Here is a 53782-nt window from a genome sequence, read left to right as displayed (position 1 = left end):
ATATATTAATGTTTTCAACCAAATGTAAGTCAAAAATACACTTTGAACTGATGTCTGTGCCCAGTGGGATGGTATTTTTATATATTTTTTCAAGGACCCAAAGACCTCAATTTCAATACTTAATCTTAATGGAAATATGTGTTCCCTCAATGGCCATTTGATCTAGCTTCAAGGAGAAAGTATTTCAAAAAATATATTTTGTTTGGTGAGAAGCACACAGAAGATCTCTTATGTTCCCTAGTTCCCTTCAACATTGAAAAGATCTATTGCACTTCAGGTCTCCTTTTACCATAACAGGAAATTGCTTTTTGCAACACTCCTCTCCACCTCAATGAAGCCCAGATTGAAGCTCTTAGCAGGACTAGAGAGACAAAGTGGAACTGGCCAGCTATCAAACACCTGGGTCCACAATGTTGAACACACAACAAGAACAGGGTCAGGTGCATTTCGTTCTTGAATTGAGTGAGAGGTGTCCACTTTTCCAATGATTTCTGAAGCTTCTAGGCTACAGTATATAGCCCTTATAAAGGGTTTATGATGAAGATTCAGTTTGTGTAGTCTTACTCTCCTTGTGCCTTTGTTTAGTCTTCTAAGAAACAAGGACAGAAGCAAGCTGTTTTTTTGTTTGTAATAGCTCTAGTTTAGTACAGGTCAAGAGCTAGGGTGTGGTAATTTTCTGTTAATTTCCACTGGCCACTATAATGCCACAAGTACTTTCAATACACCAAAGAAAACTGTGGTACTGGTCTCCTTTTCCTCCTTCCTAATCTTGCTGGCTTTTCTGTGGCTTTGATGTTTCCCCTCATAGGGAGCTTTGATGCAACGGTACTGACCTTACCTTCTGGATGGTAGCGGGGTGAACAGGCCGTGGCTCGGGTGGTTGAGGTCCTTGATGATCTTTTTGGCCTTCCTGTGACATCTGGTGCTGTAGGTGTCCTGGAGGGCAGGCAGTGCGCCCCTGGGGATGCGTTTGGCAGACCACACCACCCTCTGGAGTGCCCTGCAGATGCGGCGGTAGAGTTGCCGTACCAGGCGGTGATACTGCCCGACAGGTTGCTCTCAATTGTGAATCTGTAAAAGTTTGTGAGGGTCTTAGGGGCCAAGCCAAATTTCTTCAGCCTCCTGAGGTTGAAGAGGCGCAGCTGCGCCTTCATCAACACACTGTCTGTGTCGGTGGATCATTTCAGATAGTCAGTGATGTGTACGCCGAGGAAGCTTTTCACCTTCTCCACTGCAGTCCCGTCGATGTAGATAGGGGCATGCTCCCTCTGCTGTTTCCTGAAGTCCATGATCAGCTCCTTTATTTTGTTGGCATTGAGGGAGAGGTTATTTTCCTGGCAGCACTCCACCAGGGCCCTCACCTCCTCTCTGTAGGCTGTCTCATCATTGTTGGTAGTCAGGCCTACTACTGTTGTGTCGTCTGCAAACTTGATGATTGAGTTGGAGGCGTGCGTGGCCATGCAGTCATTGCTGAACAGGGAGTACAGGAGGGGGCTAAGCATGCACCCTTTGTGTTGAGGATCAGTGAAATGGAGGTGTTGTTTCCTACCTTCACCACCTGGATGCTGCCCGTCAGGAAGTCCAGGACCCAGTTGCACAGGGCGGGGTTCAGACCCAGGGCCTCGAGCTTAATGACGAGATTGGAGGGTACTATGGTGTTGAATGCTGAGCTATAGTCAATAAACAGCATTCTTACATAGGTATACCTCTTGTCCAGATGGGATAGGGCAGTGTGCAGTGCGATGGCAATTGCATCGTCTGTGGATATATTGGAGCGGTATGCAAATTGAAGTGGGTCTAGGGCAGAGGTGAAATGTTCCTTAACTAGCCTCTCAAAGCACTTCATGATGACAGAAGTGAGTGCTATGGGGTATGGTAGAAAATTACAAGATTATGTTATAATACTGTTTTATTTTATTTATTTTATTTCACCTTTATTTAACCAGGTAGGCCAGTTGAGAACAAGTTCTCATTTACAACTGCGACCTGGCCAAGATAAAGCAAAGCAGTGCGACACAAACAACAACACAGAGTTACACATGGAATAAACAAACGTACAGTCAATAACACAATGGGAAAAAATTGATATACAGTGTGTGCAAATGAGGTAAGATTAGGGAGGTAAGGCAATAAATAGGCCATAGTGGCGAAGTAATTACAAGTTAGCAATTAAACACTGGAGTGATAGATGTGCAGAAGATGAATGTGCAAGTAGAGATATTGGGGTGCAAAGGAGCAAAAATAATTACAAAAATAACAATATGGGGATGAGGGAGTTGGATGGGCTATTTATAGATGGACTATGTACAGGTGCAGTGATCTGTGAGCTGCTCTGACAGCTGATGCTTAAAGTTAGTGAGGGAGATATGATTCTCCAGCTTCAGTGATTTTTGCAATTCGTTCCAGTCATTGGCAGCAGAGAACTGGAAGGAGAGACGGCCAAAGGAGGAGTAGGCTTTGGGGGTGACCAGTGAAATATAACTGCTGGAGCGCGTGCTATGGGTGGGTGCTGCTATGGTGACCAGTGAGCTGAGATAAGGCGGCGCTTTACCTAGCAAAGACTTATAGATGACCTGGAGCCAGTGGGTTTGGCGACGAATATCAAGTGAGGGCCAGCCAACGAGAGCATACAGGTCGCAGTGGTGGGTAGTATATGGGGCTTTGGTGACAAAACGGATGGCACTGTGATAGACTGCATCCAATTTACTGAGTAGTGTGTTGGAGACTATTTTATAAATGACATCGCCGAAGTCAAGGATCGGTAGGATAGTCAGTTTTACGAGGGTATGTTTGGCAGGATGAGTGAAGGATGCTTTGTTGTGAAATAGGAAGCCGATTCTCTATTTAATTTTGGATTGGAGATGCTTAATGTGAGTCTGGAAGGAGAGTTTACAGTCTAACCAGACACCTAGGTATTTGTAATTGTCCACATATTCTAAGTCAGAACCGTCCAGAGTAGTGATGCTGGACGGGCAGGCAGGTGCGGGCAGCGATCGGTTGAAGATCATGCATTTAGTTTTACTTGCATTTAAGAGCAGTTGGAGGCCACGGAAGGAGAGTTGTATGGCATTGAAGCTCGTCTGGAGGTTAGTTAACACAGGGGCCAAAGAAGGGCCAAAAGTATACAGAATGGTGTCGATAGAGCATAGAGCATAGAGCATTCATTCAAACAGCACTTTACTGCATTTGCCAGCAGCTCTTAGCAATGCTCGAGGCACAGCGCTGTTTATGACTTCAAGCCAATCAACTCCCGAGTTTAGGCTGGCAATACTAAAATGCCTAAAAGAACATCCAATGGTCAAAGTTATATGAAATACAAATGATATAGAGAGAAATAGTCGACGTGTCATAATTCCTACAATAACTTGCGGCTGAACTTGAAAGGGGTTCCTTCGTTATTTTACCGTTCATGTCTTCCATAGGGAATGTCTTGATCTACTTCAAATAAGGTCTGTGTTTCGTGCAGGCTTAAATCTCCTCTGCGTTTTGATACTCGTGTAAATCTCGCTAGGATAAGGTAAGGTTTGTCAACATATTTTCATAAATCCACTCTACAAAAAAAAAAAATTGCTTATATTTAGCCTATATTGATCAGAGTTACCTTGTCCTATGTACAGTGGGGAGAACAAGTATTTGATACACTGCCGATTTTGCAGGTTTTCCTACTTACAAAGCGTGTAGACGTCTGTCATTTTTATCATAGGTACACTTCAACTGTGAGAGACGGAATCTAAAACAAAAATCCAGAAAATCACATTGTATGATTTTTAAGTAATTAATTAGCATTTTATTGCATGACATAAGTATTTGATACATCAGAAAAGCATAACTTAATATTTAGTACAGAAACCTTTGTTTGCAATTACAGAGATCATACGTTTCCTGTAGTTCTTGACCAGATTTGCACACACTGCAGCAGGGATTTTGTCCCACTCCTCCATACAGACCTTCTCCAGATCCTTCAGGTTTCGGGGCTGTCGCTGGGCAATACGGACTTTCAGCTCCCTCCAAAGATTTTCTATTGGGTTCAGGTCTGGAGACTGGCTAGGCCACTCCGGGACCTTGAGATGCTTCTTACGGAGCCACTCCTTAGTTGCCCTGGCTGTGTGTTGCGGGTCGTTGTCATGCTGGAAGACCCAGCCACGACCCATCTTCAATGCTCTTACTGAGGGAAGGAGGTTGTTGGCCAAGATCTCGCGATACATGGCCCCATCCATCCTCCCCTCCATACGGTGCAGTCGTCCTGTCCCCTTTGCAGAAAAGCATCCCCAAAGAATGATGTTTCCACCTCCATGCTTCACGATTGGGATGGTGTTCTTGGGGCTGTACTCATCCTTCTTCTTCCTCCAAACACGGCGAGTGGAGTTTAGACCAAAAAGCTCTATTTTTGTCTCATCAGACCACATGACCTTCTCCCATTCCTCCTCTGGATCATCCAGATGGTCATTGGCAAACTTCAGACGGGCCTGGACATGCGCTGGCTTGAGCAGGGGGACCTTGCGTGCGCTGCAGTATTTTAATCCATGACGGCGTAATGTGTTACTAATGGTTTTCTTTGAGACTGTGGTCCCAGCTCTCTTCAGGTCATTGACCAGGTCCTGCCGTGTAGTTCTGGGCTGATCCCTCACCTTCCTCATGATCATTGATGCCCCACGAGGTGAGATCTTGCATGGAGCCCCAGACCGAGGGTGATTGACCGTCATCTTGAACTTCTTCCATTTTCTAATAATTGCGCCAACAGTTGTTGCCTTCTCACCAAGCTGCTTGCCTATTGTCCTGTAGCCCATCCCAGCCTTGTGCAGGTCTACAATTTTATCCCTGATGTCCTTACACAGCTTTCTGGTCTTGGCCATTGTGGAGAGGTTGGAGTCTGTTTGATTGAGTGTGTGGACAGGTGTCTTTTATACAGGTAATGAGTTCAAACAGGTGCAGTTAATACAGGTAAAGAGTGGAGAACAGGAGGGCTTCTTAAAGTAAAACTAACAGGTCTGTGAGAGCCGGAATTCTTACTGGTTGGTAGGTGATCAAATACTTATGTCATGCAATAAAATGCTAATTAATTACTTAAAAATCATACAATGTGATTTTCTGGATTTTTGTTTTAGATTCCGCCTCTCACAGTTGAAGTGTACCTATGATGAAAATTACAGACCTCTACATGCTTTGTAAGTAGGAAAACCTGCAAAATCGGCAGTGTATCAAATACTTGTTCTCCCCACTGTATATCTACACAGTTATCAAATTGTCAAGGTGGTGTAAGCCTACACGAAACACAGACCTTATTTGAAGTGAATCTAAAAATATCCTATGGAATAAATGAACGAAGGAACCGCTTTTCAGATTTTGCTGTAAGGTGTCATGGGAATTATGACTCACACTTTGGTAGTCAATTCTTACCATGCCCATTATTAAAATAGGATTTCCTGCATATAGAAATTACAGTTTTTGTTTTCAACATTCATCACAGGTAACTTAAACTCTAGTTTTATTATTCAAACAGTTGAGAATATGTGTCTCCTAAGCAGACTCTTCAGTATCCTTGTCACTTCAGAGTGCTGTGCGTGTGTGTGTGTAAGATTATATTAATTTTACAGATGGCAGAGAAAAGCACCAGCGTGGGACTATTACATTGAATTGGCACCAGGGAAAGCAAGGTGTCTTATTTGTGATAAAGATGTAAGCATGGGGTCAGCAACCTGTGGATTCACCTTAAGAACACCTATCCAAAAGCCCATAAGGAAGCAATGATGAAAACAGCTAAACGCAAATTCTTTGCAAGGAAAAAGTGATACAGACACGTCACAGACATCGCAGGCTATAATCGTACAACTTTTTAATAAACAAGCAAAATGGCAGGACAAAGACCTAAGAAGATGGATAAAGCAATTATTAAGATGATAGCCCCTGACAAGCAGTCATTCACAGTGGTGTCGAACGTTGGTTTTCAGCGGCTGATTACTTTTGCTGAACCCCGGTACAGGATCAAAGATGAAAAATGATACCGCACAGAAATGCTAGATAAAACACATGAAAGAGCTGTGATGAAAGTGAAGAATCTGATGGCACCATTGAATGCTCCACACATGGCATTCACAACTGACTGCTGGTCAGGCACTACAGAGTCCCTGATGAGCCTTACTGGACATTTAATTGACAATGTCTGGACAAGAAAGCAGGTTGTGCTGAATGTCAAGACTATGACTGGATCACACACAGGAAAGTACATCAGAGAGATGTTTTTAACCATGTTGGAATACTGGGAAATCCACACAGAATGTGTAGTGCCTGTCCTCTGGGACAGTGGGGCAAACATGGTGAAGTTATGAGACTGGCAGAGCTTCCAGACTTCAGCTGCAGTGCACACACCCTACAGCTTGTAATCAATGATGGCCTATCCAGTCAGAGAGCTGTGCTAGACATTATGCCATGTTTAAGAGCTGTGCAACTCACTTTGACCACTCTGTACTGGCCAAACAGAGGCTGAGAGCCATTCAGGAAGAGCTTGGCCTTCCCAAACACAGCATCATCCAAGCAGTTCAAACTCGCTGGAACTCAACACTACACATGTTGCAGAGGATGTTTGAATAGAGACGTGCACTGAATGTGTATGCAGGTGAATATGGACACATCAGCAGTTTGTCTGCTGCACAGTGGGACATTGTCTCTAACCTAATTGAGACTCTGGCACCTATGGAGTAGGTGACGGTGGAGATGAGCCACTCCGACTCTACAGCCGCATGCATCATCCCCAGTGTGTCGGTGCTGAAGCTGATGCTGCAGCAGGAGGATTCTTCTACTCAAGGCATCAAAACTTTACGGAAGACCATGTTGGACAGTCTGACAAGGTGGTTCCCCAAGGCCGAGGAGACAAAGTGCCTGGTGCTGGCAACTGTCCTGGATCCACATTACAAAAGCTATGCCTTCACCTCAGGGACAGCACTAGAGAAAGCAAAAGAGTGGCTGAAGGAGGAATCTGACCTACTAAGGAAGCCAAATCCCAGAGCCACAGCAGAAAGGACTAGTGTAGAGGAGGACTCAGATCCAGGTGCAAAGAGTCCAGATAGATCAGCCACCCAGTCTGGTGGAAAGACTCTACTCTAGAATCCTTGGAAGCCAAGAGGGCAGGGCTGAAGTCCAGTGCAGTTTTGAAATTGAGTTGGAGCGTTACCTCACAGAGCCTGTCATTGACAGAAAGAGCAGTTTGCCTTTGGAGCGGTGGAAGCAGAATGAGGACAGACTTCAATCACTTGCTCCACTGGCAAAGAAGTTTCTCTGTCCCCCATCTTCTTCAGTCCCTAGCGAGAGAGTGTTCAGTGAGGTGGGGATCATTTATGATAAGCGGAGGAGCAGACTGACAGGGGAACATACAGACAAGCTCTGCTTTCTGCACTACAACCTAAAACCTCTTAACTGGGAATATATTAGGAACTACCAGCTTTCATATGTTCTCATGTTCTGAGCAAGGAACTTAAACGTTAGCTTTTATACATGGCACATACTGCACTTTTACTTTTCTCTCCAACACTGTGTTTTTGCATTATTTAAACCAAATTGAACATGTTTCATTATTTATTTGAGACTAAATTGATTTTATTTATGTATTATATTAACTTAAAATAAAAGTGTTCATTGTTCATTCAGTATTGTTGTAATTGTCATTATTACAAATATATATATATAAAAATCATTCGATTAATCGGTATCGGCATTTTTGGTTATCCAATAATCGGTATCGCCGTTGAAAAATCATAATCGGTCGACCTCTAGCATGCACTGTGCGAAAAACTTATTCTTGTACTTCTTCTTCTTCTATGGTAATATGGCGGTTCGCAAACAAACATTAGAGGTGCATGCCGCCACCTACTGTACTGTGTAGTCAATCACCCCCCCCCCCCAATCCTCATCCAACCTCAATAACTATACACATCAATCTTTCCCGCTCTTCCACATACCGGTACTTACAACAACACATCATCACATGCTCCAGTGTTTCATCAACCATACACTCGATACACAAACCATTCACATGCTTGCCAACCAGATGCAATGATGAGTTCAATGTACAATGTCCAAGGCGCAACCGAGCAAACACCACCTCTTCCTTCCTAATCTGACCTTTGAATCTTGGTCCACCGTCCTTTCTTTGGAGGGCATATAAATACCGGCCCTTGGGCTCACTGTCCCATGAAAAACAACTTTATGACACTCATAGAAGTTAATTTGCTGAGGAGTCGCATACAAATCTTTGGAACAGTGTACTATCAAGAAGTCTACAAATTGTATTAAATAATTGAATGCAGAAATAAAATGACATATCTATAAAACTAAATTACGTTTTTTGTTTAGTGTGTCAAACAGACAGAGCTCAACAACATGTTCTCCATCCATACCACTGGATGTCGTAGAAGGCTTGACAGTGTGAGGGTAGCGCTTCGTCCCTACACTGTCGTTGCATTTTGGTACACCAGAATTACATTAATTTCCAATGAAACGCTGTGTTCGCCTTGCAGCATTGTGTTGCAGAGGCAGTTGCAGTGCGTTCGGTGTGGTGCGTATGTTGGATTTATCGAAGTTTGTGTCAAACTGTATGCGTAAATGGCTTGACAGAAATTGTAGAAGTTGAATGTTGATTTTTTTGTTGCATACATATCCAGATGATGCTGCGTACTATTCTGCGCAATGACGCTGTCGGTGTGATCGAAGCGTAAGGAGATTAAAGGTATACTCAGCAATATGACGTAGACAAAGAAAGTAAACAGCATAGTGGGTCAATTTCCGCAACAACTAAGAGTATAGAAGCTCAAGGCTCAACTTTTCAACTGTTTTGGTCCCGTGGCTCCCCGTGAAGCAAAACCGTGCACATGCACAGGTACTGTGTGTGACTGTGTGAGAGTGAAGTCTTGCATCTCACCATAGCTGTGGGAAGTACAGGTGCTGGAGGTGCTGCAGCACCCACTGGTGGTGAGATGAACAAGATGGCACCAACAGACATGGTCGCCCTGTTCCTAGCACCTAGCCAACTTTGTAGTATTTTTTTGTGTATTTATTTCTTACATTATTTGCTCAGAACGTTTCTTTCACTATGGGCTGCTCTAAGACTCCACTGACGGAGAAGAGGAATATAAAGTGGGCTTTTAGTCCGTCTCAGGAGGCGTGCATACCATCCACTGCTTCCGAGCATATTACAAGCTAATGTTCAGTCCCTGGACAATAAAGTAGACAAGTTCAGGGTGAAGATCTCCTTCTAGAGAGACATCAGGGACTGTACATTTCATGGAATCATGGCTTTCTTCGGATATACTATCCCTGTCCATACAGCCAGCGGGGTTCTCAGTACATCGTGCGGACAGGAATAAAATAAGTCTCCAGGAAAAAAGCAGAGGTATATGTTTCATGATTTAACTACTCATGGTGTGATTGTGGTAACGTACAGGAACTCAAGTCCTTTTGTTTTCCCGATCTGGAATACCTTACTATCAAATGTCGACCACATTACCTCCCAAGAAAATGTTCTTTGTTCGTCGTCACAGCCGCGTATATTTCCCCTCAAGCCGACACCGCGACAGCTCTGGACTTCATGCAAACTGGAAACTGCCTATCCTGAGACTGCATTTATTGTAACTGGGGACTTTAATAAAGCAAATCTGGGGAAAACGCTAAAGAAGTTTTATCAGCTGCGCTACTCGCTCATCAAGAATTCTTGACCATTGCTACTCCCCCTTCCGGGATGGTGGGGCGGCAGGTAGTCTAGTGGTTAGGGTGGTGGACTAGTAACCGAAAGGTTGCAAGATTGAATCCCCGAGCTGACAAGGTACAAATCTGTCGTTCTGCCCCTGAAAAAGGCAGTTAACCCACTGTTCCTAGGCCGTCATTGAAAATAAGAATTTGTTCTTAACTGGCTTGCCTAGTTAAATAAAGGTAAATAATGGCTACAAGGCCCTTCCTTGCCCTCCCTTTAGCAAATCAGATCACGCCTCCATTCTGCTCCTCCCTTCCTATAGGCAGAAACTTAAACAGGAAGTACCCCTGTTAAGGATTGTTCAATGTTGGTCTGACCAATCGAAATCTATGCTTCAAGATCGCTTTGATATTGCGGACTGGGATAGGTTCCGGGTTGCCACTGAGAATAAGAGGAAGTGAATAGAGGATGTTGTTCCCACTGTGACGATTAGAACTTATCCAAACGAAAAACGAAAAACCACCAATTACGGGTTATAAAGGGAAAACCAGCGAAGTCACGGACACCGATTCCTTGCTCTGGACAAGCTAAACACCTTCTTTATCCGCTTCAAGGAAAACACAGTTCCAGTGCTGGGGGAGCAGCCCGTATCCCTAGCCGCTCCCTCAGAGCATGTGCAGACCAGCTGGCTAGAGTGTTTACGGACATATTCAATCCCTCCCATCCCAGTCTGTTGTCCCCACTTGCTTCAAGATGTCCACCATTGTTCCTGTACCCGAGAAAGCGAAGGTAACTGAACTAAATGACTATCACCCCGTAGCACTCACTTCTGTCATCATGAAGTGCTTTGAGAGGCTAGTTAAGGATCATATCACCTTCACCTTACCCGACACCCTAGACCCACTACAATCGCCATTGCCTCTGGACAAGAGGAATACCTATGTAAGAATCCTGTTCATGAACTACAGCTCAGCCTTCAATACCATAGTACCCTACAAGCTCATCACTAAGCTTAGGCCCTGAGTCTGAATCCCGCCCTGTGCAACTGGGTCCTGAACTCCCTGACAGGCTGAACCCAGGTGGTGAACACAACAAAACGAAGGAGCTGATCGTGGACTTCAGGAGACAGCAGAGGGACTGTTTTTTGGCATGCACATCACTGAAAAACTGAAATTGTCTATCCACACAGACTGTGTGGTGAAGAAAGCGCAACAGCGCTTGGCCCCTAAAATCCTCACAAACTTCTACAGATGCACCACTGAGAGTCATCCTGTCGGGCTGTGTCACCACCTGGTACGGCAACTACACCATCCACAACCGCAGGGCTCTAGAGGGTGGTGCGGCCGGCCCAACGCATCACCAGGGCACATTTCTTGCACTCCAGGACATCTACAGCACCCATTGTCACAGGAAGGTGGAGAAGATCATCAAGGACCTCAGTCACCCAAGCCACAGTCTGTTCACCCCGCTATCAACTAGAAGGCGGAGATAGCACAGGTGCATCAAAGCTGGGATCACCAAGACTGAAAAACAGCTTCCATCTGCAGGCCGTCAGATTGTTAAATAGTCACTACTAGCTGACCTCCGCCCAGTACCCTGCACTGAACTGGAACAATATCAAATAAGGAACATAGCATTCTCTCAACCTTGGCTTGCAGACCTGCTCCTGTCCATGTCAAACACATAGGTGTACTAGCCCACTAGTTTAGCAAGCAACACCATGCTGGGCAAGGCACAGGTCATATAAACTAGATTGAGTTATTTGGCAATGTTAGTTGTGAATGATACAAACCATAGAATGTCTTAGAAATCAACAGATAGGCCTATATGGGCTGTATGATGCGACTATAGGCTATTGACGATTTGAGAAAGTTGCAAAAAAAAGTCACATTACATTTTCACCCATCAGACTGTTCTCAATTTAATATTGTCTTTACTAACATGTAAAATTAGTTTTGATTTAGAATTGCCCACTATCAAATAGGCAGGAACAGTGGCAAGAGAAAAAACACATGTCATCTGTATGCACTCGAATAGCTAATGAAGGCCGCTTTCCCACGTTTATAGTTCCTCCCATTCTTCTCTGCAGATCCTCTCAAGCTCTGTCAGGTTGGATGGGGAGTGTTGCTGCACAGCTATTTTCAGGTCTCTCCAGAGATGTTCGATCAGCTTTAAGTCCGGGCTCTGGCTGGGCCACTCAAGGACATTCAGAGACTTGTCCCGAAGCCACTCATGTGTTGTCTTGGCTGTGTGCTTAGGGTCATTGTCCTGTTGGAGGGTGAACCTTCGCCCCAGTCTGAGGTCCTGAGCGTTCTGGAGCAGGTTCTCATCAAGGATCTCTCTGTACTTTGCTCCATTCATCTTTTCCTCGATCCTGACTAGTCTCCCAGTCCCTGCCGCTGAAAAACATCTCCACAGCATGATGCTGCCACCACCATGCTTCACCGTAGGGATGGTGCCAGGTTTCCTCCAGACGTGACGCTTGAAATTCAGGCCAAAGAGTTCAATTTTGGTTTCATCAGACCAGAGAATCTTGTTTAGGTGTCTTTTGAGTGTCTTTAGGTGTCTTTTGGCAAACCAAGTGGGCTGTCGTGCCTTTTACTGAAGAGTGGCTTCCATCTGGTCACTCTACCATAAAGGCCTGATTGGTGGAGTGCTGCAGAGATGGTTGTCCTTCTGGAAGGTTCTCCCATCTCCACAGAGGAACTCTAGAGCTCTGTCAGAGTGACTATCGGGTTCTTGGTCACCTCCCTGACCAAGGCCCTTCTCCCCCAATTGCTCAGTTTGGCTGGGCGGCCAGCTCTAGGAGGAGTCTTGGTGGTTCCAAACTTCTCCCATTGAAGAATTATGGAGGCCACTGTGTTCTTGGCGACCTTCAATGATGCAGACATTTTTTGGTACCCTTCCCCAGATCTGTGCCTCGAAACAATCCTGTCTCGGTGCTCTACGGACAATTCCTTTGACCTCATGGCTTGGTTTTTGCTCTGACATGCACTGTCAACTATGGGACCTTACTGTATATAGACAGGTGTGTGCCTTTCCAAATTATGTCCAATCAATTGAATTTACCACAGGTGGACTCCAATCAGGTTGTAGAAACATCTCAAGAATGATCAATGGAAACAGAGTGCACCTGAGCTCAATTTCGTGTCTCATAGAAAGGGTCTGAATACTTATGTAAATAAGGTATTTCTGTTTGATATTTTTATACATTTGCAAAAAATTCTAAAAACCTGTTTTCACTTTGTCATTGTGGGGTATTGTGTGTAGATTGCTGAGGATTTTTTTATTTTTTTAATCCATTTTATAATAAGGCTGTAATGTAACAAAATGTGGAAAAAGTCAAGGGGTCTGAATACACATAAGCCCTTATATGTATGAGTGTTTAAATTGATCATCACCTTAGAAAGTGCTGTCCATTTCGTTGTGTTAGGCTTTGAAACAACATCCACATTGACCATGTTTTCCACTCAGTTTCAAATTGATCAATCACAGTGAGGTGAGTTTTAAAAGCATGATACTGTTTTGATAAGTGTTTGATGTGATTTTCAATTACATTTGCATTGATGTCAGCGTGGTTAGAGGGACAATAGAGCCCTGAGTACCAGGCCATTAGCTACCTTTTGATCATTAGTGAGTTGGGTTCTACTAACACATGTCCAGAGTGCATAAGAGGAGATTACCATGACTCAATGGTCACGTAGAATTTTACTGCAGTCATGACTGGTCACGCAACAGCCCTAGTCGTGGTGAATTAAGACAATCAGAAATCGGACATCCCCAAATGGGCACTTTCCTACATTTGTCCGCAGCAGGCCAGTAGTACTTCTCTGCGTGCTCAGGCGCCCTCGCTCCATCAACATTAAGAAGACAGCGAAATCAGACACATGCTCGTTGCTCACATGGAGCACTCCAAACAAAACACAATGAAAAAATGTACAACACTCAGAAATGATGGTATGACAACCAAAACTTGTTTCTCACACGTGGATCAGGTTGTGAACTCTGCAAACAACGTTTCCACTGCGAGAATAAGAACAGTAAATGACTGTAGGCCTAATTAATCCATGCATTAACAGAAATGTATGTAACCAAATGATGGGGTTAACTGTAAATGTACTACTGGTGAATTCATAAAAATAAACAATAAAAGTGCAAACAATTAACAGGAGACAGCTCACCATATTCTGGAGAGCTGAGCACATTCTGGAGAGAGATGTGCCAAATGTCTTTGTCACACACTCCTCCCCTTCTTGTCTCAACATTTCAAATCTTCCTCAAGACACATTATCTTCACACATATTTGAGATGCATTGCTTTCACTGACAGCCACATCTCAATAATCAGCACGGCCTATTGCTACCTGCACTGCACAAATTGTGGGCTACCCAAATAGGCATATATGCCTACACGCTTATGATTTGAAACAATCCACAGCTTTAAAAAACGAATGGTCCAAAATTAAGCATTTTCCTACAACTGAGCAAATCAATGTGGTGCCCCTTTGTGCTTTGTATAATATCATGTAGGTTCCACAGTTGAGCGCAAAGATGATGGAAAGAGAAAGACCATGGGTATTCATAAACTTTATTACATGATCTTCTTAAAAATCAGATGCTTTTTATTCTCCGTTAGGTCAAGTAGATCACAAGTCAATGAATCAAAAGAAATTGCTTCAAAAAAAACAACCAGAATGCAGCATCTCAATTTAGTTGAATGCCTATGGTATGGGTTCAAGGCATTCTAGCAAAGGCTTGTTAAAATGAGCCCATTAATGTAGAAAGCCTTATTTAACCAACAATGCCATGTCTGCCAGTGGGAAGCCAGTAACTGCACAGTCCTCAGGAGTCAGGCTGACAACAGGATGGGTTGCTCAAGAGCTTTAGAGCAATCAGCAACTTTTAAAAAACATACCCTTTACCAGTTCACTACACACACGGGCACGCACACACACACACACACACACACACACACAGGGTCTTAAAGCCAAATCAATGTGGAGAAAGGGAAGGCTCGGAGGTCCTGGTGTCTGCCATACCATACTGCTACATAAAAAGGTGCAGGATGCCATGTTAGCAATTGGTTCCAATTGACAGAGGATTGGTCATGGTCAGTCTCCTGGGTGGAAATCCTGGTGAGAATGTGGCTATTGCACCAGCAAGAGGGCAAGAGAGGCCAGTGCTGGACAATAGAGCACTCAGAGGAATCTGGCTACAGTGGAACACACTCACAGTGGATCACAATCTCCCCCTGTTTTAACTCTTCAACTACCAGATGTTCACATACTTAGCAGTGTCTATATGACCATTATATATACACTGGACAAAAATATAAACGCAACATGTTGCAAACGCACAAAATGCTTCTTTCTCTCAGATATTGTGCACCAATTTGTTTATATCCCGGTTAGTGAGCATTTCTCCTTTGCCAAGATAATCCATCCACCTGACATGTGTGGCATATCAAGAAGCTCATTAAACAGCATGATCATTACACAGGTGCTCCGTGTGCTGGGGACAATAAAAGGCCACTCTAAAATGTGCAGTTTTGTCACAACACAATGCCACAGATGTCTCAAGTTGAGGGAGCGTGCAATTGACATGCTGAATGCAGGAATGTCCACCAGAGCTCTTGCCAGAGAACTGAATGCTAATTTATCTCCCATATGCCACCTCCAACATCGTTTTAGAGAATTTGGCAGTACGTCCAACTGGCCTCACAAGAGCAGACCATGTGTAACCACACCAGCCCAGGACCTCCATATCCGGCTTCTTGACCTGCGTGATCATCTGAGACTAGCCACCCGGACAGCTGATGAAACTGATGAGCATTTCTGTCTGTAATAAAGCCCTTTTGTGGGGTAAAACGTATTCTTATAGGCTGGGCCTGGCTCCCCAGTGGGTGGACCCTCCCAGGTGGGCCCTCCCAGGCACAGTCTTGTGAAATCCATAGATTAGGGCCAAATTAATTTACATTTATATTTTTGTTCAGTGTACCTTCCTTACTAAAAACAGGGTCTACATATAGTATGTCTTGGGAAACAGCTTTGTTCACTTTTTTTGTACACATTTTGTAGACCTGCCTATGCATTTTCTTTAAATTTACAGTTTTTTTTATCATGGTCATGCATGGATGAGCTCTACTCTAATCAAATTGCAATTAGGACCTGAATCCGGGCCCCTACGCTAAACCAATTTTTGGCATGTAATATTTAATGCCACCACACCCAGTTTCTCCAATTAGCCAGTCATCTGGCCAGCTGGGGCCTCAACTTTTTAGAGGGCGGTTCAGTGGAGAGGCTGGGTATTTGAAGAGACCACTGGCTGACAGGCAGGGCAGTCACAGGGAGGGACCAGTGAGTCCTGCCAGTTCTCCAGAGGGGCCCTTTGTGGCACAGACTCTGCCCAGATCAGCTTACCCTTTCACAGCCCAAGCCCCGTCTCCCACAGGCCCTCAGCTCCAGCTGACAACAAGGCCCCAGCTGCTAATTATCCGGCTGATGGAGGGGTGGGACTGAAGTGGGACTGTCAAAGCTAAGGGTGGCAACACTCTCTAAAGAGATGTGGAGTGGGGTGGCCAAACAAGTTCCAAAAATGGCAGCATCAATACCATTTTTATAATTTCAATATCTCTATCCAGTAGTACTACTCTTTACTAGAATTCAGTTAAATAACCATTATCTCTATTTAATAAGGCACATTCTTTCACAGAACAGGGATTGGTCTGTGTTCAGAACAGATGAGAAACAGCATTTTGCATCTTAGATGAGACCGAGACTGTAAGAACAACAGCAGAAACAAACCATTCAGTTACAGTACTTTGACCATTTGGTTCATAACGTTGGATGCTGTCCGTTTCACAGACTCAAACCTGGTCACCAGAATCCTGTTGTCCAGTTGCTGCAGAGAGGAGAGAGACAGAGTGTGCATTCAGAATTCACACTAATACACCTATTTTCATACATAATAATGAAACCAGCATTAGAACCCAAATATGTGACTATCCAAGGTTTTGCAGAGGAATAGACCAGCACTGAATGCTGGGCTACACATCATTGAGACAGAGTCAAGTCTGGCACTCAAAAGTACAACTGAAAAACATAAATGAAAAGTTTCTGGTTTGTTTGGTTTTAGATGCATCTCCATTGTCTAGAAAGAATCTGACTTACTTTGACTGTAAGGTCTGTGCAGAGAGGATCTGTAGGTCCTGGGAGCTGCCCTAAGAAACTCACAGTGCTGTCTAGAGACACCTCACTGGACTTGGGGAACTTCTGGCCTAAAGAGTGGCAGGGCAGAATAGGCATGTTGTTTTTCCATAAACAAAGGCTATTTTAACATGTAATATGGCTTAACTGGGTCATTGCAAAATGTAAATGTTGTCGCCAGACCAATGAGACATACAGAGGACCCAGACCAGCAGGTTCTCCTTGAACACCTCCAGCTGTCCTGAGCTCACCTTTACATCCACACTACTCATCTGGTCCATACAGGGACACATAGGTCAGAGGTTAAATTGAACTTCAAGTCAAGATGTGTTTCTTTAAAAAATTGCTGAAACACTATTTCAAGCGACAAAAAGTGATGATTATGTGTAATAAGCTACTATGTTGACATCAGGAAGCCCATCATCAATGTGAGATGTTATGAATTGTATTTAGAGGAAGCGCTACCGGAGAGCCAAGTCTAGGTTCAAAAGGCTCATTAACAGCTTCTACCCCAAGCCATAAGACTGCTGAACAATTCATCAAATGGCCACCCGGACAATTTACATTGACGACCCCCCCCCCCCCCCCCCCCCTTTGTTTTTACACTGCTGCTACTCGCTGTTTATTATCTATGCATAGTTACTTTACCCCTACCTACCTATGTACAAATGACCTCAACTAACCTGTACCCCCGCACATTTACTCGGTAACGGTACCCCCTGTATATAGCCTCGTTATTGTTATTTTATTGTGTTACTTTCTTTTCTTTTTACTTTACTTTATTTAGTAAATATTTTCTTAACTCTATTTATTGGGCTTGTAAGTAAGCATTTCACGGTAAGGTCTACTACACCTGTTGTATTTGGCGCATGTGACAAATACAATTTGATTTGATATGTCCATAGGTTACCTGTTAAAGAACGGCAGATGTGCCTCACAGTACTCAAAGCTGTTCCTCACACTCTCGTGAAGTTTGAGACTCACAGTCAAATGCAGCTGGTTGTCATACTCCTTCAGCTGATAGAGAGGATGGGTGGCACGGGGACCTGAGAAAAGACAGCATTTCATTTAACATGAGATGAACACAGCAATGTATGACATTTTTTGATGTATGAAGGAGTGTTTAGCTATGTTTAGAAGCTGTGGACCTGAAAGACTCAATGGGAGAAGGGGAACTTGTAGGGGCCAGAGGCATCCAGTGAAGACACACAAGGATGGACCAGGACATCCAGCAGTGGTGAGCCATTGGGTCGCAGGGAGAGAGTGACCGTCACATTGGGAAGGACCCCTTCCACGTCACACAGATTACACAAAGGGAAAAATAACAAATGGGTTTGAGATAATTAGGAGACAGCAGAAGGCAACAAGAAGCTTTAGCATTACATTTACTGTACCATAGACATAAACGATATTACTGTGCTCACCTTGCAATTCACTGTGCCGTAGACACTGTGCAGTTTCCATACTGCATGGAGCGTATCATCTCCGATAGAGCTACATTCACCACATCCCCACCATGCTGCAGCCGTTTTCTAGGCTTGGTGTTTCTGGATCCTTGCAGGAGAGGGCATTGCTGATGCCGATGAGGCCCCTGGCTGAGGGATGTCCAGGGGGGTCCCAAAGGGGCAGACCTGCAGGAAGATAGAGGGTATCATGGCCAGGTGAGAGGCCAGCCCTTCACTGTCAGGCCTACTCCCAGACCCACAGAGGAAAGCCTGCAGGTCCGACAACAGTGTGAGGTCCTGTGAGACAGAGAACAGCCTGGCCAGAGGAGGAAGGGCCCATCCACCAGGGGCAAATGGCCAACACTGGCCAGAGGACCCCTCCACTGGAACCCTCCACATGCAGCTTCATAGCTGGCGAGCGCTGCTGGTGGAGACAGTTATCTCATAGAGCCATGTACAGTTTGTCAGGGTTTGTGAGTAATAGGAGCTGTGAGTAGAAGCTGGAGCACACGAACATCCTCTGGGACAGACACACACAGGGAGCCGGCCAGACACTTAGCACGCTGCTCCACTGTTGGGTATCGCATGTGTTAGAGAAGAAGACAAAATACTGCACAATCACAAGATGACATAGCCTGCTGACAGTGTTGAAAGTAGAATAATAAAAATGAGTACATGCACAGTACAATCAGGGAAAATAAGAAAAAAAAGCATTACAAATCTGGAAAAACACACTACAGATTCCCCCTCTCGTATATAACGTTACTGTATAATCCACAATGCCCTCACACTCATTTTGGCCAGTAATGACTGTTATTGACTGTGATTGAGGTTATGAATAATTATGGTAACCAGGACTCTTCAGTGATACATCTATGAGTAAAATCCTAAAATAAACAAAGGAAAAAATAATGCAATATTGTTTCATTTTAAACTTACACGGCTGATGTTCTATCAAATTAACATTCTGTTGCGTTCTATTTTCATTGCAAACTGTACTTCCTATTTTTATAATAATGTGACTGCCTGGACCAATCAAGAATCATTTGGTGCGTGCGTTTTACGCAGTGTATTTTGGCAACGATCAGTCCCAAACTTTTTTTTTTCTTCAGCTCAGGATTTGTATTGCTTTGGATACAGGAAGTAGAGCTGTGTAACTGTTGTCAATAAAGGGCAAAAGATAAATCCAGCTGATCAATCAGTTGTCTGTCATACCCGACTGTTAGGTTGCCTGAATTGCAATTTCTACATTGCAAATCGAAGTAAAACATGTCAACGACTGCTCAACTATTCGAGGTAAATTGAACTGTATGTTCTAGTATTGTTGGGATAGCTGTCTGCTAGTTCTAGGTAGCTAGCTAATGTTAGCTAGGTGGAGAATGGAGAAGTCAGTGCTAGCTATACATCCATATGAAGAGAAGTCCGAGCTAGCAAGCTAGCCAGCCGATTGTTTAACCGATTAGGCTATAGTTAGCTGGCTAACGTTAGCTATAGCTAGCTAGCCAGATAACTATAATGAGTGTGAATCGCGTTTTTGAAAGGAAGCTGCCATCATCTAGCCAGCTACCACTCGCTATACAGTTGACAGTGCTGTGTTTATCCAGGGATATGTTGATGTGATATTGTTAAACATGTAGCTAACGTTACCTACATATGTTGACCAACAGAGCCTTTCCAGCAGTGAATGTTAATCCTAGCTTCTATGTTTTTTGTTATTGTATACTGGTGTACAGTTGCATTGGCTAGCTTGTCACGCCCAGTGTTGGCCCAATGTACTACCGTCTGAATGGGCTAGCCCAGTGTTAGCTATAAGCAGTGACTACGTTTACATGCGCATATTATTACGGATAGTAGCTCATATCCCGTTTAAGGTCTTATTCGGGAAATGCTGTTTACATGCACCTTTGATATCATGCTCATGGGTATCCCTGTAAACATGAATAAACATAATATTCTTCATTTACGTTTATATGGGTTAGTCACTGAAATATGGACACTGAGTGTCGGCCTCTGAGTCTAACCTCTCACATATAGCGTAATATAATATTAACTCCTGGATAATTATTCATTTCTTGCAGTGTAATTATACAACAAATGTTAATTTTGTCTCGGGAACAGCAGTGGATAAATATTATGTTTTTCTTTCAGCATCTGTTGAGAAAATGCAAATGCGTGTGTAATGTGTTATCTTTGACACTGTTTTGCCATCAGACACTATTTCAACCACATCAAATATGCACCCAAACTGAAGTCTTATCAGAAACGTGTTTTGGTATTTTTCTCAGCTTTTCATTTCCTTAAAACTGGTCAAGCTGATGACATTTGGACATTTTGCACACGACCAATCTTTCCACTGTTTTCTCCCCGGTCACTAAACAAAACAGACAATTTTACCAGCGTTAACTAGATTACAAATGCATTCATTCCATCGATGTAAGACATTATTCTGGTGATCACTACTTTATTTGGTCTTCTGGGGCAACAAGTTATGAAAGAAGAAAAGCTGCATGTATCAAACTATAGGTGACAAACAAATGGCCTACCAAATGTCGGAAATTATAATATGGCCTTCCAAATGTAAGCAGAAACCTATATTAATTATAGTAGGCAAAATTATTAAGGAATTATTATGGTAAATCGAACTGGCAGGTAGCCTACTTTTTGAAGTGATTTCAGTTTACTTAGAATTCCAGCAGTTGTACAGAACAAACATAGGTACAGGTAAGTGTTTTCAGAATTTACATTTTTACAGGAATTGAATGATGGTGACTCAAATCTTGCGACCCAGTTATAAAAACTCAACCCCACCTCGATATAAGAGAACAGAGTTGAGCGTTCCTCAGCTAGGTCCAGTATTGCTCATGTCATGTAAGATACACACCATTTACACTGATTTACTGTGTTTGTGATATGATATGATTCACAGGAGCCCTTTGATGCAGACGAGTACATAGAGAGGTTGGCCTGGAGAACCCCTGGAGGAGGGTCCAAAGGAGGAGCAGAGGCATTCGACCCCAAAAGGTAGTCTTGTACTAAAGACATGGCTTTATTGAGACTCACTGTAATCATGGCTCTAGTCTCAACCATACAGCAAGCTTTATTTAAACCTCCATTAAAGATAACTCTGAGGCAGAGCATTATGGGAGGCCACCAAGTTCTGAGTCATACAGTAACTGACAGAGAGGGAATGTATGTGCGTTGGGAAGGGATGGGCGATGTGCCTAAGCTGTAGCCACTGCCTAAAGAATTAGCCAAAAGATTATATACTCATCATTTTGGGATGTTTCCTACTCTGTTAAATATGGTGCTGACTTACAACATTTGCTCCACAGTCCTCACTTTAAATGCAGCTGACGAAGCTTCCAGTTTGTAGAGATTCTGAAATCTGGGGACCCAAGAATTAAGCCCCCAATGCTATTTATAAATATTAACAGAGCGAGTGTAAGGTTAGTAGGACAAATCTAACCCCGTATTACTCAATCACTCATGCTAGTAATATAGTAAGGCATTTTTTCCCTACCCTTTGTTTGCTGTAAAACTCATGACTATAGATCAATGAAGACTGTTGAAGGCCAGCTTGTACTGTAAGTGGACTTATGGCTATAGAGTGTTTACTCTAGACCAATGTGAGGTATGCCTGCAGTGTGTTAAAGCCCTTGTCCTGCTTCCCTTCCAGGCTGCTGGAGGAGTTTGAGAACCATATAGAGGAGCTGAAGCATCTGGATGAGAAGATCCAGCGGCGGGTGGAGAAGTTGGAGCACCAGTGTCACAGAGAAGCCAAGGAGTTTGCCCACAAAGTGCAGGACTTACAGAGGAGCAACCAGGTCAGCTTCACGGCCCATCGGACCCTTAACCACCCACCACAACCCCAAATCCCCAGGAGTTTCTCCTGTAGACAGGAGTGTGTTTTATCCACATTCATCAATCATGTCACTTAACATGTGACTTCTTTTTGCACAACTCTCTGTCTCCATACAGGTAGCCTTCCAGCACTTCCAGGAGTTGGACGAGCACATCAGCTATGTGGCCACCAAGGTGTGTCACCTTGGCGACCAGCTGGAGGGCGTGAACACGCCCAGGCAGAGGGCTGTGGAGGCCCAGCGTCTCATGACCTACTTTAATGAGTTCCTGGATGGGGAGCTGCGCAGTGATGTCTTCAACAACCCAGAAAAAGTCAGGATACATACACTACCATCCACCCACATGTAGTCCTAAAGAGATGAACCTTTTTATCTTTTCAAAAAAGATTGAGTTTGACCATTGAAAACAAAAAAAACACTACAGCAGTGAAAGATATTAAGAACTGAAATTAGTTAATGAACAGGATTATGAAGTAACCACCCATTTTAATTTGTGGAATTGATCCCTTTAATTGAAACCCTTAGCTAATTTGGATTAATATACTCGCATTTACTTCTTGACAATAGCTAGCGGATTGACTGGTATGGATGTCAACATGCTCATGTCTGGCATAATTGCCTTAAGGTGCAAGGTAGACTGGGCCTAATTAATCTATGTTTCCTAATGATGGGTTGGTTGTTTAGCAACAACCGATGCATGTGCAACTATGGGGCAAAACAGACAGGGTTGACGTAGATTGTTGACAACATGTAAACTATATTTCATCTCCAATGTTTATTGAAAACAAATTGATTTGCACAATTAGCATTTGTTGTCTCAAAGACATTTCTCCGGTTGTTGTTTAGCTAGCTAACAAATTTTAGCCTTATTAGCATAGACGTGACAACAGTCAAACACCCCCAAAAAAGTGACAGTATCAGTAACACGATACTTTTGGTCATGTAGTGTATGTGGACACCTGCTCATCGAGCATCTCATTCCAAAATCATGGGAATTAATATGGAGTTGGTCCCACCTTTGCTGCTATAACAGCCTCCACACTTCTGGGAAGGCTTTCCACTAGATGTGGGAACATTACTGCGGGGACTTGCTTCCATTCAGCCACAAGAGCATTAGTGAGGTCGGGCACTGATGTTGGGAGATTAGGCCTGGCTCGCAGTCAGCGTCCCAATTCATCCCAAAGATGTTCGATGGGGTTGTGGTCAGGGCTCAACAGGCCAGTCAATTTCTTCCACAACGATCTCCACAAACCATTTCTGTATGGACCTCGCTTTGTGCACGGGGGAATTGTCATGCTGAAACAGGAAAGGGCCTTCCAACTTTGTGGCAACAGTTTGGGGAAGCACAGAATCGTCTAGAATGTCATTGTATGCTTTAGCGTTACGATTTCCTTTCATTGGAACTAAGGGGCCTAGCCCGAACCATGAAAAATAGCCCCAGACCATTATTCCTCCTCCACCAAACCTTACAGTTGGCACTATGCATTGGGGCAGGTTGCGTTCTCATGGCATCCGCCAAATCCAGATTCGTCCGTCGGACTGCCAGATGGTGAAGCGGGATTCATCACTCCAGAGAACACGTTTCCACTGCTCCAATGGCGACAAGCTTTACATCACTCCAGCTGACACTTGGCATTGCGCACAGTGATCTTAGGCTTGTGTGCGGCTGCTCGGCCATGGAAACCCATTTCATTAAGCTCCCTACGTAGAGTTCTTGTGCTGACTTTGCTGCCAGATGCAGTTTAGAACTCGGGAGTGAGTGTTGCAACTGAGGACAGACGATTTTTACATGCCACGCGCTTCAGCACTCGGCGGTCCTGTTCTGTGAGCTTGTTTGCCCTACCGCTTCGTGGCTGAGCCATCATTGCTCCTAGACGTTTCCACTTCACGATAACAGAACAGTTACAGTTGACCGGGGCAGCTCTAGCAGGGTAGAAATTTGACTACCTGAGTTGTTGGAAAGGTGGCATCCTATGACTGCCATGTTGAAAGTCACTGAGCTCTTCAGTACGGGCCATTCTGCCGATGTTTGTCTAAGGAAAATGCATGACTGTGTGCTTGATGTTATACACCTGTCAGCAACGGGTGTGGCTGAAATAGCCGAATCCACAAATTTGAAGGTGTCCACATACTTTTGTGTATATATAGTGTACAATGAGTTGAAATGAGCCACCTATGTTTCTCAACATGGCAGTTTCTTGTCCTTGTTGTTAGCTATCTGGCCATCCAGAATCACAGCAACACACCACAGCCTTCTGCCCCATTGAAGCGCTCGCATTGTTTTTGTGACGTGGTCCGCTAACCCGTCTATAGGGTTCAAAACAATCTGAGCTACCTCACTATCAACCCTCAAAAATTTGATAGTGTATTATCAGAATATTACAGCTGTTTTGAAGAGTTTGTGATTCTCTCAATGAATTCCTTTTAGTGGGAAAACAGTAATCAATCTGAGACGGGAGCTGGACATAGGATGAGAATGCTTCCAGAGAGGCATGATGTGGAAATTGCAGACAGATCCCTTTTTCTGAGCATACCTCCAGACGAGGAGGAAAGAGGAAAGCTGCGAGTGAATAGCTGAAGGGGGAAGGCTCTGCTAATCCTTCTGAAAGGGAGGGCTGGGCCGCCAGCGTGGAGACAAGTGCTGCTAAACCCTGACTGCAGAGAGACGGCTACATTACTTACATGGGATTTAGCTAATCTTAGCTGGGGGACAGATACTTAGAAAACCTTCGCCGAGCAGAAAGGCTGGATCCTCCTCACGGGAGCGGAGTAATAATGTTAGCTGAGGCAGGCATCTGCAGGAACCGGGAAGTTGCGGACGGCGGGCCTGTCCTAGGTCTGGGGTTTTCAGCCAGCGTGTGTATGTCGGGTGGGGGGAGTGGGTGGTTCTCGACAGGGCCCCTCTTTAGAGAGATATCCCTGGCCGGACAGATTATTGAAGGCGATTTAGGCTCCTGTGGGATTACAGCGTGCCTTCAAAGGAGGCATGCCAATACAGAGTTGGATATCCTGCTAACTCAGGGCTGATGTGGATGCTGTTAGCCAGGTGAGCGGCGGCTGCTTGTTATCAACTCCGTGGTGTACAGGGAGGAGGTGGAGGAGGGCTGGTTTAACATGATCCCCTAAGTGGAGATGCTGCTACTGCTGGTCTGCTCTCTGGATGTTTGGATGTCCATTTCTTATGTTCTTCTGTCTCCCTCCCCCTATTTCTCCCTCTCCCAGATTAAGGAAGCTGCTGATATCATTCAGAAGTTGCATCTCATAGCCCAGGAGCTGCCATTCGACAGGTGAGTAGTCCTGGAGGCAGCTTTACACGAGCTCTGTGGTATAATGTAAACAGTATAGGTGCTGCTACTCTGCCTCTAGCCCATCTCATAGAAAAATCAGACGTATTTTTGTCAATGTTAGGTTGCATTAACTGTTATTTCTGAGGGAGAGAATATATTTAACTCACTTCAAATTAGAGGGACTACACATTATACAATTTTGGGTTTGAGTCTTTTTAAATGTCCGATATCTCTCTGATGAATGCCTCTATCCTTGTCCTCTTAACAGGTTTGCAGATGTTAAGGCCAAGATTGCAAGTGAGTGTTTGCATTCAACATGCTCTTTTGTTGCTGATTGATGAACAAGTGAATACACAGCCATGCTAAGAAAGGCAACTAAATCTGTTGAGTGTGTGTCTAGGTAAATACCATGACCTGGAGCGCCAGCTGATCCAGGAGTTCACGGCGGCCCAGCGTAGGGGCGAGATTGGGCGCATGCGGGAAGTCGCTGCGGTCCTCTTACACTTCAAGGTGACCCACAAACACTGGACACACTTTGATATGTCTCCATATTAAAGGAAGATGTGTGCTATTGTTTGAGTTGTTGTAACTTACAAATATGCTCTTGTGTCTCATTCAGCATCTATGCAACCATGCATACAGTTTGTTGTCATTTTTTGGTGATGTTAGATTGTGGAAGTCATGCAGGTGTGATTGTGACATGTCTATGTTTCCTGCAGGGCTATGCACACTGTGTGGATGTATATATCAAGCAGTGCCAGGAGGTGAGTGTGCAGTGTTCAGTTGAACATGAACCCTTTATAACAGCTCAGTATAGAGTACCTGAGTGCTTCTGTAGTCTCACCACAGGTTAGTCCTGAGGTCTGGCTTTAACAAAGCCCCTCTAGTAATTTAATAGGATCTCTATGTCATAAACCCTCAAAGTTCCAGAATGGGATGAAAATGGTAGCCATTGTTAAAATACAAACCATTCTAATTGGAATGAATGGCAGTAGAGGCATTAGTAAAGAAGTGATGCATTTCCTGCTTTTACTTAGGCAGAAAAATGCAACTAAGGTGGGATATATCAGAATTAGTGTTATAGAATTATTGTTACCCTACAATATTGTAATATAATTATATATGTTATGTATAAATAGCCCAAAAAATTATATGTAAACAGACCATAAATGTCTCAATGTTTGTTTCCCTGGAAAGCTGTGAGTGTTATAATACAAAATCAGTACTTGTTGCATTTCTGACTTGTCTAAGTCCTGTCATCAACTGATTTCAGCCAGTTAATGGCTGTGGATTGACTGCATTTGTATGGAATATTGGCAGTTAAATTGAAAATATATGGAATCATTCCACTTGAACTAGCTGGTTAGTCAGCTAATAAACATACTGTGCAGATAATCTTCAAATTCATTGTTTTCCACCATCTTATCACAGCACACTGGCTGACCAACTCCCTGACCAAAATGGCTGGCCTTTTATACTGGCATAAGACTTTATCCATTCTACTATTCTAATTCCTTATTCTATGGGGTTAACCCTCTCTCTCGCTCTCTCTCTTTCTCACTCTGTCTGACTGTCTGTGTTCAGGGGGCGTACATGCGTAGTGATGTGTTTGAAGACACTGCACTCCTCTGCCAGCGGGTCAACAAGCAGGTGGGAGAGGTCTTCCAGAGTCCAGAGACCGTCATGGCCAAACTCATCCAGAACATCTTTGAGAACAAACTACAGGTACAGTGGACAGTCTCTCCTATTGACCAAATCTTCAGCTGCCACAAGGTTTAAAAATGTCTTGGTTTTCTGATGGACTGACTAAGCAGTTTTGTGTTCCAGGCCCACGTAAAAGAAAAACTGGATGAAACCCGCCGCTCTGATGTAGAACAATACCTCAAAAACCTCTATGACCTTTATACCAGGTAATACTGCTGTTCACCCTTTGACCTCTCACTCTAAGCACCTCATACCATCTATTCTGACTTTTTTGAAACCGCGGCAACCCTGTGTCTCCAGGACAACGGCCTTGGCTTCCAAGCTGACCGAGTTCAACCTGGGCTCAGACAAACACACCTTCCTGTCCAAGCTCATTAAAAACATATTCTCCACCTATCTGGAGAGCTACATTGAAATGGAGAAAGATTACCTCCGCACGCGCAGCGCCATGATCCTGCAGCGCTACTACGACTCCAAGAACCACCAGAAACGCCCACAGGGTGGGGGCAGGTAGGAAGTGACTGACCACCTCTACCCCAGTACCCCCTGACCCTCTCTTCAGTATCTTCTTCCTTTACCCAAAACTTCTTGTTCATCCTTGGGGTTAGATCTCAGTTGGATTAAATAGTTAAATGGATTTAAATAGCACGTTCCTCATCTCTCCACTCCTCATCATAGCAAGGTCCTGTCTTTGAGTTCAGACTCTTCCCTTTTCCTTAAGTGTATTAATTCACCCCCCCCCCCCAGGAGTTCAGACTCTTCCCTTTTCCTTAAGTGTATTAATTCACCCCCCCCCCCCCCCCCAGGAGTTCAGACTCTTCCCTTTTCCTTAAGTGTATTAATTCACCCCTCCCCCCCCCAGGAGTTCAGACTCTCCCCTTTTCCTTAAGTGTATTAATTCACCCCCCCCAGTATCCAGGAGCTGAAGGAGCGGTTCAGGCAGCGCACCAACCTGCCCCTGGGGCCCAGCATTGACACCCACGGAGAGACCTTCCTCTCCCAGGAGGTGGTGGTCAACCTGCTGCAGGAGACGCGCCACGCTTTCGAGAGGTGCAACAGGGTAAGGCTGCTATGCTGCCACCTACAGGAGAGACAATAACACTGCATGCAGTAAATCCCTGTAGATTTCTGAGAGTAAATCAGGCCTGTCTCTGTGTGTTGTGAACCAGCTCTCAGATCCCTCGGACCTGCCCAAGAACGCCTTCTCCATCTTCCTACTGCTGGTGGAGCACCTGTGTGTGGACCACATCGACTACGCACTGGAGATCGGCCTCTCCGGTACATCTAACTCTCACTAACACAGTAAAGGCTGCGAAACCTTGAGCAGATACTTTTCATTTGTGTTGTATATTCATCTTCCTATCCTTCTGTTGTTCTCTTTTGCCTTTTTTTAAAGGAAAGTTGTGTGTTTCTCTCTTTCTACAGCCATCCCCTCACCTGATGCCAAGAATGCCAACCTGTACTTCCTGGATGTGGTCCAGCAAGCCAACACCATCTTCCACCTGTTTGATAAGCAGTTCAACGACCACCTAATGCCTCTTATCAGGTTAGCGTGGGGCCTGAACTGTCAATCACACCTGTGTTATGTTTTTATTGCCTTTGACCTTTCATGGACCTTCTGTCTCCTCTAGCTCGTCTCCCAAACTGACAGAGTGTCTGCACAAGAAGAAGGAGGTGATTGAACAGATGGAGGTGAAACTGGACACCGGCATAGACAGGTCAGTAAACCACAAAGTGTTGTAAATGTTATCAACAGCATCATAGGAAGTGAGTGAATGTATCCTATTAGTGTGTTAGGGGTGGTCGTCATGGTGTTGTCCTCCCTCTGCAGGACACTGAACTGCATGGTGGGACAGATGAAGCACATCCTGGCTACGGAACAGAAGAAGACAGACTTCAGGCCTGAAGATGAGAACAACGTCATGATCCAGTGCACCGCAGTAAGGAGTGAACTGCACCCAACCTCCACCTCTGGTCTCATTTATGAAAAGCAAAGCGAGAATCAAAACCATGTTAAACACGCTGCTCCTGGCAGTTCAGAATATGTTGTCGAATTTCAGTCTATTTAAAAAAAAAACTGTATTTAACTTGAAAGTCATCTGTTTTACGCAAGTACCAGAGAATTCTTCATAGTTGTAGAAGTTGCTAATTCTTTTTTTGCACATTGATTCACTTGACCTTTGACACCAAAACTACACAGTCCGACTCCTACCTCCTCCCTGTGCTCCCCAGGCCTGCTCCAAGGTTTGTGTGTATGTGAGTCGGCAGGTAGAGCGTGTGCGGAAGTCTATGGACGGTAAGAACGTGGACACAGTGCTGACGGAGCTGGGCGTGCGTTTCCACCGCCTCATCCACGAGCACCTGCAGCAGTACAGCTACAGCTCCATGGGAGGCATGCTGGCCATCTGCGACGTGGCCGACTACCGCAAAAGTGCCAAGGACTTCCGGGTGAGAGGTCACACCAGAGTTAGCATCATTACGCATGTAGCAACAGTTGACATCATGTAGAGCTAGTAATGATACTGAATAAATGCCTCTTGGCCTAGTTAAACGTTGGGTTTATTCCTCCTAGCAGAATGCTAATGGTTTGTCTGTCCCCCAGGTTCCTCTTGTGCTGCAGCTCTTTGACACGCTCCACGCCCTGTGTAACCTCCTGGTGGTTGCCCCAGACAACCTCAAGCAGGTCTGCTCCGGGGAGCAGCTCACCAACCTAGACCGGAACCTTCTGCACGCCTTCGTACAGCTGAGAGTGGACTACCGCCAGGCCAGACTGGGACGACACTTCAGCTAATGGCCCTGGCCAATGCGTCGCTGTCCAGCCATCGGTCCGTCCAATCACCACGGCCTATGATTTCACAAAACTCCCCATGGAAACGGAATTCAGCCAACCTAGATTCTCTGAGTTAGTCTTTCATTCTCATCTGCAGTAGCACCTTTTTCTTTGTCCATCCTAGAGGCCAAGAAAGACCACCGCCATTCACAGTTGGTCTACAGGTAGCCTAGCGGTTAGAGCAGGGTTTCTTAAACTATGGGTCGGGACCCAAAGTGGGCCCTGAGTTTGTGGGAGGTGGGTCGCGAGTTATGAGAATACATATATAATCAAACACTATTTCTTCTTAATTTGGTTTGTTGGAGGACGATTTGGGTCACAGGAGGACGGTCAATTTCTCATTTGCATCTCGAGCTGATAAAGTTTAAGAAACCCTGGGTTAGAGCATTGGGCCAGTATCCGAGAGGTCGCTGGTTCGAATACTCGCGCTGACAAGGTGAATAATCTGTTTATGTGCCCTTGAGCATGGCACTTAACCCTAGTTTGCTCCAGGGGTGCGATACTACCATGACTGACCCTGTAAAACAGGGCTGTCAAACTCATTCCATGGAGGGCCTAGTGTCTGCTGGTTTTTGGTTTTCCCTTTCAATTAAGACCTAGACAACCAGTTGTGGGGAGTTCCTTACTAATCAGTGTACTTGATTGATGAATTAAGGTCAAGGGAGGATGAACACCCGCGGACACTCAGCCCTCCGTAGAATGAGTTTGACACGTGCTGTAAAACAACACATTTTCACTGCACCTTTCACCTAAATTTACCTGCATTTTGCCCTTGATTTCTGCAACACAAAGAATTTGAAACGTATAGACTCTTGTTTTGAAATACTAATCCACCAAACATGATTGTGTCATATTACCGGTAATATCAACCTTGATTTCCAAGCTTTCAACTTTAACATAAAGAGACATTTTGTTTTGATTGTGCCAAATGTATATTCTGTGGCTGCACTTGTACACAGGAACAGACTTTAAAGCTACTGCAAAGAGAAAGTTGAGCTCTTCATAGCTCAGGCCTGTCATGGCACTGACTGACTGCATACTGGAAACAGCCACCCCTCATACAGAACTCCCAGAGGAATCTACTCTCACCAACATCCTTCTCTCTCTCTCTCTCTCTCCTCCCGAACCAAGCCTGCTAAAGAGCTCCGCTGTGCCTGGCAGAGAGAGTCACATGACCACCTCTCGCCGACCCCTGACCTCTGACCTCAAGGGAGAGGTGAGGGGTCAACACACTGGCTGTGATCCCAGCTGTAATCATGTCTGAGAACCACTCTGGGGTCCTGGGTGGTCTGTCTGTGGCTAAGATGACGGGTGCGAGAGGTCAGCGAATGTGTCATTGTAATTGCATAGATCAACACCTGCTTATCCAACGAGGCTTACCATCCGTGCTCTCCATTGTGGACTTCTCTTCACCGCTTAAGGAGATAATGAGGGAAAGTTAAGTGGACTTCACGGGGCCTACAGGAGGCCAGGGAGGGTCAAGATCACTGTGCCTCTGTGTTCTCTATGGTGGTAATTGTTTGTCTATCAGTGACGGTGAGACCAAACCTGAAGTTATGTATTATGCTAAGCTATTCCCTGTGTACTGCTGTTTACCTTAATGAGTCATAAAAAGTCTTGTGTTTAATTAGTCTCATTTTCATTAACAATAACAGTGAAGAAAGAGTTTGAAATGTAAGAACTCAGTGAGAGAGTTGGCTTGGTGCTGGAAGTGATAGGAATAGACTTCTATAACTCATTAGGTATTCTTAACATGCCAGACTCAGAGTAATTTCTCCCTAAAAGAGTAAAGTTCTCTAGACTCCAGGAACAGAATCTGTTCGAGGGATTAGACATCTAGCGGTTCATGAAATGTGTGCAGTCGTCATGGACTGGAGAGACGGGGCGAGATGGAGATGGCTGAGCACTCAGCCACAGCTCCGGCTGGCTAGTGTTGTGTAGAAGGTACACAGAGTGCTGAGCAAAGTCAAACAACATCATTAATTAGGCTAATATTATTATCAATGCCACGGAAATTAAATTCTCCCAGCCCTAATCACAACTGGATAGCTTGTAAAAAATATTTTGTTAGGCCCTGGTGCAAACACTGGGCTTTCTACCAAACAATTGAAAACTATTTGTTTTAGCAGCGATTAATACATGCTGCCTGGGTAGGGGTGGGGGGAATGGGCCCCGGCCAGAGACTATAACTGGAGAGGAGGCTAAGGCACAGCCTGCCCCCAGGGACGCCCTGCATGGGTAAATGGGAGGGATGTTTTTTTTTCGGGGGGGTATTTGAGCAGTTGGAGGGGATTAGTAACACTGTCAATACTGGAGAGCTGGATAAGACTGTTCCCTCTTACTCGTCAGCCGCCACAGTCTGAGCAGCTCCTGCATCGACACACGTTTACACACACAAACACACGCAGGGGCGTCTGTCTGGAGACGGAGACAAAAAACTGAAAACTGTTCTTGTTATACATTCAATCAAACCCCTGGTTGAGGAAGATATACAGTGCGTTCGGAAAGTATTCAGACCCCTTGACTTTTTCCTCATTTTGTTACCTAACAGCCTTATTCTAAAATTCATTACGTAGTTTCCCCCCCCCCCCTCATCAATCTACACACAATATCCCATAATGACAAAGCAAAAACAGGTTTTTAGAAATGTTTGATAATTTATTAAAGAAACTGATATCACATTTACATAAGTATTCAGACCCTTTACTTAGTACTTTGTTGAAGCACCTTTGTCAGCGATTACAGCCTCAAGTCGTCTTGGGTATGATGCTACAAGCTTGGCACACCTGTATTTGGGGTGCTTCTTCCATTCTTCTCTGCAGAAGTTCTGTCAGGTTGGATGGGGAGCGTCGCTGCACAGCTATTTTCAGGTCTCTCCGTAGATGTTCGATCAGGTTCAAGTCTGGGCTCTGGCTGGACCACTCAAGGACATTCAGAGACTTGTCCTGAAGCAACTCCTGCATTGTCTTGACTGTGCTTAGGGTTGTTGTCCTATTGGAAGGTGAACCTTCGCCCTAGTCTGAGGTCCTGAGCGCTCTGGAGCAGGTTTTCATCAAGGATCTCTCTGTACTTTGATCTGTTCATCTTTGTATCGATCCTGACTAGTCTCCCAGTCCCTGGTGCTGAAAACATCCCCACAGCATGATGCTGCCACCACCATGCTTCACCGTAGGGATGGTGCCAGGTTTCCTCCAGACGTGACGCTTGGCATTCAGGCCAATTTTGGTTTCATCAGACCAGAGAATCTTGTTTCTCATGGTCTGAGAGTCTTTAGGTGCCTTTTGGCAAACTCCAAGCGAGCTGTCATGTGCCTTTTACTGAGGGGTGACTTCCGCCTGGCCACTCTACCATAAAGGCCTGATTGGTGGAGTGCTGCAGATATGGTTGACCTCCTGGAAGGTTCTCTAATCTCTACAGAGGAACTCTGGAGCTCTGTCCTTTTTATATAGACAGGTGTGTGCCTTTCCAAATCATGTCCAATCAATTGAATTTACCACAGGTGGACTCCATTCAAGTTGTAGAAACATCTCAAAGATGATCATTGGAAACAGGATGTATCTGAGTTAAATTTCGAGTCTCATAGCGAATGGTCTGAATACTTTATATAAATAAGGTATTTATTTTTTATACATTTGCCAAAATTTGATTGCTGAGGATTTTTTTCTAATTTAATACATTTTAGAATAAGGCCGTAAAGTAACAAAATGTGGAAAAGTCAAGGGGTCTGAATACTTTCCCGAAGGCACTATTTCCTAATGCTTTTTCCTGCGCCGATTGCAAGGCAGTTCTGCAAGAATGCAAGCATCTGGATGTAGCCAAAGAACCTTATTCAACTTCTTGTAAAAATACCAAATATGTACTGTGCATGTTTTTATCTATCAATCATTTCTTAACTTCCTACACAAGGAAATGCAGAACATGCATCCAAACCCATTAATTCACTTTCCCTCCTCTCTCTTCCTCCACTCTCCCTGAGCTTTATCCTCACCCAGCAGGCTCAGGTAGAGCTCAGCCAGCAATTACACCTGTATTAGTGGCCAGATACGGAATGCCCCTCTCTTAAGCTACCAAACCTGCCAACCTGCAGTGTCACCAGGCTAATTCTCTGTCACTCACACCCTCAGGAAGGAAGATGTCTCCTTGTCAAGAGTGATCTCCATTAGGCAATATGAAAAGTGGATTGATTGTTTTGTAATTTGTTCTTGGCGTGTGTTATTGTATTCAAATGAAAGACATTCTGTTTCAAACGCTAGCCTCTTGAGTGTTCTACTTAAGCTACATATTCAACAGCAACAACTCTTGAAACTCCATGTGTGTTCTGTTAAGAGGAAGTCTGATTCCTCCAGTCCTCTGCTCTGTCCGTCAATATCTTTCTCTCCGCAGGTCATATTCACCCCCATCATCCACACTCAACACCAGTCTTCCAGCAACCCCCTCTTCCACACTAAGATGTCATAGCTCTTTCAGTTTGTCCACTCTCTATGCTACAAGCCCAGCTAGTCCTTCAGAATCCCACAAATCCCTGCTTTCGGCGTCTCCCTCCCATACATGCCGGTCCTCCCTCTGCCTCCTGGAGCACTGACAATAAAGCATTACAGCAGTCAATCCATGTCAACAACAGCTTTGCTTAATTCCTGCTAAACACGTTTAAGCTAAATCTTCACCTAATGATGCATAGTGATTAGCACTTGCTCTTTCGTCTGCCGGCGGCTTGTATCAATTTCACTTATGTATTTGATTTTCCTGCCATCATCAGAGAGATGACTCAGGTGTGGGAGCTGTAGCAGCCAGGCTGGGAGGGTGTTAAGGATCCCCCTTCAAATTAGACACCAAGTAATTAACACTTGTATTGTGGGCAGCTTTGTATTCATACAACACCCCTCATCGGCCTCTTTGATGTGGGAATCAGATTAATGATGCCAGAGCCAGCAATAACTGGTGCTATTCAACTGCCTGTTGTCCCTATCGACATTTCATATCAGTCATTTGTCACTTGACATCTACAGTATGGCTTGGAAAGAGGGAGTCGAGATGCAAAAGGAGGCCCAGTGCATATTAATAGCGCATAATCAAAAGGCAGGTTGGATACAGCTATGATAGGGGTTGCAAACAGGGTGCTTTCCAACTGAAAGATAGAATGATTATTGTTCATGTGCTGCCCCTTTTCAAAAGCCATTCTCCAGGATGTCACTACGTGAGAGGCTTAGAACAGCAGTCAGGAGGTGGGCATCGTGCCAGACACTTACCCCGCCAGGCTCTCTTAATGTGCTGTAGATTTTCCCCTGGCCTTGACCCACTGCCCAGAGTGTGCCAGCCAGGCCCAGCACAGGTGTCATGCCACCTTTAGTCTTGGGCATCCTGGAAATTCGCTAGGCAGAATGAGACTGATGCCAATGCTCTCCTCCTTCGCTTCACTCTTGTCATAGTGAAGGCCTAGTCCACTGTGGCCCAATTGAGCCCTCCCTCGAATCATTTAATCATACACCACCATCCTTTTGATAATATTAAACCAACGTGCGGTGGTGTGCTTTGTTCTCTCCCACTCCTTCCCTCTATGCCATAACTCTATTAATACTATTCATCATTTTCCGGAGCTGTTTCCTGGCTCGATGCCTGTGCTGTGCATGCTCTTGGCTGGGCTTGTCTGTTTGCCTGCTCCACAGGAACAGACTGGCACTCTGACTGAGGGCTCTGGGCTTCGGGGCCTGCACACACAATCAGCTAAGCATGGATCTCTGTCTGTGATAAACAGGGTTGACTTCTCACAAGAAATCCCAATATAAATTGTCTCAATGCTACTTTAAGTTGCTGATCTGTATCACTTACCCACACACACACACACCCATGCACAGTGCACACACGCAAACGCACACATACATACACACAAAACAACAGCTAGGTTCAATAGCACTCACCCAACCCTGGGATGTGAGCAGTTAGGTGTCTTGATCATGGGTTTGGGTTGTTTTTCAATAGAAACATCTGCAGCACCCCACTGAGCCACCACACTTGGCAGAGAGAAACGGAGCTCCCTCTCTCCTCGACTAAAGATGAAACACTACGTCAACACAACAACACATGCTTTTGTTTCATCAAGCATTTGCCTTGAGGGTAGATCAAATGTAAATGAATGTGTTCTGTGCTCTCCTCCCAAGTATTTTCCCATGTGGAATGAGTAGCTGTGCTGCTGTAGTAGAAATGGTTCAGTACCTCTAGTAGGCCAGCAGAGGGCAGTAGTGCTCTAGTATTGCTCTCCTCCCCTGAAGAACTCTCTCTTCCTCAGAGCTGCTCACAATGGGGATCTGCCTGAGGGGTGAAATTTAGCTTTTTTAGGTCTGTAAGCCCATATCCCTTAATCCCCAGCCATGATTGACAATCATGATTTAGGGTATATGGTGTCCCATTCTAATCCATGAGCAATGATTCATTTGCATACCTTCCGTGCGTGGCCTCATTTTGAAGGAGGAAACCGCTGCCTTTGTAAGTGACACAGAGAGAGAGAAAGAGAGAGCTGAGGAGACAGTGTATGACAGATAGAGAACAGAAAGAAGAGAGCATGGATGGGGGAATGCTTGTGAATTTTGCCAGAGGGGAGATGATTGCAGTCTCCATGCCTCACCAAACCTGCCCTTTGCCCGTCTTCTTCTCCAGCAAGACTTTCCTCTGACACAGTGATATATACACACACACACACACACACACACACACACACACACACACACACACAGGCAAACAGACACACACAACACAGAGACACACACACACACACAGAGACAACCATCAAACATAAAACACAGACACCAGAGCATATACAGAAATAGAGACACAAGGGGACACAGAGGAGAAACACAGAGATGCTCCCTCACACGTTGCAAAACTAAATTGGTATTTGCTCATTTTATATCCAAGTCAGGCTTAATTATAATCATGGGAGTTTGGGAGTTACCGTATAATCTCTGGAAGGTATTAAGAATTACCCAGAACACACCACAGCAAAAGAAACAAATACAAATACTTACAATTACTTTCCAGTCATAATACACAAGGGATTTAACATCAAATAATGCATGCTGTTTGGCATACCTTCAGAGAGCAGTCATCCACACTGTATCAATGAGAGCATTGTACAGAGGGGGATCGCCTGATCGAGGGGTTTAATGGTCAATGTCTGGGCTTACTGTACTACATGTACATCAAAATCATTTGCACAACAATTTCTATGTTTTGCTAAATATCCTGTGAGTGTATAGGATGCAATTAGGCCTTTATTTTCAATATTGAAATGTGAATATCTCACTGTCTCACACGTAACACACTGTTGTTACATGTTCATGATTAAAGGATAAATATGGATACATTTTGTATTTGATATATATATAATTAATCATCTGTAATTGTGTAATTACAGTGTTTTAAGGCTAGTTCAATATTATTGTAATTGTAGATAGGCCTATGTGGAAGCAATATTTGTTTGAGATATCAGTTCTACACTTCAACAACTTACACACAATTAGACATGGGGATATTACAATATAAATATATATTCTAAAATAATTATTAATGTTATCATATTGTATTAGAATATGTTTTATAGTGCATATGAGGCAAGTGTTTTCTTATCCAGGGGAAATTGTCCACTGCAGTTTAAACACATTTTCAACACATGCTACTCATATTACGGTAATGTACATTTCTGTTGAAAAGCAACCTATAAAGTGACCTTGAACATATAATTATCATACCTTCATAATGGTTTATTATTCCTTCACTCAATCCCTGAGACCAAAGTTATCAAGGTCATCAAGTTTATCAAGTCTATAAAAGAGTGAATAGAGGTTCAGGTATCTCTTCGCACTGAATTTACCTTTACGAGACCACCATGTTTGCAATTAACTTACTGACACTCTTGACTGACTGAGCCTGGCCAAGCCTTTGTGACAGATCACTTCCCTTTGAGATGGCAACTGTGTGATAATCTGATTTGATCTACGGTATATCGTCTGTCTGGTTAACATGCTGTCTGTTGACAGGTGTGGATGTGTCCACACTGTAGTGTCAGTGTTAGTACTAGCCTGGAGAAGACAACACTGGGACACACTGACTACAGCAGATAACCTGGACACCTCAAGTCAAATCAAATCTAAGAAAAATGTGTTTTTATGTTAATTATCTCTTTTCAGACTTGATATTCTAAGTTTTCAGTGGCTTATTTTTTTATGTAAAAACAATAACGTCAAAATAAATGCAGTTACACACAGTCATTTACAATATTCCTTATTAAATTCATAACATTTTATTTTTAATTACATGTCATACACTTCCCTTCCATAGACTCGGTGCTGGTACATATAGCTAATTTATCGCTGCTCAATGTATATTTATTATTACGTTTTTTACTTTTCTATTATTTCTCTATTTTATTTTTCTCTGCATTGGGAAAGGGGGATACCTAGTCAGTTGTACAGCTGAATGCCTTCAACTGAAATATATCTTCCACATTTAACCCAACTCCTCTGAATCATAGAGGTGCGGAGGGCTGCCTTAATCGACATCCACGTCTTCGGCGCCCAGGGAACAGTGGGTTACTGCCTTGCTCAGGGGCAGAACGACAGATTTTTACCTTGTCGGCTCGGGATTCGATCCAGCAAACTTTCGGTTACTGGCCCAATGCTCTAACCACTAGGCTACATGCCGCCCCATTGGGGCCAATAAGTAAGCATTTCACTGTTAATCTACACCTGTTGTTTACGAAACGTGATGAATACAATATGATTTGATTTACCTGGCTTATTGCAGTGAACAGTAGCAAACATGAATAGGCTCGGTTAGTCCTACTGTATCCACCATGGGCAACCATCCTGAGTGCCTGCTGGCTACCCAGCCACAACCTCAGCCTAGCCCTGAACTGGCCATGTGGGAGGTGCAGTGTGATTAGTGAGCCTGTGGCAGGGCTCTATCTACTTTAACACAGTTCCCCCATCCCACCGCCATGTGCCATCCTACCATCCCAACCCCTCTACAATCAGCACTATTTACTGGCTCAATTGATTCCTTCTCTTTATCTCTCTAACTCCTACATTTTCAGTGCGTGAGGGGAAAAAGCTCTTATTTTTCCCATTTTGAGAAATTATACTCTTGTACTTGATCCAGCTAACAGGATTTTCTTAAATTACTTTATAAAAGACCATCTTTTAACTTTCCTCTTTCTCCTCTATCCATTCATTAGCAGGTCTGCCTCAAGGCCTGTTCACATCAATTGGTTGGGTTAAAGTTACAAAGTTAGGCAGCTCAGCTCAGCGCTCACGGTGGTTTGTGGATGAGAGAGGGTGGGGGGGGGGGGGGGGGCGCAGAATTATTAATTTCTGAAGTATTAGAAAAAATAAAGAGATTGAATTAAGAGTATTGGCCCTCTGTTATCCAGCACGGGGAGCCTCAGGGACCTACTGTGGTGGAGGACATTATGCTAATGCTCTCTCCCTTTCCCCAATATCTCTCTTTCACTCTCTCTATTCTCTCCCACTCCCTCTCTGTCAATCTCTTGTCCCTCTCTCTATAATCTCTTCCTCTGCCCCCTCTCCTCTTTTCATCTCTCTCTCTCTCTATAATCTTAATCAGTCTGCAGAGACAGAGACAGAGAGCTGCCTGGGAAAAAGACAGCTGTCAGAGTGTCTCCTGTCAGTACACTTCCCTCTCGTTGTCGCTCTCTCTATTTCACTATCTCGCCTCATCTCTCTCTATTTCACTCTCTCGCCTCATCTCTCTCTATTTCACTCTCTCGCCTCATCTCTCTCTATTTCACTCTCTCGCCTCATCTCTCTCTATTTCACTCTCTCGCCTCATCTCTCTCTATTTATAATCTTCATCAGTCTACAGAGACAGAGAGCTGCCTGGGAAAAAGACAGCTGTCAGAGTGTCTCTTGTCAGTACACTTCCCTCTCGTTGTCGCTCTCTCTATTTCACACTCTCGCCTCATCTCTCTCTATTTCACTCTCTTGCTTCATCTCTCACTATTTCACTATCTCGCCTCATCTCTCTCTATTTCACTCTCTCTATATATAATCTTCATCAGTCTGCAGAGACAGAGACAGAGAGCTGCCTCGGAAAAAGACAGCTGTCAGTGTCTCCTGTCAGTACACTTCCCTCTCGTTGTCGCTCTCTCTATTTCACACTCTCGCCTCATCTCTCTCTATTTCACTCTCTTGCCTCATCTCTCTTTATTTCACTCTCTCTCTATTTCACTCTCTCGCCTCATCTCTCATTGAGTGTTGATTGCGTTCCAAAGATTTCCAAGAGCAAACCAGAGGGGAGGGAGGAGGATGTCTCTCTCTCTTTCTGTGTGTCCCTGGCTCTTGTTCTGTCTCTCTCTCTCTTTCTGTGTGTCCCTGGCTCTTGTTCTGTCTCTCTCTCTTTCTGTGTGTTCCTGGCTCTGGTTCTGTCTCTCTCTCTCTGTGTGTGTCCCTGGCTCTTGTTCTGTCTCTCTCTCTCTCTGTGTCCCTGGCTCTTGTTCTGTCTCTCTCTCTCTCTCTCTGTGTCCCTGGCTCTTGTTCTGTCTCTCTCTCTCTGTGTCCCTGGCTCTTGTTCTGTGTGTCCCTGGCTCTTGTTCTGTCTCTCTCTCTGTGTGTCCCTGTCTCTTGTTCTCTGTGTCCCTGGCTCTTGTTCTCTCTCTCTCTCTCTCTGTCCCTGGCTCTTGTTCTGTCTCTCTCTCTTTCTGTGTGTCCCTGGCTCTTGTTCTGTCTCTCTCTCTTTCTGTGTGTCCCTGGCTCTTGTTCTGTCTCTCTCTCTTTCTGTGTCCCTGGCTCTGGTTCTGTCTCTCTCTCTCTGTGTGTGTCCCTGGCTCTTGTTCTGTCTCTCTCTCTCTCTCTCTGTGTCCCTGGCACTGGTTCTGTCTCTCTCTCTACCTTGTGACAGAGAAGAGGATATCATTTTCTCTTCATTCCCTCATTCTGATGTGACATGTATGATAGTGTAATCAGATGATGGAGATCTTTATTCAAGGGGATCTTCATTCATTTACAGTCACTGTTGGCACTCCTGTGATCCTCTTGTCCTGATCATTCTGCCTACCAGGTCATAATATACTGCAAATGCAAAAACAACACAGTTAGTCCCAAGCCTTCACTGTCTCCTTTTCGGTGGTCAAACTTTGATAAATTGAAGAGATTCATTCCAAAACGCTATATATCCATTTTCAGAAATGTTGGTAAATGATGAAAGAGAGTGGTGTTTTTTCACATGGGGTTGTTCTAGGACAGACATCTATTTGTTTAAAATCTATCACTTGACGGTTTCAGTTCACAGGGACAAATAATGATGTTTCTTTGCAAAATGCTGTGTATCCACCTCACTCTCAGAGAAAAAAGTAGTACTGCTAGGTTTTACACAGTCAAGTTTAACAAATAGCTACATTTTTTATTAATAAATGTACAAATGACACATTTGTGACATGATAAAAACATTTTTTTAATAATTAAGTATTCAATACAGTAATATGAGATCTCTATGTAAAACATTTAGATTTTACAGTTTAGTAATTTAGCAGATGCTCTTATCCATTCATCTTAAGATAGCTAGGTGAGACAACCACATTTAAAATATACATGATACGAACATTCCATTCCAGCTACACAATGGATACAGTATACAGCATTTTGCAAAAAGAAAAACATTTTCATACACATCAAAAATCTATTAATTAAAAATCTGAGAACAGTAATAATTTACACACACATGAAGGTACCCATAAGCAATCATTTCTGATGAAAAACACAAATTAAAGAAATTGGTTGATATAGCGTTTTCATTTTGATAGGCAAGCGTTCCACAGTAATTACCACACTGATGAGCCCTGGTCCAGTTAATTAAGACTCCATTAGAAAATGATGGAACAGCATGGGCGATAAGGGGAGGATGGCCAATGGGGAAGAGAGGAAGAGGAGGAGGAGTAGGAGGGCAGCGAGGCGAGGAGTCAGTAACAGGGCCAGTAATCTTACCGCTGGAGGGGGAGAGACTCCCAGCAGCACCTGCAGCATCCCGCTCAAGCCACAACAGACAGGTTTGATGTTCGCAAATATTAGCTTTGTGCAGGATGTAGGGTTTTCTCTTCCTTGACAAACTCATTGCATATTCAGAGGCAGATGTTGCAGTGGCAATAGAGACGATGAGGAGGAAGAGGGCAGGCGGCCGAATGAAAGGCTGGGATGGCAGAGTTGCTATCGGAGGAGCAAGTAATTGGCCCCTTGACGATGGCGGTGGCAGAGAGGCACTCGCAACCCCCCCCTGTTCTCTCATCTCTTTTCCTTCGCTCCCCCTCCCCAGATCTGATAAAGGTAAACGTGGAGCAAATTTGTCATTTGATGAGGGAGGGTTGCCACAAACAGAGCTGACATGATGAGCCTGTGATCTGCCTGTATGAGTGTCAGCAGGGGCCCAGGCAGAGATCTCAATCCTCCCTCTCCCTTTCTCCCTCCCTCCCTATCTTTCCTTTTCTCTCTCACTCTTACACACACACAGCTCTTTGCACATGGAGCCTCAGTAATTGCTGCCTGCCATCCATATCTTGCTCTCTCTCTCTCTCTCTCTGGCTCTTGTTCTCTCTCTCTCCTCCTCAGAGATTTCCTCTCCTTTTCCACTCCTCTTTTCCCATCAAATAAAAACCTTCACTACTGCACCTCATTCAATGTCTGACTCTCACACTAATCTCAAGTCTCCATGTCTTGAGCAGAGCAGTCTGTGGAATCTGTATTATGCACCTTGCTCACATTGAAGCATATCATCTTGAAATATTTCCTTGCCCTCAAGACCACACACACACAGAACAGAGCACAGAGATAAAAATGATAAATAACAACTTTAAAGAACAACATGGGTGGGAATCTGAAGGCCAGGGCTAGAATAATCCAAGACTGACTATAGTGAAGGTTAACAACCGATATCAACATTTCCCAACCTGGGATTTAAACCTGCACCTCTCTGGTCACCAGTTCATTTATCTCACCACCAAGTCCAAAAGAGATCATCTTCTAAAGCATTCATCAATGAAAATTGATCTTGAGACTCTCGGACCATCAGGAAGAAACCCATCTTCCTCATTCTGCTCCACTTACAGTCATTTTGCAGCACTTATCTGTTAGACTGCGGCAGGCTTCATTCTATCAGGCAGTCTTTTCCTCTCCATCTGAGTAAGAGGGTTGGGTTTGAGCTCCTTTACTCAGGGGTAATGGTTGCCTGAGGACTCACCCTGAATGTTATTCCCTTGATCTGGCTTTCGCTACATACATTCAGTATGAAACTGCCATCCTACAACTTGTTTGTGTGACTTCAAAATGTGGGGCGTTGTACAAAACAAAGAATCAGCGATTGGATCGTCTCTAACAAATCTAACCAATCAGAGTATCAAAGTTGATCATGTCATCATGTAGGCTGGCTCTGGCCCAACCCATCGGTTTCTGGGACCAATCAGAATGGTCAAAATGTGTTCGCGTTCTAGAAATCGTTGGGGAGGGAGGCAAATCAAGACTCATCGTGGAGAAGAAATGTCAGTGTGATGTGGATGGGTAGCCAGGCAAGGGTAATGGTCCTGCCTGGTCCCATGACACTCTAATCCAGGGACTCAATGGCCGAGCTACTGCTCTGTGCTGTTCAGAACCCCTCTGTCTCTGTGTATGGCCAATGATCTCTCTTCTTTAAACCTGCAGCTATTTATTTTATTGTAACCCCCCCAGTAGTCATCGTAATCAGGACTGTAACTCCGGCCCTCTATATTTACCATACTCAGATTGTCCCCAGCCTATATATTAAAGCACATCTCCCTGGAACATCAGCAAGAACTGGGCTGCTGCTTATGAGAAGGCTGGTGTGGAGGGAGAGGAGAGGAAGGGTACACTGAGGAGAGGAGAGGAGAGGGCTGGTGTGGAAGGAGAGGAGAGGGGGGGCTGTAAAGGAGGGAGGAGGAAGGGGGCACTGAGGAGAGGAGAGGGCTGGTGTGGAAGGAGAGAGAGGGGGGCTGTAAGGAAGGAGGAGGAAGGGGGCACTGAGGAGAGGAGAGGGGGGCTGTAAGGAGGGAGGAGGAAGGGGGCACTGAGGAGAGGAGAGGGCTGGTGTGGAAGGAGAGGAGAGGGGGGCTGTAAGGAAGGGGGCACTGAGGAGAGGGGGGCTGTAAAGGAGGGAGGAGGAAGGGGGCACTGAGGAGAGGAGAGGGCTGGTGTGGAAGGAGAGAGGGGGGCTGTAAGGAAGGAGGAGGAAGGGGGCACTGAGGAGAGGGGGGCTGTAAGGAGGGAGGAGGAAGGGGGCACTGAGGAGAGGAGAGGGCTGGTGTGGAAGGAGAGGAGAGGGGGGCTGTAAGGAAGGGGGCACTGAGGAGAGGGGGGCTGTAAAGGAGGGAGGAGGAAGGGGGCACTGAGGAGAGGAGAGGGCTGGTGTGGAAGGAGAGAGAGGGGGGCTGTAAGGAAGGAGGAGGAAGGGGGCACTGAGGAGAGGAGAGGGCTGGTGTGGAAGGAGAGGAGAGGGGGGCTGTAAGGAAGGGGGCACTGAGGAGAGGGGGGCTGTAAGGAAGGAGGAGGAAGGGGGCACTGAGGAGAGGTGAACTTTGTTAATGGACTGTTTCTGTGTGCGAGTCACCCAGCTTTGAAAGCCAAGCCCCCTGGGTGAGGGCTCTGAAGCGCCGGAATCCGACATGAACAATCAGTTCCACTCCTTAAATCTCCTTTAGAAGCATATCTATTTGAACAGCCTTTCCTTAATTTGTTTCTCTATCAGTTAGTGGGTTGTGATCTGGCGGAGTGCTTCGGCAATATGAGGCACAGCTGAATGGTGAAATGGAGATGGTTCTCTGTTCCTCTCTCTTTCCTGGTCTCTCTCTCTGATTCCCTCTCTCACATATATACACTCACTCCCCCCCCCCCCCTCTCCCTCTGCCCTTACCATCCATTTAGGCAGCACTTCTGACTAATTTGCCCATCACGCTTCCTGTCTGCTCTCTCGGCTGGCGCTGTCTCCATGGTGATTAGGAATATTTTAATAAAAAGTCAAATGCAGACAGGGAAGGATGCTAAAATGTGTAGAATTGTGTGTGTGTGCCTAGCCTTTTCGAGACCATGAATCAAGAAAGCAGGATGGCCATTGGAAGACATTTGACTATTTTGTCCAACCCAGAGCCATATGTCACTAGGTGTAAAAGCTGAGAGGTACTTCTAAAAATGTATTCCCTGACACACCTGTGGCATCCAGTAAACATTAGGCATCCTGTGGACAAGGCCCCTGGGATAAGTAACTAAGCCTGGCCCTGGAGCCATGCAGTGTGCCTTGGTCTGGCTAGGGCTAGCATGGCTGTAAGTTTGTGTGTCTCGTTGCATGCAGCCGTCCACGTGGCCTAGCTGGAAGCGGAACAGGAGCATTTAGTCGACAGCTCCAGCCATCCACGTGGCCTAGCTGGAAGCGGAACAGGAGCATTTAGTCGACAGCTCCAGCCGTCCACGTGGCCTAGCTGGAAGCAGAACAGGAGCATTTAGTCGACAGCTCCAGCCATCCAGTGGCCCACTCTGGAGATCACCCTGTTTGACTTTTCCCACAATCCCCTGGAACAAAAGTGTCATTGACATGAGGAATGTGCCTGGCCACCACGTCAGCCCCCCATACCCCTCCATTACCCCCAAAAACCTCCACCCACACTGGACTCACCAAGTGATTAGTTAGGGATTAAAACATTTGCTGTGCAAATATCTGTCTGATCCCACACCGTAGTTCAAAGACATGGGCTTAACCATCCCTTCTCCTAACTTTACAAACATCATAGACAATCCTAGACACCACCCTTAACATCTTCAAACTCACTCTCCTTATTAGCAGACAGAGTTGACTTGCTTGAAAGCCCAGGGGAGAAAAGATGGTAACAGTCTAAGGACACTATTTTGAGCAAATGAACGTCAGGGGCTACATGTGCAGTAGTGAGATGGCTTGTTTGAAGTGCATCATGTGAGGTGCTGACATGCAGCACCTGCTGATGAAGCACTGATGGGTTAGCTATGTGCCCCACTGACACTGGGGGCACATGGAAATCAGGGCCTCTTCAGTGTGAATGCAAAAATGGCCCAAACATGGAGGAATATTGAATGACCAATGAAAGAGAGGACTCATGGAGGACCCATGCTCACTGTTAGAGGTCCATTCTGTCACCAACACCCTAATGTTTTTTTTTAAGGTCCAATGCAGCTGTTATCTCAATATCAAATCATTTCTGGGTAACAATTAAGTACCTTACTGTGATTGTTTTCAATTAAAATGGTCAATAAATAAATATAGTAGCATCTGAGGTGTGTGGGGTGTTATTGACCGAGCCTAAGAAAATTGCTGTCTGTCATTGGTCTATTAACTTATACAGCCTGGTGATGTCGCCAGGCAGGCCAAAACTCCCTCCCACCAAAACAGGCTGACATTTCAGGTGGCCTTTTCAATCAGCTCGTACACTAAAAGGGCATTTTCACAATATTATTCCAACCTAAGTGTGAAAATGTACATAAAACACAGAAAAATCACGTTTTTGAATGCGCTGGGCCTTTAAGGCTGGCAAATTTACCATCAAATCGGATTTCTCAGGCTAGATTCTATCAGATCCCTCCTAGCTGATATCTGCATAGTAGTTTTTTTTGCCAGTGTCAGAGGTGGAACAGCATTAGAGATGTTAAATCCACGTATATGTTCCTTTCCAAATCACGTAAAAATGCATCTGCTGATTTATGAGCGTGTCCCTGCTTATATCTGGGCATCTGGATTGACGAAAAGCGATCTTTCAAAAAGCATGTTAATGAGTTAAGAATTGTTATTGTTTTAAGAATAGGTCATTCCTTTCATTAAATAGCAGAAAACAAATAATTCAGTCAACGTTCATTTCGGTGATAGACTATGGGGATATTGTCTATTTGAATGCAACTGCCACTGTATCAAAATCATTGGATGCAGTTTATCATAGCTCACTACTCTTTATTACGGGCGATAGGTTCAGTACACATTACTGCATTCTGTATCAGAAAGTAGACTGGCCCTCTGAGGTCTCGTAGATCAATGCATTTTACTCTTTTTATATAAAACCCTCCTGCATGACCTTCCACCGTATACTTCATTGTTAACTTAGACGTAGGAGGTACCAGACCCGGTCTCAGGGATGACTATCTCCACTGAGGTCAATTTGCCTTTAGTTGTTTTGCACCTTACTTGTGGATAATCTCCAAGGCTCTCTAAAATTCAATGAATTGGTGCGTCTAGGACACTTCAAAAGGCTGACTGAAGAATGTGTTTGTTTTCTATCATTGTGTTTTGCTTTTAGTGTATTGATGTGAATTAATATTGATGTGTATATTGGTGTCTATAATTGATGTGTATTGGTGTGAAAGAGACCTTGGTCTCAGCATGACTCCTTGTCCAATAAAGGTGTCCACAGGTTCGGTTTGCTCCTAGCAGAATTCATCTAGGCGAAGTGAACGTCTGTGCTCCCATTTCCATTAAATACCTTTGCTTGAAAAAGCGACAATATTACTGTTTGTCCCTCTTGAGATGACGTAAACCAGTACACTTCCTCAAAATAGTCTGAATGAATCTACTAAGTCAAGAAATACATAAATAATTTGGACATTTATGCAGAGGTGGACTTAGTTGCACATTTTTACATCCAACTAAGATGTTTGATACAGTATTTCTCAAGTGAAAACATGTACATGAAAACTAGTCGTCTGTTGTTGAATGACAAACACTTAACGAATCCCTACTATTGACTAATCATCCACGACTGGGCGTAGACGTCGGCTACCAAACTTCAACTAGCCTCAAGGGGAAAATGTGCTTGAACAGCCCCCCCAAAAACATCACAATCTCGTCATAATAGTCAGTGGCGACCCGTCATTCAGGGCAGGTGTGGCGGAGCCCCACTTGTTTTGAGCCCCACATTTATAGCAAAAACAAAATAGTACATATTATTTTTTTTTGGGGGGGGGGGATTTCCTATTTTGGCATTAATACATGTCACATCAGTTTGCAAACAATGTAAAACATATATCATTGAGTTAATAAAGCCATATACAGTCATTGTCGCTTTAGTTTTCTTGAGTAAGGCAGCTCCAAAATGCAGGTGTTTCAGCCTAGCTCAGTGTTCTGTGGTAGTGGGGCAAGTCAGCAGAAAATAGGAGCATTGCGCCGTGATTGGCTCAGTGTTCTGTCACTCATGGGGACACTATGTGTCTAAGTCCCCTTTGGGCCCTGCCATAGTTACATTAGAAGAGCCCTTCCAAGAAGGCTTAAGGTCATTGGCCACAGATAAAATGAGGTCAAATCACATTATATTTACAGTAGCTTTGATTTGACTGATCATGTCAACATCATACTTTCAGAATCTTAACTAGCAGTCATCATCATGAATCAAGTCGACAATCTACTGGCAAATCCTTTTTAATCCTTGGAAGGAATCAGTGGCTAACTGAAAGCATCGCAAAGCAACCACTAGCCTGCTATTCAGTGGAGTGGCTGTGTGTTTTTTTTCCGAGTTCACACCATAAATCCAGAGTGCCAGACTTCGATGACAATTTATGACAAAATTTGCCCACAGGACCTCCGCGCCACCTTTCTGTTAAAGTGAGCACAGCACAAGGTGAGTCCAAAAATGTCATAACGTTATTGTTACGAATCCTTTTGGCCCGGCAGTCTAGGGGGGATGGTAACGAGACCCGTAACATAACTCGTGCAAATTATAGTAGTGAAAAAGTAACAGTGAGACCGAAATAACCACAGACACCTAAATTACCGTCAAACACTCATGGTTTATTTGGTAAACACACAGTAAAGGGGGGCAGTAAAAGGGGCTGAGCTGGACCCAAGGAAAGAAATAAGCATTCCAAAAACACCCCTAAGTTAGGACTAGCCTACTTCAACAACAGCTAGCTAACTAACCAAAAATACAGTGGGTGGTCCACCCAGTTCTAACTAGTATTCTTAGACAAAGTATTCCTATGGGTAGTGTATGCCCATGGGCGACTTATCTTGGTACCCCCTTTTCCCACCATCAAACAAACAGTCAAACCCCGTAACAAAACAATACTCACAGGGTAACAGACAAAGTGACACGTAGTTGCAACACACAAGAGATCTAGAGCGAGATTGCATGACAGAGAGATCGAGCTCCAAAGAGAACAACTGACAGGGTTTTTAAACCAAGGGAAAGGGGTTGTGATAGGGTAATGGAAACAGGAGGAGGTGTGTCTTCTGATTGATGACTGATTGGGGAATGATGATTGCCACCTGTGAGGGGAGAAGGAGAGAAAAGAAACACACACAGGAGACCTGTATCCGTAACAGTTATGCTGCTGCATAAATGATGTAATATGCAAGGGAGATATGTATACTGTAGCTACGAAAGTAATACTAAGTGTATGTTGTGTAGTAAGCTGTAGCCCATGTGCCTTAATAATTTGGTCTATTTTCAATAACACGGTATTGGCCGGTGTGTGCTTGTTTGCAGACTTTTTTTGTACAGCTTTGACAGTGCTACTGATAATAGTGGTGGCACTTGGCTTGCACATGCAAATTCATTCTATAATAGAATTGTGTTATTTGACGTTTCAAATTAAAAGCTTATTTAACATTTAAAATAGTGTTATTTGACATGTATCTTTTTTGACACGCAAAGCGTTCAATGTGCCTCTCCCCAGTAATTTGGTCTATTTTCACCTTTTAATTTTGCCTACTGTTCTAATTTGGTGGTGCACATGTAGCCTATAATCTGTTTTAGAGAAATGTAATCATTGAATATTGTAAGAGCCTATGGTTCTGACTTGGTGTACAGGGAGAACACTGTAAGAACGGCCCATGTTCTGAATTCTGTCCCTGTATATTTCAAAAGTGCTGAACAAATAGTTATATTGACTACGTCCGTCGTCACTCGCTCGTTAATGCCTTAATCGAAATTACGGATTGCCTATTATCCGCTTGTCGTTCCCTTATGCCATAGTTTGTACATCTCAATTGTCAGTAGAAACCACATTTGTTTAAGCAAGTCAGCCATATGAGCAATGTTTTTTTTTTAAAGCAGTAAATGAGACTGAATGAACTGTTTCGCTGCCAGACAAGGCTTCGCTGATAGCCAGGTGTAGTAGTGGTAAGGTGTTGGGGCAGCTTTATGTAGGCCCTAACAGTTTGTGGGCACCGTTTGTCGCCGTTATAGTGCAATTCATGTATTGTTTAGTGTTGTGTAGTGGCTTTGCTGGCATTCATTCCACATCAAAAAAATTTGCCCCCCCCACCAAGATTTACATGCTAAAATCGCGATTGAATACAGTATATGCACAAACTGTTTCGACTGGGAAGCATACGGTAAGCTTCAAGCGGCTCCTTGCGTTACCTTATTGTGGACACTGCCATTGGATGCAACAAAATCACCTGACTTTATATCCTTCAAATCCTTCAAATTCCATGAAAATATGCATAAGCCTGTCAATATTTCTATCATTGATAGTGCCTATACTTTATCGCTGTTTTGAACTAACGCGGTAGGGATAATAGGTAGGGAGTGGTTTTTGCAGTTACACTTCCAACACCGCCAAAACATCTGCTATGCGGCTGTCGGCCACTTACTTCCTTGGGGAATGGCATGCATCTGTTGAACGAAAAACAATAACAGGTTTTTAAAGGGGAAATTTCACCGCTGCTCTTTCACTGTATATGTCCATTAACATGTTAGTAACATATAATATGTCATAAAAATCAAGAATTTCCTCACTAAATCAAATCAAAATGGTCACATACACATATTTAGCAGATGTTTTTGCGGGTGTAGCGAATTACTTGTCTTCCAAGCTCCAACAGTACAGTAGTATCTAACAATTCACAACAATACACACAAATCTAAAAGTAAAAGTATAATAAATATATTGTCAGGTATACTCCTTCTCCGGCCTCTGGGTCATCAGGCTGCTGATTATCCCGCACACCTGTCACCATCGTCTTGCGCACCAGCACCTCATGACACTCACCTGGACTCCATCACCTCCTTGATTATCTTCCCTATATCTGTCACTCCCCTTGGTTTTTTCCTCAGGTGTTATTGACTCTGTTTTCATGTCGGTGCGTTGTTTGTGTTTCTTGTTCATTATTTATTTTATTTAAACAAACACTCACTCCCTGAACTTGCTTCCCGACTCTCAGCACACTCGTTATAAATATTAGGACGAGCAATGTCGGAGTTGCATTGACTAAAATAGAGTAGAATAGAATACAGTATAGAAACATTAAATTAGGGAAAAAAAGTACAGTACCAGTCAAAATATGTTTTTTCTTTATTTTTACTATTGACTTCATTGTAAAATAATAGTGAAAACATCAAAACTATGATATAACACATGGATTCATGTAGTAACCAAAAAAGTGTCAAATCAAAATATTTTTTAGATTCTTCAAAGTAGCCACCCTTTGCCTTGATGACAGCTTTGCACACTTGGCATTCTTTCAACCAGCTTCACCTGGAATGCTTTTCCAACAGTCTTGAAGGAGTTCCTGAATATGCTGAGCCCTTGTTGGCTGCTTTTCCTTCACTCTGTGGTCCAACTCAATTGGGGTGAGGTCGGGTGATTGTGGAGGCCAGGTTATCTGATGTAGCACTCCATTGTCCTGTTGAAAAACAAATGATAGTCCCACTAACCGCAAACCAGATGGGATGGCGTTTCGCTGCAGAATGCAGTGGTAACCATGCTGGTTAAGTGTACCTTGAATTCTAAATAAATCACTGACAGTGTCACCACCAAAGCAACCCCACACCATCACACCTCCTCCTCCATGCTTCATGGTGGGAACCAAACATGCGGAGATCATCCGTTCACCTACTCTGCGTCTCACAAAGACACGGTGGTTGGAACCAAAAATCGCAAATTTTGACTATTCAGACCAAAGGACAGATTTCCACCGGTCTAATGTCATTGCTTGTGTTTCTTGGCCCAAGCCTCTCCTTCTTATTGGTCCTTTAGTAGTGGTTTCTTTGCAGCAATTCGACCATGAAGGCCTGATTCCTGCAGTCTCCTCTGAACAATTGATGTTGAGATGTGTCTGTTACGTGATCTCTGTGAAGCATTTATTTGGGCTGCAATGATGGCTATTTAACAGCCTGATGGCCTTGAGAAAGAAGCTGTTTTTCAGTCTCTTGGTCCCAGCTTAGATGCACCTGTACTGACCTCACCTTCTGGATGGTAGTGTTGTGAACAGGCTGTGGCTCGGATGGTTGATGTTCTTGATGAACTTTTTGGCCTTCCTGTGACATCGGGTGCTGTAGGTGTCCTGGAGGGCAGGCAGTGTGCCCCCATTGATGCGTTGGGCAGACCGCATCACCCTTTGGCCAGCCCTGCTGTTGCGGGCGGTGCAGTTGCCGTACCAGGCGGTGATAGAGCCTGACAGGATGCTCTCAATTGTGCATCTGTAAAAGTTTGTGAGTGTCTTAGGGGCCAAGCCGAATTTCTTGAGCCTCCTGAGTTTGCGCCTTCTTCACCACACTGTCTGTGTGGGTGGACCATTTCAGATTTTCAGCGATGTTTACGCTTAGTCTACAAGCAAGCACTGGCTGCTGGGGTAATATTTAATTGGTTACCTTACTAAGAAGTGGAGCAGAGCTAACTTGCTAGCGAACTACATTTGTTTATCTCAACCAAAATCTAAACCAATGTAATTGCAGGATACAGTGAAATTCTTATGCTCAGAGCAACAGTGCAGGTCAAAAGAGAAGTGAGTGAGACAATAATAACAAATAATAATAATATAGACACATTTACAACTGTAGCAATGATAAATCTCCATTGGGTGGTGGGGTGGGAGCATGGTAAGTGTCAATAGGGGCAGTAGCAGGGTAGAATGTCCATTGAGGGGGTGGCAGCAGGGTCAGCGGTGGTGGTGTTGCCATACCAGGTTGCAGCCCGACAGTAAGCTCTCGATGGTGCTCCTGTGGAACACTGTTAGGGCCCTCAGGGACAACTTTCTTCAGCCTCCTGAGGTTGAAGAGTCACTGCTGTGCCTTCATTACCAATGTATCCGTGTGGTTTGACCATTTCAGCTTATCGGAGACGTGTACGCTGAGAAACTTTACGTTATTGATTGTCTCCACTGAGGCCCCGTTGATGACGATGGGGGTGTTCCCAACCTGGTGACAGCTTTGCACACTCTTGGCATTCTCTCAACCAGCTTCATGAGGTAGTCACCTGGAATGAATGTCAATTAACAGCTCTGCCATGTTAAAAGTGAATTTGTGGAATTTCTTTACTTCTTAATGAGTTTGAGCCAATCAGTTGTGTTGTGACAAGGTAGGGGTGTCGTGGTATAGGCTTGAGGGGGAATGTACACGGCTGTGACTATAATCAAAGAGAATTCTATTGGGAGGTAATATAATGGACTTAATGGAGTTTGATATAAAATATTTTATATCATATTTTCTGCAAGTGTACTGACAAGTGACTAAGTGATTCAAGCTGCAATAGAACCAATAAAGTGTTGACTTCAACTTTTGGATCAATTCATTGTGATATTCATGAAATATATTTACTGCTAAAACAAATGATGCAGGGAGTTGGTGTATAATTTCAACTTTCATTTGTTCGTCATCAACATCAAAATATTTCTCCAGTTTTCTCCTAGTCTTAAAGAAATGCACCGAGGCAAAGTAGCCTAGCTAGCTAACGTTATCTAGCTAGCTATAACATTAGGCTACAATACATTTTGGGTATAGCAAACAAAGCTAGCTAGCTCAACTTGGCTAGCTTAG

At 44.3% G+C, this 53782-nt stretch overlaps 1 protein-coding gene and 3 pseudogenes across 1 annotated transcript; 2 read left to right on the top strand and 2 right to left on the bottom strand.

Annotated features, from left to right (window-relative positions):
* The first annotated feature begins 5849 nt into the window (after positions 1-5849).
* On the top strand, positions 5850-7459 carry LOC139553057 (zinc finger BED domain-containing protein 4-like; annotated as a pseudogene).
* Positions 7460-14252: 6793 nt separating this feature from the next.
* Positions 14253-18263, bottom strand: LOC139553056 (AP-5 complex subunit mu-1-like; annotated as a pseudogene).
* Positions 18264-18312: 49 nt separating this feature from the next.
* Positions 18313-19249, bottom strand: LOC139553559 (AP-5 complex subunit mu-1-like; annotated as a pseudogene).
* Positions 19250-19417: 168 nt separating this feature from the next.
* On the top strand, positions 19418-31636 carry LOC139553558 (exocyst complex component 5-like). The gene is made up of 18 exons (XM_071366026.1): positions 19418-19624; positions 21255-21349; positions 22005-22152; positions 22307-22501; positions 25411-25475; positions 25744-25772; positions 25876-25985; positions 26195-26239; positions 27060-27200; positions 27303-27385; positions 27480-27689; positions 28092-28239; positions 28349-28457; positions 28605-28725; positions 28811-28897; positions 29011-29119; positions 29412-29627; positions 29782-31636. Exons 1-18 carry the CDS (start codon positions 19598-19600, stop codon positions 29968-29970), a joined length of 2127 nt encoding a protein of 708 aa, XP_071222127.1. The 5' UTR covers positions 19418-19597; the 3' UTR covers positions 29971-31636.
* Positions 31637-53782: the final 22146 nt, after the last annotated feature.

Source organism: Salvelinus alpinus, chromosome 25 (genome assembly GCF_045679555.1).
Source record: "Salvelinus alpinus chromosome 25, SLU_Salpinus.1, whole genome shotgun sequence".
In the NCBI taxonomy this organism is placed as follows: domain Eukaryota; kingdom Metazoa; phylum Chordata; class Actinopteri; order Salmoniformes; family Salmonidae; genus Salvelinus; species Salvelinus alpinus.
This window is presented reverse-complemented; position numbering and strand designations above follow the sequence as displayed.

Coding starts and splice junctions, on each gene's coding strand:
- LOC139553558 (XM_071366026.1), top strand. CDS start 19,598: ATGTCAACGACTGCTCAACTATTCGAG. Junction 19,625..21,254: donor CGACTGCTCAACTATTCGAG/GTAAATTGAACT, acceptor TATGATTCACAG/GAGCCCTTTGATGCAGACGA. Junction 27,386..27,479: donor CTCTATGACCTTTATACCAG/GTAATACTGCTG, acceptor CTGTGTCTCCAG/GACAACGGCCTTGGCTTCCA.